The sequence below is a fragment of the Sorex araneus genome, chromosome X (genome assembly GCF_027595985.1).
Source record: "Sorex araneus isolate mSorAra2 chromosome X, mSorAra2.pri, whole genome shotgun sequence".
In the NCBI taxonomy this organism is placed as follows: Eukaryota; Metazoa; Chordata; class Mammalia; order Eulipotyphla; family Soricidae; genus Sorex; species Sorex araneus.
Window position 1 is genome coordinate 86,257,299 of NC_073313.1, and position 72,089 is coordinate 86,329,387.

Sequence of the window (72,089 nt, forward strand, 5' to 3'; positions counted from 1 at the left end):
ACGCTCTTGTAGACGAGGCTACGCGCCCACTGGCCTTACTAGCTGAGCCGATCCAACAGGCGAAAGACTTCCACGAGAAGTTTCATGTTACAGCTGAAACTCTGAAGCACAGGTTCCAGATTACTCGCCAACAGGCTCGGGACATCGTGACTGGGTGTAAAGACTGTGTCCAGTATTTCCCTGCATGGGCTGTTGGGGTTAACCCGCGGGGCCTGCGACCCCTCCACCTCTGGCAGATGGATGTCACCCACGTCCCCAGCTTGGGTAAGGCTCAGTTTGTGCATGTTTCTGTTGACACCTGCTCAGGCGTTCTTATGGCCACACCCCTGGGTGGGGAGAAGGCCACTCATGTTATCCAGCACTGCCTGGAGGCCTGGAGCACCTGGGGCAAGCCTCAGGTCTTGAAGACTGATAATGGACCGGCCTATTCCTCCCAAAAATTCCTGCTATTCTGTGCTCAGATGCAGGTAACCCACGTTACGGGCATTCCTTATAACCCACAGGGCCAAGCCATGGTTGAACGAGCACATAGGACCCTGAAGTCTTACTTACAAAAACTGAGAGGGGGATGGGAGGACGTAAGGTCCCCCAGAAGTGCTCTTGCACTTACTCTTTTTGTGCTCAATTATCTGATTTTGGATGACTCAGGCAATTCGGCCGCAGACCGCCATGTGGCCCCTCCCCGCACTCCACCTCTGCTGGTTAAGTGGAAGGACACTATTGATAATACCTGGAAGGGTCCTGACCCTGCCCTGATCAAATCGAGAGGCGCGGTGTGCGTCTTTCCACAAGAAGCCGCGCAGCCTTTCTGGGTCCCTGAAAGATTGACGCAGGCCCTGAAACAGGCTACCCCGACTGAGGAGGCGGTTGACACCGAGTCCGCAGAATGCTCCAGGGGGAACCCCTGAGAGGGATTCTCTCTTTTCTTCTTACAGAGAACATGCGGCTCGTCGTCCGGTGCCGACCCTGCGGGTTTGCAATGATGATCCTGCTGCTGACTGTGCAACCGACGGAGGCCGGATTGGGCCGGCCGGCTGACCCTACACGCCTCCTACAACAGCTGTATGGGACCCCGTGCAACTGTCAGGGAGGACAATCTTCGGTGACCCCAACGAGCTACAAGAAAACCGTGGACTGTGGGACTCTGACTATATATCTCGTCACGAGGCCCAGTGCTCGGGGCGGACTGACCCAGTTTTGGCAGTGCGTGCCTAAGCCTACTTTTATAAATAAGGGGGATCCCTGTCCTCAAAACTGTCAAGTGGTAGACCAGATGAATGCCATGTGTTATACCAGCTATTCTGAATGTACCCTAGGAGGAAAGAGGTATTTTACTGCAAAGCCCCATATGTCCTACGAGGGAACGTTCGGGGGTGACTGGTCAGTCGTCCCCTCCAGCAGAGGGAACCCTAAGTATGCTGCTGCCTCATGGGCAAAGATGCCTGCTGGCCCAAGCGTGCCCCCTTGCATGTCACTGATGGGGGTCCCTCCGATGTGGTTCGGGAAAGGGAGGTGGGACAGCAGATTCAGCAACTGATTTTGGCTCTCTATCCCCAAATTTAATACGCAATGCGGAGAGTGTACCATGACGTGGAAACTGCTTGATGCTATGTTGGTTGATTGCATTTCTGATTTTGTTTTGATGGTTGTATTTTTTGATTGTTGTTTTGATTATTTGCTTTTACCTGGGTTATAGCTGACTGCTGCCTGGTGCCCCAATCCTCTGGCGGGGGCTCGGACTCGTTGGGCTCCCGCTATCCCCCTCTGTCTTGCGCTCATGGCTCCTGCTCTGGGAGCAGCCCTTGCACGCTCGGAGCCACAAGGGCTCATTGCACGAGTACGGGTGCTCCCGAGTATTCTCCCTGAGAAGGGTGTCAGGCCGGAGAGCACTGCACTGAGTTGGCCCCCGACTCAGGGTGGCGAGCCACTTGCATAGGGCCGCCGTCGGATTTTGCCCTGCCTGGAAGTGAGGAACGGTGGGACAGGTGGAGCCTTGGCGCGACCTGATGGGACGTGCGGAGGCCTCCTCAGTCCCTTGTAATACAGGCAGTGGTGACCGCCACCCCCTTCTACCAACAGGATGGCTCCATAAATAAAGACATAAGGGGGAGATGTAGGGAGCCAGAGCACATTGCGCATGTGTCCCAACGTGGTAAACAACCACATTGCGCATGCGCATGACTGGCCGACATCCGGTGTCCCAATGTGGTAAACAACCATATCGCGCATGCGCAACAACCACATTGCGCATGCGCAACAACCACATTGCGCATGAGTGGCGGCCATGACAGAGTGACCTCATATGGGGTGATTGGCGGGCGCCAATAGATGAGCGCCACCTCATATGGGGTGATTGGCGAGAGCCAATAGAGCGTCACCTCATATGGGGTGATTGGCGAGAGCCAATAGATGAGCACCACGTCAGAGGCGGGGCAACCAGGCTATATAAGGACTGCCATTACCCGGGTTGTGGTTCTTTCTCTTCGGGAGTTAACTGAATAAAACGGCTGCAGAAGGATCCTCAACCCGTGTCGTCTCACTCTTTGCTGGCGAAGGGAAATCGCGACGCGGGCTACGAACACTTTTCGACTGAAATCATATCGAATTCAACAATATCGAAGTCACTCTGACGAAAAACCTTATAAATGTAACACAGGCAGCAAAACATTCTCATTAAAGTTATGTAGAGGTCAACAATATCAGTTTCATACAGTGAGAAATCCTACGAGTGTAAAGCATGTAGGAAATCTTTCCCACTAGATTCATATCTAATTCAACAGTATCGAAGTCACTCTGGTGAAAAACCTTATAAATGTAATGCAGGTAGGAAAATTTTCTCACTAAAGTCATGGAAAATTCAACAGTATCAAATTTGGACACTAAAAAATCTTAGGGATGTAAAGCATGAAGTAAATCTTTCCACTAAATAATATCAACTTCAACAATATCGAAGTCAGACAGGTTAGAAACCTTTCTCAATAAAGTCACATCTAAGTCAACAATATGAAATTCATACAGGGAAGAAACCCTATGAATTTTAGAGGAGGTAGGTAATGCTCTCACTAACATCATATCTAATTCAATGAAAAAATAAAAAAGAGTGAGACGTTGGAGTACACTAGTCCTTGAGGCAGGTTTCCAAGCATGGAACAATCCTCCTAGTCTTCTGTCTACTGTCCTCTGGTAGACCTTTGTTTGCTTAGACCTCACATAGGTCTAGAGAATTGCCCGATGAATCCTTCTTTCTTTCTGATTCACTTCACTTACTGAAACACCATGCAATCACATCCAAGATACAGCATTTCCTCTTTTGGTTTTGGACCAATCCCACCACTGCACAGCCCGCCACAGTGCTCAGGGCTTACATTGTGTCTGCACTCAGACAATTATAAAGATGCGAGGTATCAAACCCAGTTGTCTACAAATAAGGCAAGCATGCTAACTGCTGAACAATAGCAACAGCCCTAGAAGTATTTAAGTATAAGTAACTAACCTCAATAGTCTGGTGGGTCTTACCCAATCAAATGAAGCCTTTCCTGATGAAGCGAACATCTGTCTTCCAATTTTTTTAATTGACAGAATCTAACGGACACATATAGCGGGAAAAGAGTATATCCCAGGCAAGGAATATATCAGGAAAATGCAGGTCAAAACCACAAGGAGCTTATCACTTGGGATCTGCAGCAAGGGTATTAACAAAATACCAAACACTTATCCCTTGGTATCTGTCAGCAAAATACCGAACGTCAAATGATGAGAGAATAGTGGCACACCAGGGATCAAACCCAATGGGCTGCATGCAAACGCAGGCAAGCATGTAGGAAAGCTTTTCGACTGAAATCATATCAAATTCAACAATATCGAAGTCACTCTGACGAAAAACCTTATAAATGTAACATAGAAAGCAAAACATTCTCATTAAAGTTATGTAGAGGTCAACAATATCAGTTTCATACAGTGAGAAATCCTACGAGTGTAAAGCATGTAGGAAATCTTTCCCACTAGAATCATATCAATTTCAACAATATGGAAGTCACTCTGATGACAAACCTTATAAATGCAAAGCAGGTAGGAAAACTTTCTCACTAAAATCATGTAGAATTCAACAATATCAAATTCATACAATAAGGAATCCTACAGGTGTAAAGCATGCAGGAACTCTTTCCCAATATATGATATCTAATTCAACAATATTGAAGTCAGACAGGTGAGACACCGCTCTCAATAAAGTCACATCTAAGTCAACAATATGAAATTCACTAAGGAAATAAACCCTATGAATTTTAAAGGAGTAGTTAGGGAAATGTTCTCATGAAATCATATCGAATTCAATTAAAAAACAAAGAAAGAGGGAGAAGATGGAATCACCCAGTCCTTGAGGCAGGCTTCCAACCATGGACCAATCCCCCGGGTCTTCTTTCTACTGTCCTCAGCTGGTACTTTGTTTACTTAGACCTCACACAGCTGAGATTAGATAGCCTGAGACATCAGGTGTACCTGAAGGATGGGGGGCCCTCCCAGGGCCCTCCCAAACAGAACCCAAGTAGCGCCTCACTCCCAAACTGGGAGATCAATATCATTTACAAGATCTTAAATGGAACTTCAACACACAGACCCTCCAGAAAAAGACAAAAATTTTCCAGAAAAAAGAAACTGCCAGGAGTGCGATACAAGAGTCTGGCTAAAGGGGTAACTGATGCCTTGCAATGCCTCAATCCCCACTCCTGGTGGCAAAGCATAACTCATGCTATGGGCAGTGCTGATGTGGTATCATAGTTGGAACTGTGTTATTATTCTTAGGATTCTGCCTCCTGCATTGATGAGTAGCCTACACGGAGTACTATTATTTACAAGTCCATTTAGGCCTGCTTCAATTAAGAAACACAAAAAGAGGGAGAGGTTGGAGTTCCTTTTGACTCAGCTACCAAGCCATCTGGACTGGTTAGCCTGTGAAAATGCTCTAGGGTCCTGAGGCAATGGTCTCAATACGCTGGCCCAGATAATGACTGATATTAGAGGACCTGACATTTCCCAAAGATTAGTATAGATTGATGGCTTTCCAATGGCTGGGCTTGAAACATGGGGTACTGTCACTGTAGGGAATCGATAAGACAGCTTTGTTTTTGCTAGGAAAGCTTAGGACCCCACAGTTCATGTATCCCATGTAACTGCATGTAGCTCATGAAACCATCAACTTCTCTTTTTTGTGTCCCTCTTACCACATGCTCTCATCTGCATGTACTCATTTCCTTCTGCTCCTATATAATCACCGCTTACCATGAATAAAGTTGTATATTGACCAGCAGACATTAGTCTGTGTCTACTGACCATTAGTCGACAGTCTACTTTGCCTACCAGCTCCATACACCAGTAACTGTACAGCAGGACAGTTCACCTGGTTGAACCCAAGCTGGCCATGTGCAAGGCACATACACTATCCACTGAAAGTTTGCTCCAAAGGAGCTTTGTTTTAATACTTATCTTCATGATTTCCTAAGATACCTTGTGAAATATTCTGCAGTTCTTCCCTGTGCCAGAGATTAGTAAACACAACAGGCACACCACCAGTATGTTTTTACTGGTTTCTGGAAAACAATCTCTAATGAATCTGCAGATTACTGTTTTGGTCTTTACTTTTTCAAACCTTAAAAAAATTAACATGGACCAAAAACAAACTGCCTCTCACCAGAGGATGGAGCTGAGGGTGAGCAAATGAGGTAAGGGGCTTAAGGGACACACTTTCTCTGCCAAGGACAACAAGATAGAGAATCCATATTAACAGTGCAGCACAATTCTCCCCAGTAGGCACAATAATCCTACCCAAAGCTTTCAACAGATGTCCTGAGGTGTACATTAAAATTCCAATGGCATTCCTCAGAGACCCAGAACAAAGTTTAAGGACATCTGTTAAGGGACCAAAACAAATCCTGAATACAAAATAAGTTTTCTAAGGAAAGAGAAGATGCAAGGACTTCCAGCTCCTGGCTTTGAACTGGACAAAAGCCAGAGCAATTAAAAGAATGTGGCCCTGAACTGTAAACATCTAGTTAAAAACAACAAATCTGGTCAAGATAGCTTTGACAGGGAGGAAAGAGTAACACCAGCTGGTTCCGTCAGAGCAGTGCTGGATGAACAAAAGTGAATTAGAGACCCACTCTCAAAGTGCAAAGCTCAAAATGGAAAAGCAAGCAAAACCCCACCACACTTAGTAAACATGATGGCCCTAGAGACTCAACCAGTAATAACCAGCTATATAAACACTAATAAGGACTTGAGAGGAAATTCAGAGGATGTGCTTGTAAAGTGGCAGGCTACAAAATCAGTAAGCACTGCGGCAGTTATGATTATAAAGTTTCTTCTTCATACAGAAAACATCTACTCTATTTTGGAGTCCTATTTTGGCACACTTATCTCTCAAAATTTGTCTTGTTGTAGCCACAGTCAGTTATGTAACTAACATACCATACCTACCCTCTATGCTCTCTGTGGTGTGATCATTTTTAGACACTCCTATTTGGTAATGAATGACTTCCCTTCCCATATAGCATTAGTGGAGAGACATCCTTAAAATTTAAAGGCACCAGTCTCTCTTGGTTACCACTATTATTGGTACCAAGTACTGTTATTCCTCGTGTTCATTTAGCAGAAGGATAACATGGTGTAAGATGACCCTGCTCTCTAGGCAGAACCTTGACACATTACACACTGTGTAGTCAATTAAAGGACCTCAATCATTTCAGACTGACACCGCCATTTCCTAAAACTGTAAGAAAGACAGGACTGCAACCAGTTAGAGACAAAATGTGAGCTCTTGGCATTCTGAAAACATGTGAGCCCCCATGTACTTCTCCAAATGTGGCAGTAAGGAAATCTGATGCACAATGAAGGATGGTACAAAAGTAACTTAAGAGCACCCCATGAACCTGTTATTCCAATCTACCGTGCAGTACAAAATCACTACACTATCTTAGGAAACATTTCTCCATCCACACTCTGGTTTACAGAGCTAGATAGAAAAGATTCTTCTTTGGCATTCATGAGTTTAAGTGTGAACACCAACTTTAGCTCTGCCACAGCTGGACAAGTACTTCAATGTTTGACTCCAAAAGTTTGGCATAGCATCAGAAGTTTTAACCTAGTCATTAGGGCCAAGAGAAAGACCAACGGGATATTCAAAAAGAAGATAGACCCAGGTGCAACAGGATGCCCAAGTGGTTTAAGAGCAGTAGCTGCCACAGCTTTTTCGAAGAGGAGGGCAATAACTGAGTTTTGGGACAGGCATGAATAATCCAGACCTCCCATCAAGTAACACTACTTTTTGAAACCAAGACACAAACTTTTACATAACAGATAGCTCCCCTTCTCCAATGTCATGGCCTCTTTCAAAATATGCAGTTTCCACCTTCAATTCATGTAATACCTTGAACACTGCTACTTTATTGTCTATGCCACGATCCTCCTCTGGAATCAACTTCACGGAACTTGAGAAGATTCACAAAGAGAAACCTTAAGAATGCAAGAAATCTACCTCCAAGTTGGGCAAACCAGCGCAGGATAGCCCGAAACAGAGCCCCAGAAGTTTCTCACTCCCACACTGCCTTCTCTCTGGGTGGACACCATAGTTTCAAGACTGAGTCTTACTCAGAAATTAACTTGCTGAACATTCAAGTGTGCAAGTTTTTGTGACTGAAATCTTGACCTGGGATAGGCTACCTGCCCTTACCTCCATGTACTTTTGGGAGCTCAGGCAGTCATGTAAATTCAATTCACATAATACCTTGAACACTGCTAGTTTATCGTCTATGCCAGGATCCTCCTCTAAAGAAGACTTATCTGCAAACCTGGGAATAGACATACACCAGAAGACCTCACCTCTCTAGCAATCCTTCTGAAAATCCAGATCACACTGTTTACAGATGGCAGCTGCTTTCTGGAACAGGACACCACTAAGTCCAGATACACTGCAGTGACCTCGAAAAATACAGTCAAAAGTGCTGCTCTCCCAACAAGTTTGACACTTCGTCTAACTCATAGCATTAAATCTTTGATAAAATTATTAGGATTAAAAAAGAGTGCGCCAGTGGAAGGGGCATGGTCGGGCCGGAGCCCGCGGCCAGCCTCATTGGTCGGCATGGAGCGGGAGTTAGGAGTTATGTCCGTCAGGCTCACGGCTGAACCAGCCAAGTCAGTGCCCTATGGAGAATAAGTTTTCAGTATACTGGTTCTTCCTGGGAGCCAGTGGGTGACTCTTGCGCATCTTTACAAAAATCTAACTGCTAGCTGAAGATGAGGAAAAGCAAGTTGGGTGGTATATAACCCAAAGGAAAAAAAAAGGCAAGCAGGAAGAAGACAAAGTCTATCTAGAATTTCCTCAGAAGAAGCATAAGCTTTATGGGAAGAGGCAATGGCCAAAAACTCAGTCTAATCCCAAATACCAGACTCGTCGTATTCAGAAGGAAGCACCAGATTACACCACAGTGTGAGGAGCTGTGGTACTTAGACATCGTAAAGAAAGGCAGTGTCTCCTGTCCTACCTGCCAGACGGTAGGGAGGAAGACCCTCAAGGGCCTTGAGAAGCATATGCAAAGCTGCAAACCGTAAATGCTTCTTTTCCATCACCGAGGGAAAGAGCTTCGCGCACTGGCAGGGATGAAGTCCCATGTCATGACAAAACCAAAATTGCCTATTTAGAGGGCTGGAGGGGACGCATTCAAAGAACCGAGGGAGAGGCTCCGCAGCGTTCTCAAGAGACTGGGGAAACTCAGGTGCACACGTGAGAGCTGCTCTAGTAGCGTTAGCAGCATCACGGGCTATCTGAACCATGTCCAAAAATGTGGAAAAGAGGCTGCCCAGCTGGAGAAGCTGACCCTGACGGGTCACCATTGTGGCAAGGTGTATTGGTCAAGGCTGGACTTGCATATCACCTGAGGTCAGAGCACGGGCCTATCTTCTTTCTAGACACAGGGCAGCCAGAGGGCTTAACGGACAGAAGCCTGCAGTTTCCGAGTGGGGGCCTGGTTTTAAGGCATTCTGCCAAGTTAGCTCAGTTTCGTCCACAAGAGCTGGCCTCTGCTGTGCTGGACAAGAACTGTCCTAATAGGAATCTGCTCTGGGATCTTGTATCTGATAATCGAAAGTTAAAATAGGCACATCTTGGACTATCCACCTTCAGTGAAGAAGCGATTGACAAGTGAAAGTTAGAGATCAAGAAGTGCCATCACATTCACTGTCCCAAACAGGGTTGTGAGGCTGTCTATAGTAGTATGCCTGGCCTTAAAGCTCATCTGGGCTCTTCAACCCCATCGGCTCCACTGCGCCCGCCAGGAGCAATTCCTTACTACAGAGCCAGTATTAACTCCTGAGCACTGCCAGGGGTAGCCCCAAAACAAAACCAAACAACAAAAAGCAGAGAGTGAATACACTGGCTCTCACTGGATACATTTGGGAAAGGGACAAAATAGGTGATGGGGCCCAAGAATAAAAGTTCGTGTTCACTGAAGGGTGCAGATTCCCCCCAATTATCCTGACCATCGTACCCAAAGCATGTAATAGACTGTGTGAGATACCCCTCACAATTCCAGTGATGTTCTTTTAGACTTAGAACTAATAAAACTTCCTTGGAACCATGCAACTCCCTAAAGAGACAACTGCCTCCCTGACAGAGTTTTTAGTCCAGGATACACTACTGTTCTCACTGAGACACTAAGACTTTGGAGGTTATGACTCTGCTCTATGACAAACACTCTGCTAATTCTGAAGGTTCTATTCAGTGTAGCGAGCTCCGAATACTCATTCACGGAGGCTTCTTGGTTTCAAGGTGCTTCAAGAACCTACCTTTTGCCATTTTCCACTTTGTTTTGTGCCCACACACCTTTCCATGACACAACTGGCTTGTGTCTTGCTTCCTGTTTCTAAACCTCATTCAACGCTGGCAAGGAACTGCTCTTTTGGAAAACTCAATCTCTTAGGAATTACATCAGGGATTTGTTCTTTACCCTTCTGAGTCTTAAAAAATTAAAATAGAAGAGGTAGAGAGCTGGTACAGCATGTAGGGGTGGATAAATTGGGGTGGTGGAACAAAATAAGTGAAGGGGACAAGGAATATAATTTCCTTATGTGAGGACACTAGGAAGTGGAAGAAAAGTTTGTGTTCACCAAGGGGTGGCAGAGTCCCCCCAATTGTCCTGATCATCCTACCCAAAAAATTTAACAGATTGCATGAGATCCATACCAATTTCAGTGTTGCTCATTGGAGCCTTAGGACTAATAACTTGCCCTGCACACAGCTCACCCAGGTTCGATCCCTGAGCTTAGAATCTAGAGTAAGCACTGAGCACTGGCGGTGTACCTCTCCCTATAACCCCCCCAAAAAAATTAACATGAACCAAGAACAGATTGCTTCTTTCCAGAGAGGATCGATTTGGGATAAGCATAATGAGGGGCAGAGCTCAAGTGATACGCTTTCCTATCAGAGGACACCAGGGAAGAACACCCTGTGTTCAAGGGGTGCCACAATTCTTCTAGTCAGTACAAAGCATTCAACAGATTTCCTACAGAGCCCGCAAAATCCCAACAATGGTATCCACCAGAACTTGCTGCTCCCAGGGTCCTCATGGGCCAAAGTAGCTCCACATACTGGGCTGCTTCACTCAAATTCATTGTGACATGAAGGAGGATCTTGGTACCAAACACAGGTTGGAAAGTAGCAAAAGAGCACAGACAGAAGGTACAGGAAGGAAAGATCCTAACTTGGCATGACCAAAAAATTACGGAGGCTTCTGTCCAAGCCATAAACATAAGACTCTTAAGATACAGAAGCCAGTCATGCCAGTTCTCCCAATCTTTCTCAACTTTACTTGAAGAGTTCATGGAACTTTTTTTTTTTTTTTTGCTTTTTGGGTCACACCCAGCGATGCTCAGGGGTTACTCCTGGCTTTGCACTCAGGAATTACTCCTGGCAGTGCTTGGGGGACCATATGGGATGCCGGGGATCGAACCCGGGTCGGTCGCGTGCAAGGCAAACGCCCTACCCGCTTGCTATCGCTCCGGCCCCGAGTTCATGGAACTTTTAAGAGATACCAATCAAAATATCTCTGGGGATGGTGCTGTTTGAGGATATGACTGAACTTCATGTGGAGGGACTGGTACTTCCTGGTTGATGAGCAGAGGACCCTGTTCAGGGATGTGATGCTGGAAAACTACAGGACCTGGAATCACTGGGACATTCTGTCATCAAACCTGAAGCAAGCATCAAGTTGAAGGAAAGAGTAGAGTCCTGAGAAAATAAAAATAAAACAAAGAGTAGGGCATGGATGACAGATAACTCAAAACAGAGCCTCTTAGGAGAGAAAAATTACACATAAAAACAATGTAGATAAACATTTTCAAAGAAGCCAGACCTAATTTAACATGAAAAAATTCACACAGGAGAGAAACCCTATGTATATAAAGAATGTAGGAAAACATTCTTAGTAAAATCATCTCTCAATAATCATGAGAGAACTCAAACAAGAGAGATACCTTATTCATGTACTGATTGTAAAAGATCTTTCCCATATAAATCGTGCCTGATTGAACATGAGGAATTAACATGAGATAAGCCCTACCAAAGCAGTGAACATAAGAAGAAATCTTTTTCCATTAAGTCATTTCTGGTTGAACATAACAGGATTCACATGAGAGAAATCCTATGAATGTAGGAAAAATTTCTCATTGAACCTCACTAACCATGCGAGGATTTACACAGGAGATCCTATGAATTTAGGAAACTTTTCTTTTTAAATCACTGAATAGGAACAAAATTCACAGCGAATAAACCTATGAATGGAAAGTAAAGAGGAAAACTTTCGCATTATAATCGTATCTCATTAAACAATATCGAATTCATACACATGAGAAACCCTATAAATTGTAAAAAAACGTAAGAAAACTTTTTCGATAAAATTGTACCTCACTCAAAATAATTCATGCAGGAGAGACACCCTATGACTGTAAAGAATGGATGAAAACTTTTTAGAACAAATGAGGTCTCCCTACATACAACGTATCTCACAAAGGAGACAAACCCTATGAGTATGGAATGCAGGAAAAGATTACCCATGAAATCAAACCTCTTGGAGCTTGGAAGATTCACAAAGGAGAGAAACCCTATGAACAAGAAAGCCAGCCCAGGAAAGGCCCAAACAGAGCCCCCAAATTTTCTCGCTCCCACACTGCCTTGTCTCTGGGTGGACCCCATTGTTTCAGAGCATTACCCAGAAATTTCTGAGCCTTACTCAGCAATTAACTTGCTGAAAATTCATGTATGCAAGTTTTTGTGACAGAAAAATTGACCTGGGATGGAAAACCTGCCCTTACCTCCCTGTACTTCTGGAAGCTATGGTAATCACACCCTCTAAGCACCCACCGTGCCATGTAAGCTCATCTATCGTTGCTCCAGAGACTCAAAATCTTCAAAGAGATCAACCAGCTGCCAAAAATCCTTCTATTACCCATGCATGGCTGAGACATCAAGGGCACCTGGATTGGGGCGGGCCAGCCCAGGGCCCACCCAAACTGAGCCCCTATAGCTGCTCACTTCCCAACTGCAAACTCACTCATGCATCTGGCCAGACTCCACCATCTCAGAACAGAGCCTTACTCAGAAATTAACCTGCTAAAAGTTCAGGTGTGCAGGTCTTTGTGTCTAAAATCTTTCTCAGTGGCTTTCTCAGTGTTGGGATGGGTTATTTTGTAAATCAGTGTTTAAATATAGTTTCAAACTTAAAAGAATGATGGAACTTTCAGACCCATGGAATCCTGAATTAAGAGCCCAGATATCAACCCTCAGGTTCAGAGGCATGAATCTATGACCAAGGAGCCGGCCTTCATAAAATCAGGGTAAATAAAGGCTCCTCAACAGCTGTGCTAGGATAAATATGGGGCAGTTGACCCAAAATGACACCAGATCCTACTTAAACACCATATACCTCAAAAACATTATCCTAACTGAAATCAGAAATGACACAAAAGGTTAAAGGTTATAGAATTTCACCTAGGATACACAAATTAATAAAAATAGAAAACAGATTGGTGAATTTGGAAGAGCAAAGAAGGCATGAGGAGCAATAGCTTAATTAATGGGTACAGGGTTTAAGGGATGATTAAAATGTTTTGGAACTAGATAGATGTGGTGCTTTCACAACAATGAATTGACCAAATGTCACTAGATGGTTACCATCAAAATGGTTTGCCTTGCACGAGGCCGATCCGGGTTCGAATTCCAGCATCTCATATGGTCCCCTGAGCACCGCCAGGGGTAATTCCTGAGTGCATGAGTCAGGAGTAACCCTTGTGCATTGCTCAGTGTGACCCAAAAAGCAAAACAAAAAAAAAACCCAAACAATACACCATTAGATACATTTACACCCCTGTTTGATCATAGCAGATTCATGAGAGGTAAAATATGGGAATTAACCTAAATGCCAATCCACATATGACTGGCTAAAGGAGCAAAAGTATATTGACTCTGGAATACTACCCTACTATTTTAAAGATAAAATGTCATTCTGAACAAACTGGAATAGATCATGAGCTAAGTATGGAAGTGAAAGCCAATCATTACTACTTACTAATTTGGAGTATTGCTACAGAAAGTACACCACAGAGAAATAACAAAATTGGCTTGCTCTTTAAGCCCGAGTACTCCCTTAAACATATATCTCGCTTGCTTCTCTGTATGTTCGTTACTTGCCTTTTTCTACTCGGGAGAAACCTGTGTTCTCTCTTGAACACACATTTATTCCTTTCTCCCCTCACATCTTTTCAAGTTTTAATACAAAACTAATTTGCTTCAGGGTCAGGACAAGTGTACAGTGAGTGGAGCATTTGCCTTGCACAGGGCCAACCCGCATTCTATCCCCAGCATCCCATGTGGACCCCCGAGTACAGGGAGGAGTAAATACTGAGTGCAGAGCTAGCAGCAACCCCTGAGCTTCACTGGGTCTGACCCCCAAAAACCATTTTTTAATTAAAAAAAATAAAGTTTACTTGCTTCGCCAAAAAAAGGAAAAAGGAAAGAAAAATAACAAACTTGCTAGACTCAAGGAAAACAATGGTGACTATCAGAGGGAAGGAGTAGGTAGTGGAAGGAACCAGCAGGGGTCTTTTTGGTGGTGGGATGGCACTGCAATTTTGGTGGTGGATGTTGTGACAATTATACACATAAAAAGGTATGAAGCTAATAGCAGAACCTTCACAATATTTCAAACCAACTTTAAGTCAATTTTGAAAAACTAATTTTTTTACGAGGTGAATTTTGTTGTGTGAACCTCTCAATAAAAATAAACTGCAAGGAAAATATGTGGAAATGTATCAACCAACAAAATGGTTCAGGAAAAGACACAACATCTCAATATAAACAGAACAGACTAACAGCTTCATTACTATATCACGCTACTTAAACCTGCTTCAGTCACACTTCTCTTTAGTTTTATCTGCCAACTGGAAAGGACATCCAACACAGACTAAATTTCTAGAACTGTCTAATATTTTCCCATTTCTTAACATTTATTGGGCTGGAGCGATAGCACAGTGGTAGGGTGTTAGCCTTTCATGAGGCTGACCCGTGTTGGATTCCTCCGACCCTCTCTGACAGCCCGGCAAGCTACCCAGAGTATCGTGCCAGCACGGCAGACCCTGGCAAGCTACCCGTGGCATATTGGATATACCAAAAACAGTAACAATAAATCTCACAATGAGAGATGTTACTGGTGCCCATTTGAACAAATTGATGAGCAAACAAGATGACAGTGACAGTAACACTTCTCATCCTAAATTGGGGGTTTATAGGTTCATGGATCTATATATGAACCCATTTAGCACATATGATCTGATTAGCACCAAATATATTCCCAAGGACAACAAATTGCGCTTAAAATTCAAGGACATCAGGAGATGGAGAGAGAGTAAAGCAGGTCAGGTGTGTGAATTGCACATAGCCAACCGGGATTGAATCCCCGTGGCATCTAATATGGTTCCCCAAGCACTGCCAAGAGTAATTCCTGACTGCAGAGCCAGGAGTAACCCTAAGCATCGCTAGGTGTTACCTGCCTCCTCCCCCAACAAAGAGTAAGGATATCAGACTACATGAAGTATAACTCTCTCAAGGATTGATATACAAGGGACTAAAATAATTTAGCTTCAAAAAATTTTACATATCAAAATAGAGAAAAAATTGGTATTGCTTTTGAAAAACTGCTTTTATATCAGCCCAACTCTAGGGCCAGAGAGACAGTTTGATGGACAGGGTGTTTGTCCTGCAGGAAGCTGTCCTAATTTCAGTCCAGAGAACCTCATATGGTCCTGAGCCCTACCAGGATTGGCCCCTGAGCACAGAGCTAGAAGTAAGTCACGAGAACCTCCTGGTGGGACCCAAAACACACACAAACATACACACAAAAGAACAAACCATTTCATGTCCAATTCTACCAAGCAACACAATCGGCTGCAGTCTCAGTGATGCCTGTAGTCTCTGGAAGTGGGGGTTCCCCAATCCCGGGAGTGCCAGGATCCTTGATACCTGTGGGATTTATCACTGCTCCTACTCCTACTCCTACGACCATGCAATTCAGAACAAAAATTGTTCCGACCAACCTGAGTATCTGAGCTTCGGTTTCTGTCCCTATCCTTGTTCTCTTCTTCCCTTTCCTCCCTCCTACTTAAGGACCTGTGTTCCTGTTTGGGCTTCTCCTTCTTTGGCTCCTTATCTCGGGCCTCTGCTCCAGAGTGGTAGGTTGTCCCGACCTCAGGGGAGCTGTGGTACTGCTTCAGCCCCTCCGTAGACTCTGACTTCAGAACCTTTTCAGAATTCCTGCTGTTGAACTTTTTATAGTCAGGGGAATTGTTTTCCTTTAGCATCTTGCTTCTGGGTGATGAAGAGGAGACTGGTAGTTCTGGCTGTACCTCTCGCTTGTCTTTCTTCGTTTTTTTTTCCTTTTTGCCTGGAGATAAAAAAAAAGAAGGGGGAAGCAACAAATAGGAAATGAAAAAATAAACATCTCTCCCAACAAAGTTCCTCTATTTTCTGAATACACTACATCAAATGCAGAACTACGAGTGAGCCTAAGCACCATCATGTGTGACCCCCAACCCACCAAAAAATAATTTGAATTTGGGATGGTGGTGCTTAGAGGATCATATATTATGCAAGACATCAAACCCGGGTTGGCTGGGTATACATCAAACACCCTACCCACTCGCAGTACTATTATCACCCAGTACAATAATTTGAATTTCAATAATATATTAATAGTTATGACAAGACAGCAAAAGAGCAAAGATTATAAGATGAAGAGTGAAAATATCCCAATTTTCATCCTCCAATATGACAAGGAGCTTTTAAAATGTCTTAGGAGATTTTCGCGAAAGTATGTATGCCTATCAGTATATTGTTTAAATTTACTTTTCTCTAGGGGAGTCTAGATGAAATAAAATAAGTATCAGGGCTGGAGCAACAGCAAAGCAGGTAGGGCGTTTATCTTGCATGCAGCTGACCCAGGTTCGATTCCCAGAATCCCATATGTTCCCCCAATCACCGCCAGGAGTAATTACTGAGTGCAGAGCCAGGAGTAACCCCTGTGTGTCACGGGGTGTGATCCAAAAAGAAAAAACATGGGTATCTATATTTGTATCTTGACATAAACTTAATTTTACTAAGTCACTATTTCTTATAAGTTTTAGTTATATGAATATTTTCTATTAGAAAATAAATTTACCTTTCTATGGTTAAATAAACAGCTACCCTTATCAAAAAAACAATTAAAACCACCTAAATCTTTTTGAGTTGTAACACTTCACCTTTTTTTTGGGCTGTCATCTTCAGAGTCCTCAGCTGAACTGTTTGAAGGCGTGTGAGCCCCACAGCCCTTTTCTTGAAGCAATCTGGTCACATCATCCAATTCATCTGAGTCCTTAGGAGCCTGATAGTTAGACACATGATCCACTCAAATAGTTCGTCCTCTGATCTAAGACAGAAAGCCAACGCATCAGCAAAGACAGCCCTCCCACCAAACTATGTGACCCACACCAACTTCCTGTTAACTCTATCTCTGGGGAAATCTCAAACACTGTTTGCCCAACTGGTGTATTTGAGCACATTTTCCCAGAAAACAATTTTCTCTGGTCTCGGGGCAACCTCATACGGCCTGAAGGCTACTGGAGCCCCTGAGGCAAGTGCACTAGCAGCATCGGTCATTTTACACCTGTGTGCCATAAAAATTTTTTTGTGCTCCATTTGTGTCATGGCATGAAAAAAGGCTGGGAAATTTTGTGACTAGTTCACACTGATATTTCAGCTGTGAAACAAACTCTGGGCAAACAGCAAAAGATTAATCACTCACTTCAAAGAGAAACATTTCATTTTTCAGGCACAGACTTAATTCTTTTTTGGTGGCGGTGGGGTGTTGAGACACTACTGGCTGTGCTAAGATCATATGCCGTGTGAGATCAAACCCTGGTCAGCCACACGCAAGGTATGAGCCCTACCCACTATGGGATCACTTCAGTCCCTGATACAGACTTAATTCTATAGGCAATCGCACCCAAAATTCTTAAAGTCTAGCTTTTATTGTTCCAATACAAGGCCTGACTTTTAGTCTTAACTTTTAAGTCTAACATACCTCTTATCATCCATACTATTTCCCTTTTAAAGATATTTTTGTGTGGCCTGAGCAATAGCACAACGGGTAGGATATTTGCCTTGCATGTGGCCAAACCGGATACAAGCCCCAGCATCTTATATGGTCCCCCCAGCAGGCACGGAGTAATTCCTGAGTGCAGAACCAGGAGTAACCCCTGAGCATCGCTGGGTGTGATCCAAAAATGAAAAAGAATGTTTTGAAAACAATCCCTTCCTTGACTCTAATTGAATATATGCTCTCTTAAAATGCAAACCTATAACCCCATTCCATACTGTCCTAGTAACCACTTATTACTGGTGAAATTGGTCACAAATTCTCTAAGAGTCACTCTCCTGGGCTGGAGAAATACAGTGGTGAGGAGGGAAAGGTAAGAAACAAAGGCCTGACTGGGTGGGTTGGTGAATAGCAAATGCTGAGGAAGAAACAGGTGCTGGCAGGGGCAGAGGCCCATGTAACTGCTTCCAGGGAACAATTTCCCCACACCCCTGAAACTCTGTATGTCTCATTCTGGTGGCCTCTGGGCCTGTCTGAGTCTGGGGAAAAATAAAACCAAACCACTGCATCAGAAGCATTCAGCCAAATACTGCTTAATACTTATACTCACCTTGATGCCATTAAAATTGTCAACAGCCAGAATGGTGCTCTGCTGGTCTTCATAGCAAAGGAAACAGAATGGCTTGGTTTTCCCAGTCTTCTTATCCCGTACCAGATTTATGTTAACAATCTCACCATATTTATTTATTTCCCAAAAAAGACACTAAAAAAAAAAGACAAAGACCAAATGATAGCCCAGTGACCATCAGAAGTAATCCCCGAGCAGAGAGCTGGGAAAAATTCCAAAGCAGCACTGGACAGGGCCAAATAACAAGAAGAACAAAGAAAAATTGATGAATACATCATAAACATAATCATAGACACAGATTTCTGCCAAAATCTATCACCTTCAACAGAAAGTACTAAAAACAGCTCAACTGATGTCAAGAATTATTTACGTACTTAATAGCAGCCAATGCAATTAGGAGAAGACATATATATGAAAAAAGGTGATACATATTTGTTTGAAAATTAAATGTGACACTATTATAGAAAACCTAAAATATTGATTTTAAGAATCCAAAATTTACTTACACTAATTAAAATTTTTGTTAAAAATAGGATATAGTGGGGCCGGAGCGATAGCACAGCGGGTAGGGCGTTTGCCTTGCACGCGGCCGACCCGGGTTCGATCCCCGGCATCCCATATGGTCCCCCAAGCACCGCCAGGAGTAATTCCTGAGTGCAAAGCCAGGAGTAACCCCTGAGCATCGCTGGGTGTGACCCAAAAAGCAAAAAAAAAAAAAAAATAGGATATAGTTACAAATAAACCACTTTCTTGAATACAAACAGTAATCGTTTAAAAATATATAATGGGGGAAGAACCCCATTTATAATAAGCAACAAAAATAAAATTAAAAATAAACTTGAGGGGGCTGGAGTGATAGCATAGCGGGTAGGGCATTTGCCTTGCACGCGGCTGACCCGGGTTCGATTCCCAGCATCCCATATGGTCCCCTGAGCACCGCCAGGAGTAATTCCTGAGTGCAGAGCCAGGAGTAACCCCTGTGCATCGCCAGGTGTGACCCCCAAAACCAAAAAATAAAAAAATAAACTTGAGGGGCCAGAGCAATAGTACAGTAGCAATATTACAGACTCAGTTTCAATCCACAGTATCCCAAATGGTGCCCTAAGCATCGCCAGGAAAAATTTCTAAGTACAGAGCCAAGAGTAACCCCTGAGCATTGCCGTGTATGGTCCAAAAACAAAAATCAACAAAAAATTAATAAACTTGAGGGACTAGAGAAATAGTACAGTGGGTACGGCACATGCCTTACACATATCCTACCTGGGTTCTTTTTTTTTTTTTTTGCTTTTTGGGTCACACCTGGCTCTGCACAGGGGTTGTTCCTGGCTCTGCACTCAGGAATTACTCCTGGCGGTGCTCAGGGGACCATATGGGATGCTGGGAATTGAACCCGGGTTGGTCGCGTGCAAGGCAAACGCCCTACCCGCTGTGATATCGCTCCAGCTCCCTACCTGGGTTCTAGTCCCAGTATAAGGCCCCCCAAGCACCGCCAGGTCTAATTCCTGAATGCAGAGCCAGGAATAAACCCTGAACACTGCAGAGTACAGCCAAAATAATAAGTAAATAAATAAATAATGAAAACTTGAACAGGGCTGGAGAGACAGTACAGGGGTCAAAGCGCCTGCCTTAAATATGGCAGACCTGGCTTAATCCTTGGTATGACACATGGACCCTGAGCCCTGACACAAAGGATCATTGACAACAGAGCCAAGAATAAGCCATGAGCACCATCAGGTATGACCTCCCAAAAAAATAAAGTACAAATTATATTTTAACTAAAACTTTTTAGAAGAAACATAGATCTAAATAAATATAAAAATATCCCTTGTTGGGCTTAATGGCGCTAGGGTGATATACAAAAATCTTCATAGATTTTCCTCTAAGAAAATATTTTTGGATCTTTTTAACACATTATTCATGACAAGCAATACAAACTAAATTGTCTAGGACTTGCTTTGGGGGCAGGCTTGAGTGGTGGTTGGACAATCCGTAATAATGGGGCAAGAAAGTGTAATGGTGGTAGAATTGGTGTTGGAATACTGAATATAATAAATTATTGTGAACAAATTTATAAAAATTAAATTGGGGGAAAATACCTTGTTGGTGAGGATAACCCAACATAAAAACGACACTAAAAATCCTTCTCAAAATTAATATATAAATTTCATGCAATTCCAGGTTTAAAAAGGACACCTTTTTTCCCTGGAGCAGAGTAAGTTGTTTCCAAAATTCTTGTTAAAAATTGACATAAGAGGGGCCGGAGCGATAGCACAGCGGGTAGGGCGTTTGCCTTGCACGCGGCCGACCCGGGTTCGATCCCCGGCATCCCATATGGTCCCCCAAGCACCGCCAGGAGTAATTCCTGAGTGCAAAGCCAGGAGTAACCCCTGAGCATCGCTGGGTGTGACCCAAAAAGCAAAAAAAAATTGACATAAGAATAACAAGGAAAACGTTGAACCGCATGCATGATTAACTAGTTGGTATGTGCTCATGAAGAGAGAAACCATAAAATGAAAGAAAAAACCCCAAAAAGTCAAGCATATATGAATTAGTATACAAATATGGTAAAGATAATCTTTCAATTTGTGGGGGTAAATTAATAAGCAGTGCTACAAAAATTAGCCATTTGAAAAGACAAACTAAATCTGTATCTCACAAATATCCATAAAATAACTCCAAATGGGTTTCAATTTATTGTACTAAAATCATACACACATGAGAATAAAAAACAGATTGGTGAGTGAGTAGAAACACTTATAATTGATTCCAAATCCAGAAACATGAAAGAATGATACACTTTACCACATAAAATAATCAAATGGGGGGATTTCGAATTCACCAGAAATGATTCAGAGTACAGAGCCAGGAATATCAGCTCCTGAGCACCACTGGGTGTGGCCAAAAAAACAAAAGCAAAACCAGAAAACAAACAAAAGCCACATATAGTCCCCTGACCCTTCCAGGAGCAATCATAGAGTATAGAGCCAGGTATAAACCCTGAGCACAGCTGAAGTGCCCAGCCTCAAAAAAAAATTTGAGGCAGGGCACTTCAGAGAAATAAAATAAAAATTTTATTTCTCTAAATAAAATCAAAGGGAAGACTATAAAAGGTACAACATAAAGGAAGTTTGAGGGTAATGACGCTGATCTCCATCCTAATTTAGGCGATGATTACAAAATTCTATACACTCAAACTTATAGAGGCCAGGAATGTGGCTCAGCAATATAGCACATGTGAGACCCTGTTATCAATACTCAACAAAAACTTTTAAAAGACAAAAACCCTCAATAATGAGTTTTATTGTATGATTCCCAGTGAACCTCGAGCACTACTCCTAGCTCTAAGCTCAGGGGTCATTCTAGCAGCACTCAAGGGACCATCTATGGTGTTGGGGATGAAAACAGGGTGAGCCACATGCAAGTGGAACTTTCTCTCCGGCAAAATCAAAAAGACTAAGAGACTTTTTTTTGCTTTTTGGGTCACACCTGGCAATGCACAGGGATTCCTCCTGGCTCTGCACTCAGGAATTACCCCTGGCGGTGCTCAGGGAATCATATGAGATGCTGGGATTCGAACCTGGGTCGGCCGCATGCAAGGCAAATGCCCTCCCCGCTGTGCTATCGCTTCAGCCCCAGACTAAGAGATTTTTATAACTTACATGACAGCTCAAGGACCATAAAGCAATTTTTCTCCTACAGTAAAGAGATTATCAGCAAGCTGGGGAGATGGCTCAAAGGGCTGGTACAAATGCACTGCAAGCTGGAGACTCAGGTTTGATCACCCGCACCACATGGTCCCCTGAGCACCAGTGAGAATGACCCGAGCATGTGCTGGGAGTAGCCCCTAAGCACCAATGGGCATGGCCCAGAAACAAAAAAGGGCTTTATGAGACAGATGGTGAAACTGAATAAAACCGAAAGGTTAGATAATGTTTTGTATCAGTGTTGATTTCCTGATGGCCTTATTCTTTTGGAAACACAAAACTGAAGGATTTTGGTACTGGGCTGGAAAGGAGTACAAAGGCACTTGCCTTGTGACTGGGGTTCAATCCCCAGCATCCCATGTGGTACCCTAAGCACCACCAGGAGTAATTCCTGAGGGCAGAACCAGGAATAATCACTGAGCATCGCCAGGTATGGCCCAAACACACAAATCATGTCTTGCAATGAACTCTAAGATAATTTAGCAAAATCAGAAAACATGAAACAGGTAAAAACAGTAATAACAAATGGGTACAATACTAATATTCAGGGTCTTGGCTAAGGGGATACAGTGGCATTCCTTATATTTTATAATTTTTCTGTATTAAGTCTGAAGTAAGAGTATAAAATATATTAACATGAAGTATAAGAAAGAAAATATAAGCAGCATTTCAAGATAAAAATCAAAGAAACAATATAGGAACTGGTTAAAATGGCCTCTAGAGACCTCAAATTGGGAACTTCTTAACATGAAAGATACTAGCACACATCAAATTCGGGCGGGGGGGGGTGGGGGGAAGGACACCCAGGAGAGCTCAGGCTCCATGTTCAAGGAATCAAAAGAAGTGCCCAAATATGAACCACTATAGTAGCCAAAAATGATATGCGAGGCAAGGAACTTAATCCATGTATTCTCTCCAGAGTGTGGCCTCTCAACCTCATATCTCTTCATTCTCAGCAATGGAAAACAAATTATCAAATGCTTTCTTTTCAGCAGGTCAACTTTAGGGGGGAGAAACTCTAAATCATTAATAGTGAGTTTTTTGTTGAAATATTGAATGTAATCAAAGTAAAGTGAAAGTAAAGTAAAATTTACCAGTTACACATACGGGGTGGGGGGCTGGGGAGGTGGGGGGGAAGGGGGAGGTATACTGGGATTCTTGGAGGTGGAATATGTGCACTGGTGAAGGGATGGGTGTTCGAGCACTGTTTAACTGAGACTTAAACCTGAAAGCTTTGTAACTTTCCATATGGTGATTCAATAAAAGAATAAAATTTTTAAAAATAAATAAATAAATAAAATAAAAAATAAATTAATACATGATAAAATGATATAACAAAACTAATACCCATGTTCATCAAGGAGGCTTGTAAAATCGCGAAGAAAATGAGGAACACACCATTAAAAAAAGGCAAAGTATATAACATATTAAAAAGAATAATGACCTGTTGATCTATGAAAAAAATGTTTGCTGTCACTGTTGATAAACTTTAAAAGCAAAGTAAAATAATAAGCAAGTAAATAGCAAAATTGAAAACATGAGATCTAAGCTGCAACCACTAAAACTTTGTAATGTTCTTGCCACGTTAAAAAGTGGGGAATGGGGGGCCGGAGCGATAGCACAGCGGGTAGGGCGTTTGCCTTGCACGCGGCCGACCCGGGTTCGATCCCCGGCATCCCATATGGTCCCCCAAGCACTGCCAGGAGTAATTCCTGAGTGCAAAGCCAGGAGTAACCCCTGAGCATCGCTGGGTGTGACCCAAAAAGCAAAAAAAAAAAAAAGTGGGGAATGGGGTGGTGGTTGTGGTGGGGAGGGAATATGGGAACACCGGTAGTAGGACTGGTGTTGAAATATGTCTAAAACTCAATTATCAATGACTTTGGAAGCCACAATTCTTTAAGACAATAAATTTAAGAAAGAAAGTAAATGGTAATATTTTTAAAATAACAAACCACTGCTGATTAGTATTCTGAAAAAACGAACGTTCTATAGAGGGAAATCGGGAAGACCTTTAGAGAGAACAATCTGACAATAATATAAACACCTCTAAAAGTAACATTCAAAAGTTAGCAAAGACGGACTGGAGAGAGTACAGCAGGCAGGGTGCTTGTCTTGCATAAAACCAACCCATGTTTGATCACCCCATATGGTCCCTTGAGCTCGTCAGAAATAATACTTACACAGAGACTACTGTGGCTTAAAAACAAATAAAATTAAAAATCAAGAGAAAGCTGGCAACATTAATCCAATAATTACATAAAAAGAGCTGCATACTAAAATGTATATTATAGTTTAATTTACAATAGGAAACTACTGGAAACACTGCAACAATTAAAAGACAATAAAGAAATATACCAATGTTTTTCCTGCTCCCTATCCACTGTACTCTCTGGCCCTCTTTCCTATATTCTTTTATATACATTTTTTCACAAGTTGTAATTACTAATGTAATTTTCTTATAATGAAAAAGCAAAACTCTATAGTGCAATGATTCTTTGTTGTTCTTAGCTTTCAGTCTCCAGAAGAAACACTTTTCCAAAATTCCAAAGACAGTTCCATAACCCTCAAAGTCCCTCACACTACCCCTGCAGAGTCAACCACACTGCTCAAACCCAATCCTAGACAAATGATCTAAATCAAAAATAATTTTCAAATTCATTATTAACAATGGCAAAATGTCTTCATGAAGAACACTGTGAAGCGAGAATTAGAATACACATACTAGCTGACCATCACTCAATATAAACAAGACAAAAACATCTAGATCAACAGGTTTTCAACAACCACTTCATAGACCAGTACGCAGGCCAGTGGTATTGAAGGATGCAGCCCTAGATGAGATAGACCAGGAATAGATACCATGAAGAAATGGAAACCATGGGCTGTACCTACTGTGAACTTCCCCAACACCCAGAAGCAGGGAGGAAGCCACCTCTATCCCTGCCAGAGCTCTCAGCCTGAGTGGGATGCCCAAAACCTACACCCATGGCTCACTTGTCATCAACATTGCCAAGTTTCTTTCCCATGGCCTTCTAACCTCTATGGTACCCAACACAGGAGTCAGGACCTACTGGCCCCTAAGCTGTCCAGCCACGGGAGATTGAGCTGGCTCACAAACTCACACTTATCTGGAAGCAAAGAAAGCAAACTACCACCTAAACCTTTGGTTTTTACTCCAAAATCCCGTAGACTCTGTCTTAAGTGTATAGTGTCACACAGGTGTGGCCCCAGAAGGGCTATTATCACCAGTATGTAGGGGGTCAAAGAGAAATTTTGTAGTGGGACTGTAGCTCTCTAGTTTTTTAATCTGCTCTACTGTAGGTCAAGCCTTAAATAGACTCATAAAAGATCAATGAAAACAGTCATAGAGAAAATACAGGTGGCACAGCCCGTCCCTTGCATGCAGCTGATGGGAGTTCAATCCCCAGGACCACACACCATATACGGTCCTCCAACCACTGTCAAGGGGGATTCCTAAGCAGAGTCAGTAATAACCCCTGAAGAACTCCCCACAATGCAGAAAAGAGAAAAAGAGGGAAAAAAAGCAATAGAGGGGCTGGAGCAATACCACAGCAGGTAGGGCGCTTGCTTTGCACACAGCCAACCTGGGTTCGAATCCCAGCATCCCATATGGTCCCCTGAGCACTGCTAAGGATAATTCCTGAGTGCAGAACCAGGAGTAACCCCTGTGCAATGCCGGGTGTGACCCAAAAAGCAAAAAAAAAAAAAGCAACAGAAGCAGAGCAGAAGCCTTGAGACAAGTTGCTGGATTTTCCACACTGGGAGAGCCCTACATCTATGTCCTGGGTAGAACTAAAGCAAAAACTTGAATTGAGCTCTTCCTATGCAGAAATGCCAGTCATCTACAATTTGTAAGGAAACAAATTTTTATCATGGAAGAAAAATGACACTGACAATCCAGAAAGCAGAAAATGAAAATGGACTTACTGGAAGAAATCACAGATAACATCCCCTTCGGGTCAATTCATAAGGAAGTCCTCCTAGAAGAGAAAAATCGCATTTCAGTTCAAACATTTACCAAGCATGTCCTATGTACCAGGCTCTAGACCTAGTCCTGAGGTTACCAAAACAGGACCTAAACTCACAATTTGATAGAATATAGTACACCAGTAGTATAGAAAAAGTATTTTTTTAAGTTTGAACATGGAAAGGTCAAGATACCCAGTAACAGACTAAACTAATTTTTCCTTAAACCCCAAACTGTTTTTAGATTTTAAAATGTCTTGTTTTGTTTCAATTATGTTTCCATACCCAACTATGCTCAAGGATCACTCCTAGAGGTATTCAGGGGACCATAACTGTTAAGTGGTATGCAACTAAGGTTAGCCAAGTTAGTTTCCAACTCCACAAATATATCTTAAAATATATCATCAGCAGTTAGAAATAGTATAGCAGATGCTGTGCTTACATGCAACCAATGCAACCTTGATCCCAGCACCCAATATGATTACCCCAAGCTCAGGAGTGATCTTTGAATGGAGAGCCAAGAGTAACACCTGAGCACAGCAGGTGTGGCCCCCCAAACCAAAATATATGTGTGTATATGTGTATGCATACCTGTGTGTATATACAGATATAAATTGGACCAGAGTGATAGTACAGCAGGTAGAGTACTTGTCTTCTATTTAGCTGACCTAGGTTCAATCCCTGGACCACATATCGTCCCCAAACCCCACCAGAAGTAATCCCTGAGCTCAGAAGCAGGTGTAAGCCTGAGCACCACTGACTGTGGCCCAAAAATACAAAAAAAATTTTGAAGTCATCAGCTCCTATCCACCATAGCTAACTTCAAAATCAAATGTTTTCAAGGGGGCCTTCCAAACAGAGTCCAGGGACCATTCCCTGGATACTGGGTCAGACAACTCACTTGAAGGGCCCAAGGATGCGGTGCTGCTCTGACACTGCAGTTGGGGGACATCCAGTGCCACCTGGCAGTACTCTGGGGCCACTAATGCTACACCTGTTGATGCTGTGAGCAAGTTTTAGTGCTGGGGGACACCAGACTTAGTTTAATAATCTGCGCCTCTATCCCGCCATCTCCCTGTCCCCCCAAAATCAGTTTAAATATGCAAATATTAACCCTACCTCTCCAAGACTAAGGACTATAAAGAAAACTTTTAAGCATTTCACAAAAGTAAATCCCTGTTCAGACAAGTCCTACCTCTATAAATGGGTTTATTACTATGACTCATGAGATTGTTCAAAGCAGCCAGGCATGTATCTCAGGCAAAGCAAGGAGAGGAGAGGGAAAGTGAAAAGGCGCAGGGCGAGGAAAAGAGAGCAGTGAGGAGTAGGGGTAGGAGAGGAGGAGAAAGGAAAGAAGGGGGAAGAAGTGGAAGAGAGAAGGGCAAAGGGGGTGAAGGGGAAGGGGAAGAGGAGGGTGAGTAAAGAGAGAAAAGGAGGGCAAGGGTAGAGGAAAGGGGGAGAGTTGGGAGGACCTGTCAGGCAAGAAAAGAGGAAGGGGGAGGGGCAAGAGAAGAGGGAAGAAGTGGAAGGGGAAGAGAGGCATAGGGAAGGCAAGGGAGAGGAGGAGGGGAGAAAGGGGAGGAAGAGGAGAGGGAAAGAGGATGATGGGGAGTAGGGGAAGGGAAGAAGGAACAAGGAAGAGGATTATAAGAGGATGAGAAGGATAAGAGGAGGAGGACAGGGGCTGGAGTGATAGCACAGCAGGTAGACCGCAGGAGCCCTACCCAGATTCAAGTCCCAATATACCACAAGCCCCACATATCCAGGCACCGCCAGGAGAAATTCCTGAGTGCATGAGCCAGCCAGGAGTAACCCCTGTGCAACGCTAGGTGACCCAAAAAGCAAAAAAAAAATTAAAAAATTAAAAATAAATCTCTACAACACTGAAAAAAAGAGGAGAAGAGCAGGGGAGGGGGTACAGGAAGGGGAAGGGGGATAGAGCAAGGAGAGGGGAAGAGGAGGGCAGGGGAAAGCGAAGAGAACACGAAGGGGAGGAGGAGAAGAGTGGGAGAGGAGGATGAGAAAGGAAATGGGGAAGGGGAAGAGAAAATGGAATGGGAGGGGGAGCGAGGGGGAAAAATTAAAATCCGGAAAAAGCAGAGAAACAAGGGGCCAGAGACAGTACGGTGGCCAATGCGCCTGCGTGCCCGGGGCCAGTGTCGCGGTCCATCGCTGGCTACCGTGTATTCCCCAGAGCCCGCCAGCGACCCCGCTGCCTTGGGCCAGGAGAAGCCCAGGGCACGGCCGGGTGCGGCCGCAAAGTAAGCAGCAGAAAGCAGTGCCCGCAGGTCTGGAGCCGCAGCAGGCGGGGAGGGCACTTGTCGTGCATGAGGCTGACCCAGGTGCGATCCCTGGCACCATCCCTGCCCCACCCCATATGGGCCCCGAGCACCGCCAGAGCCCGGAGTGACGCCTGAGCATCGCTGGGTGTGAGCTCCGAGAGGGCGGGGGCGCGAGGGCGCGAGCGAGAGGGGGGAGCGTCTGCACGGGAGACGGGCGGGAGGCGGCTGGGCCCGAGCGCTCCGCGGGACACTCACCCAAGAAGATCCAGGCGCTGTCCTTGTACTCGGAGTGCCAGGACACCTTCTCCGCCACCCCCAGCTGGACCTCGCGCTCGTTGAGCTCGTTGATCAACTTCACTTTCGTTAACGGGCTGCGGGAGTTACGGCAGAGTCAAGGGCCGCGGCCCGGCGCGCGCCCAGCCAGGGCTCCCCTGAAAGGGACTCGGCGCTTTCCGGGCTCCGCGACCCCCGCCCCCCCACACACGCTTCGCCCCCGCCGCGGCCCGCCCTTCCCTCATCTCCTCCCTCCCGAATCCCAACCCCCAGCCCCGACCTCCCACAGCCCACACAGGAGAGCCGGAGCCTTACTTCATCCTCAGCCGGCTCCCGCCGCCAAATGCCGAGCTAACGACTTCTGGAAAAAGCCGTTTAACCGTCGCCCGGCTTCAGCGCGGCAATCCCATTGGCTAGAGCTCCCCCGGAAGGGAATCATTCGAACCGGAAGCGAGTAGCCACGTCTGGACGTAACGCACGTAACGCATGCGCACGAGAACCGGGACGTGCCTCTGACTTCGACCGAGACAGATTTTTTCTCTAGTCCGGCTCTTCCGGCTGTGAACCGGAAGGACGGAAGGGCGAGCTGCGTCTCTTGCCTCAGGGCGGCTTCTGTAAGCCCGTGACGCTGACCGCGCTCGCCATTAACATTTGCCGATTGGCGGCTGGGGAAAGTGTCCTGATTTGGAGATTTTGATCCCAGCCTTTACTCCCAGTACAAAAAACTCTGTTTAGGTGACACACAGCCACATATTGAGGTGGCTCGGATCTAAAACATCCCTTGTTTGGGCTGGAACGATATCATAGCGGGCAGGGCGTTTGGTTTGCACGCGGCCCACGCGGATTTTATTCCCAGCATCCTATATGTTCCCCCAACCCCTCCCGGAAGTAATTCCAGAGTGCATGAGCCAGGAATGACCCAAAAAGAAAAAAAATTAATAAAACATCCATTGTCACTTGGACTTTTTCGTCATGGCTGCCGTTTATTATATACTCATTAAAAAGTGTTAAGCTTGGAATGGAGCAATTGCTCTGCGGGTAGGGCGTTTGCCTTATACGCGGCCGACCGGGCTTCGATTCCCAGCATCCCATGTGGTCCCCCGAGCACCACCAGGGGTAATAACTGAGTATATGAGCCAGAAGCAAACCCTGTGTATCGCTGGGTGTGAACCAAAAAGCCAAAAAAAAAAAGAAAAGGTGTTAAGGTATACTTCCTGAAATTCTGTAACCTCATATACAAATAAATTGATTTTTAAAGAAGAGAAAGATCACAAACAAAAGTTCTGGTATGGAACATTCGGAACTGTATAAAAGTTGTATGGTTGTACAGCAGCTTTTTGAAAAATCTATAAAGGGCATTGTAGTACAACCAAATCATGGATGCTACAACCCATGAAAAGTAATTATGCAAGGCTGGGTGTATGCTTTGCATGCCTCTTCCTGGAAGCACTTATGGTCCTCTTGCATCAAACACAGAGTAGACCCTGAGTACTGACAGATGTGATCCCCCAAATAAAGCCATTTTCTAGGCTGAGGGTATTAATTCAGTAGTAGAGTGTTTGCCTGATAGGTGTGAGGGGCCAAAAGGTGCAAATACATTGCTTATAATGTGATCCTTTTTTAAAAAAAAGAGGAAATTTAACTGAGAACACAAAAAGAAACTCTTAGATACAAACTGCATATTGGTGATTATGAGATGCCCTCTCCTCCGCCGCTCGCCCCAACTCAGATAAAAAGAATCAAAGAAACGGGCTACAGCAGAAAAGGAAAATTTGAAAAGGAAAATTCTTTGTTGTCCCTCAAATCCTTTTCACAGGCAACTGACTAGTGTGACCCTCTATGCAGAAATGAACGCTCAGATTTACAGGAAAACTACTACTCATCTCTTCCCATGGTGTCTCTTTCTCAAATGAGGAGCATAATTGAAATTTATAATTACATGTATTAATAGTAATTTCTATTAAGCTGATAATATGACAAGTAATAAAAGAGTGTGGGCTAAGAAATTTACACATATTGGCCCTCCAGAAACTAAGGTTCAAATAAGTTAGTTTTCAAGGTATTCTGCCTAAGCCTGAGGTCCGGTTGATTTCATGAGAATCTGCAGAGCGAATGTGAGCTTCAGTTCTCTGTCAATTTGATACATTTCACTCTAGAAATAACCAGGAACAAGTAAAGAGATGGAAGCATATGTGATCTAAATCATATGGAAGATTTGAATTCAATTGGAATATATTTATGCCAATATCTCAAATCATAATGTTCTAAAAATGAGGGTCCAGACATGTGAAGGTCTAGCTCAGAAATGCAGAAATGAAGTCCTTTCTGAAGGGACTTTTAGTGGCTGGATTGATATACAGTGGATAGGATGTTGGCACAAGACTGACTGGATTCAATCCCCGGCATCCCACATGGCCCCCAAGCACTGCCAGTTGTAATTCCTGAGTGCAAAGCCAGTAGTAACCCCTGAGCATCACCGAGTATGATCCAGAAAGCAAGCTAGCAAGTAAATAAATAAATAAATAAATAAATAAAGGCACTTTGATGGTCATAAGGAAAACCATACCCTTAAGAGGCTCAGTACCCTTCCAAGAAGCAAAACAGAGGCTGCCCACCAATGACAGTTTCTCTTCATTCTATCTTTGCCTCACACCCACCCCTTTCCAGATATTCATTAACTTTATAAAATTATCTTGGCAATGCAAACTAAACAGTGACAGACTGTGTATGGGTTTTATCTGCTCCTAGGAATCTTAGGTTGCTTAGTTGTAGGGTTAAAGCAACCACTGAAAAATTGTTAACTAGCTGGGGGCTGGAGTGATAGCACAGCGGGTAGGGCATTTGACTTGCACACGCGGCCGACCCAGGTTCGATCCCCAGCATCCCATATAGTCCCTTGAGCACCGCCAGGAGTAATTCCTTAGTGCAAAGCCAGGAGTAACCGCTGTGCAGTGCCAGGTGAGACCCAAAAAGAAAAAAAAAGAAAATTTGTTAACTAGCATCCAGCACTATCTGACTGCTTTCTTTGAGTGACTATGAAATGAGTCTCCACTCCTGGGTCTACACCCAGGGGCTGGTCATAACGTTCAGAAAAAAAAAACGAAGCAAAAGTTAAGTACAAATTAGATTGAAGAGAACAAAAGAAAACTGCTATGAACCTGTTGGTGGGTTTAGAGAAATATATTCTGAAGGCAGGAAAACTGAACGGCACCTGAATTTGCCTGGAGCATTTCAAAGGATGTCTGCAATTGATAGGAGATAGATAAAAAAAAAAATAAAAACACCTATATATCAGAAAGTCCAAGTGGAAAAAGGATGGTAATTCAGAAGATAGCCTTATCTTAAAAGTTTGAAATGATAATTTGGGTTTGTCATCCATGTAACCATTATTGATCTCCCCCAATATTATTTATTTAGTAACCATTCTATAGGGCGGAGCAATAACATGGCGGGTAGGGCGTTTGCCTTGCATGTGGCCAACCCGGGTTCGTTTCTCCATCCCTCTCGGAGAGCCAGGCAAGCTACCAAGAGTATCTGGTCCAAATGTTAGAGCCTGGCAAACTACTGTGGTGTATTTGACATGCCAAAGACCGTAACAATAAGCCTCAGAGTAGAGATGTTACTGGTGCCAACTCGAGCAAATATATAAAAAATGGGAGGACAGTGCTACAGGGCTACCCATACTATACAAAATTCTCTCCTGTGGGCAGTAAGGAAGCTGAAGCCAATCCCTCTATTTAAGTCACAGTCCAGTCACAGTCATCCCGTTGCTCATCGATTTGCTCAAGCGGGCACTAGTAATGTTTCATTGTGAGACTTATCATTACTGTTTTTGGCATCTCGAATACACCACGGGTAGCTTGCCATGCTCTGCCATGTGGGCATGATACTCTCAGTAGCTTGCTGGGGCATGGCAGTGATTTTGGATTGTGGAAGCAAGCAGATACTGGGCACTCTGCTTGGGTGGATACCAGTTAACCTGCCAATTCCCTCCTCCGACTTCAATTTACCTTCGTCTGTTCAGCCTTTTGTGGGTCCAAAATTAATTGAAGCTTTTTTACCTCTTCTGAGTTTTATTTATGGGTCTCTGAAGCAAGGCCAGTAGAAGAGCTTATATGGTAGCGCTGGAGATGGTTTGTGGGGGTTATTGCCAGTGCTTCCAGGAGTATAGGGAAGTGAGGGGAAGTAGCCAGTCCCAACTTTGACAAAGCCTGGAGCTTTCAGTCACAAAATCCGCATGTTCAAATTTTCAACAGGTTCATATCTCATTAATGTCTGTCCTGGATGATAGAGTCTGGCCGAGGAGCATGGTGCTGATTTAAAATTGTGGGAGCAAGCGGCTGCCAGGGGTCCTGCTTGGGCAGGCACCAGGCTAACCCATCCCCTCCTATTTACCCTGGTCTGTTTAGCCTTTCACAGGTTCGAGATTAACTGTGGCTTTTGATCTCTTTGGAGATTTATTTATGGGTCTCTGAAGCAAGGCCAATAAATGAGTCTCTCTAGCTGAGCTGGAAGTTGTCTATGGTCATGGCTCCCATATACCTAACTTTTGGCGGTTTAATTTTTTGGGAAACTTGGTCCCAAGTTGTTGGGGTCTGGCCAGACGCACTGCAGCAATTTTTGGATATCAGGAAGCCTGAAGGCACCATCAGGCTGCTGATGCACTCACTCCACAGGCACAGGTTGACCTGCTGGAAGCTCCACAAAGTAAATTTCTTGAAAGTGCAAAGTAAAATTTGAAACAAAATAAATAACACTAATTAAGGTCTCTTCTTTCGATGAAGTGATATTTATGAATACGTGAAAATTATAGAAATGAACAAATACTACTTATTATTTTCATTTACTTCTTCTTTTAAATATATCACTAATATGTTGAGTAAATGGTATCACTGTATCACTGTCATCCCGTTGTTCATTGATTTGCTTGAGCAGGCACCAGTAACGTCTCTATTCATCCCAGCCCTGAGATATTAGGAGCCTCTCCTTACTCGTCTTTCAAAGCTATTGGAGGTTCTTTCAGAGTCAGGGGAATGAGACCTGTTATTTTCACTGTATTTGGCATATCGAATACGCCATGCGAAGCTTGCCAGGCTCTTCCTTGTGGATGGGATACTCTTGGTAGCTTGACGGGCTCTGAGAAGGATCGAGAATGTATATCAGAGAATACAAACAAATATGTTAAAACCGAACACATGTGTGCTGCTTTAGGCATATCAGTGGGCTAGACTAAAGCGGCCACACACTTCTGGAGCTTTGTTTAATTTTTTTTTAAATTTTTTTATTATTATTATTGAAACACCATATGGAAAATTACAATGCTTTCAGGAGTAAGTCTCAGTTATACAATGCTGAAACACATATTCCACCACCAAAAAAACCGCAGTATACCTCCCATCCCTCCCTCCCCCACCTGTGTAACTGATAAATCTCACTTTACTTTCTCTTTTCTTTGGTTTCAATATTTCAACAAAAACCTCGCTATTATTATTAGGAGTTCCCCACTAGAGACAAACCTGCTGTGGAGAGATATGAGGTCGCATGGCCGAGATAGCGGTTTTGCTAAAGGTTATCCAATAACTGGTTAAAGAAACTTAGGTACATCTACACAATGGAATACTATGTAGCCGTTAGAAGAGATGAAGTAATGAAATTTGCTTATAAATGGATAGACATGGAGAGTATCATGCTAAGTGAAATGAGTCAGAAAGAGAGGGATAGACATAGAAGGACTGCACTCATTTGTGGAGTATAGAATAACATCACATGAGGCTGACACCCAAGGATAGTAGATACAAGCGCCAGGAGGATTGCCCCATAGACTGCTTCACAAGCAGAGGGGAGAAGGCAGATGGAATAGAGAAGGGAACACTAAGAAAATGATAGCTGGAGGAATCAGTCGGGATGGGAGATGCATGCCAAAAGTAGATAATGGACCAAACATGATGACCTCTAGTGTCTGTGTTGCAAGCCATAATGCCCAAAAGCAGAGAGAGTGTATGGGGAATATTGTCTGCCATGGAGGCAGGGGGAGGGTGGGAAAGGGAGGCATACCGGGGATATTGGTGGTGGGGAATATGCACTGGTGGAGGGATGGGTGTTTAATGATTACGTGATTGTAACCCAAACATGAAAGCTTGTAACAATCTCACGTGATTCAATAAAATTTTTAAAATAACTCAAAAATCGACTTGTTCCCCAACATAATTGGTATGCTCATATATATTATATATTTGTGTATGTATATATGCATATACACATATATTACTCTCTGTATACACACATTTATATATTACTCTCTATGATTTGTTGCCTACTGTCTGAACTCTATCAAATATGGTGTGGTAAAATGGGTAGGAATTTTCTTATAATGTGTCCATGTTGAGTTCAGAGTCCAAGGTCACATAGTTCCTAATTAACTGGGTACCATGGGACTTCATTCATATGTGAAGCTTGGCCAGAGCGTCCAGAAAGCGGTCTGGAGCGTGGTAGATGTTGGGTAGTGTAGGTCTGCTGCTGGGGCTGAGTCCCTTGGGGCAGGGAGGGTTCTCACCTGCCCCCCTCTGGGGTGCCCCAAGTGAAAACAACCTGGTGCAGAGTTCCGTGGCATGGCTATGGAGGCCTCTTTTTATACTACCCTCTGGGAGGAGCAGCCGTTGATAACCAAAATACAGAGAACCAAAGTACAGAACATGTCTGAGTAGTTAACCAGATTCCTTAAGATATACAATGCTTTTGTACTAGTTCTTCTTTCTCAGGTCATAATAGTTAAAACATGGTATGTCATAATTAACTTACAAAGAAGAAGCATAAGTTTAGTTCGTGGGTATAGCAACTCCATACGTGAATACAAACAAAACTAATCAAAGACTCATAGCTCCTTCAGCAGCAGCATATAGCATCTTCCAAATGGTGAGTCTGACCAATTACTTTGTGTGTATAAATGTAGTTCAATGTTCATGGACATCTGAGGATCACTAAATTGTTTATAGTTCATTGGTTTAGACAATAACAAATTGCGCTATCCTAAGAAAGAAAACATATAAAAGTGGGTAGAAATTTGAAGAAATTTTCAATTTTTAATGAAGAATAGAAAAATTGTTACAGATACTTATCTCAGGGCTGGAGCAATAATAAAGTGATGCGGCCATTCGCCTTGCATACAAACGACCAGGGTTTGATCCCTGGCATCTCATATGGTCCCCCAAGCAATGCCAGGAGTAATTTCTGAGTGCAGAGCTAAGATTAATGGCTAAGCATTGCTGGGTGTGACCCAAAAAGCAGGAAGGAGGGAAAAAAGGAGGGAGGGAAGGAAGGAAGGAAGGAAGAAGAAAGAAAGAAAGAAAGAAAGAAAGAAAGAAAGAAAGAAAGAAAGAAAGAAAGAAAGAAAGAAAGAAAGAAAGAAAGAAAGAAAGAAAGAAAGAAAGAAAGAAAGAAAAGAAAGAAGGGAGGGAGGGGAGGGAGGGAGGGAGGGAGGGAGAGGGGAGGGAGGGAGGGAGGGAGGGAGGGAGGGAGGGAAGGAAGGAAGGAAGGAAGGAAGGAAGGAAGGAAGGAAGGAAGGAAGGAAGGAAGGAAGGAAGGAAGGAAGGAAGGAAGGAAGGAAGGAAAAACTTGGGAAACAAAGTGACTCCCTAAGAGATATCCACCAGTCTCTGTCTTTATCTACCCAATAGTTGGAAAGGGATGTATGAATAGAATAGATATGGTAGCTGGAATAGTTTCATTCTAGAATACAATGTGGATACCCCTTTACAAAAGCTGCCATAATTACCCTTATGCTCAGTGATGCAGAACAAAAACCACTAAATTTCTCATTAGTAACTATCCTTAAGTATCAACCATCTAGAAAATTTTGCCACATTGCAGAACTTCCACTCTGGAACAGGAGTCACTCATTGCATAGGAAAAATTCATTTGTAAAATTTTATATCATCTTTGCATAGTGATATTTTAAGCTTAAAGAATTAAAAAAAAATCACTGTCACTATCCTCCTGTTGTTCATCGATTTGTTTGAGCGGGCACTAGGAACATCTCCATTATGAGACTTGTTGTTACTGTTTTTGGCATATCGAATATGCCACAGGTAGCTTGCCAGGCTCTGCCGTTCAGGCAGGATACTCTCAGTAGCTTGCCTGGCTCTCTAAGACGGACAGAGGAATAGAACCCGGGTAAGGGAAATGCCCTATCCATTGTGCTATCGCTCTAGTCTCCGTGACTTATTAAAACAAAAGGCTACCTTGCACTACAGGAAAGACTGTATCACATATTCCTTTAATAATCCATACCAGGGGCACAGTTTGTAAGGCATTTTCCTTGCACAAGGCTAACCCAGGTTCGATTCCCAGAATGCCATATGGTCCCCGGAGCACTGCCAGGAGTGATTCCTGAGTGCAGAGTCAGAAGTAACCCCTGAGCATTGCTGGTGTGACCCAAAAAGCAAAACATAATTAAAGATCCATACCAAGAATGTGCAATGGATGGTCAGGGGCCACGGTGGATTGCCTCTCCTGACACTTTTTCTTTGCTAATGCTTAGCACCTCACTTCAGTCTGGCTTTCCCCCACTGCCCCAAACTCATCAGCTCTTCCCTTTTTGCCATAAGGGTGAAACCTGTGTCCGGTCTGACAACTCTACCTTACACCTCTAGCTCCGCACCCCCAAGGTCCTCTTCCAGAGATTTTCCTAAATCCAGCATGCCTAATCGCATTTTGGAATCCCCTTCTCACAGAATCCCGGACTAGCACAAATGGTGGCAGGAGGGACCAAGAAAACAGCTGGTGATAAGATGTGTTTCTGGGATGCTTCAGTCAATGTCCACTGACAAAATAGGCACTGTGCTGAGGGGTCAGAGAGATAAGATAGGGGATAAGCTGTCTTCCTTGAGCGTGTAGACGCAATTTGCAGCTGAGGGACCTCTTATATAACTCTATCTCACTTACTTATCGAATGTATCCCACATTTCTTGGTTTTCTAATATACTTGCTTGTATTCTCTTATATTTGGGCTTAAAGGGCTCCAGGATGAAATAGAACAATCCTCACACACTTACATCTTACTGTGGTGGGAAGGTGCTCAGTGGTGGGATTGGTGTCTGAATATTATCTGTAATGAACTATTGTGAACTACTTTTGTGAAAATAAAATATGTATAAAATAAAAAAAAACGTTGCCTTCCTTATACATAGCCAAACTCACATTCAATCCTGGCACTGCATATGGTCTTCTCAGCACCATGAACACCCTGAACATAGAGCCAAAATTAAGCCCTGAGCAGAGCTGAATATGAACCCCAAACCAACCCCCACCCCAAACCAAATAAACTATTTTTAAGACACTACACTGGGGGGTGGGGAATCAAGAGGCCCAAGATAGCTTGTTCAATATTTCTTTGGAGATGACCTGGGAAAAGAGAGGCTGGCCCTGCAGTTGTGAAGATTTCACTTTGAAAACCTATGGGAGGAATAAGGCCTACAAAGATGGTGATAGTTGCACTAATGCTGTTATCTCGGCAAATGGATGACAGTTCAGGAGTAGATAAAAGACTAAGAGAGCGTTCCTGCAGAGCATACAAATTGGCTGTCATTTCCGACGGCAGAGAAATGGACACAACAGAACCACCCAGAGAAGTGCAAATAGAACCACGGAACTCTGAGATGAAATGCTCCATATTTAATACATAGTGGGTCTGCTATGTCAAAGCCAAGGTCATCTGGTTGGTAAACCCTGAAATACGGCATGATGGGAGGGGGGCATCCTGAGGCCAGGCCTGAGGATGTCTGCTTTGCATGAACCCTGCTCAGCTCTCAATTTGCTGTGCCCTAGTAAGAACCAGCACTTCACTCATTGTGGAAGATGCTGGGGGTGCTTTTTCCCCTCACAATCAAAAGCCCCCTTTCATGAATTCATAGAATGTGGCACTTTCTCAGCATACAGGATTCTCTGTCTCTTAAACCATTCTTATAGAAGGATTTACGAGAATATTGCTTATACTTTTCATGCAAACAAACCTTCCAATTCCAATGACTTTGGCCATTTGTTGTTCCCTGTTTATATCTCACAAGATCTTTTTTATTGTGAAGACTGTGAAACCAACACACAGATGAATAAAGCTAAACTCCTGGAATTGCATATTTTACATCACTCACTTCTCACTTGTCATCCCAGTGATCATTGATTTGCTTGAGCGGGCTCCAATAACTACTCCATTCAACCCTGTCACGTGCTAGCTTAGCCCAATGGCATATTGGGGGCTCTTTCAGGGTCAGGAGAATGAGGCCTGCTATTGTTAGAGCTTTTGGCATATAGGATACGCCACGGTTAGCTCTCCAGGCTTTGCCATGTGGGCAGAATACTCTGGTAGCTTGCCGGGCTCTCCAAGAGGGATGGAGACTTTTCAGGAGGCCTCTAATCGCTTTTACAGGTGTTCCAGTAGACCGAATGCAAGCTTTTGGTCAACTGGTCGGCCACACACTCCAGGAACAACTGCATTGCTCTCTTTGGGAGCTTTATTTTATAGTCTCTGGACCTCGGCTCATTGATGAGATTACATGGCATTGGGGGCAATTTGTGGGAGTGGCTGCCCACCTCCTGGAAAACTGTGGATCTGGGTGGAGGAGGCCCAGTCCCTATTCAAGCAGGCATGAAGATTTCATCCACGGGTTGCACATACCTGGGTTCCTACAACTGTTCCTTCATGGGTGAGGCTCTTTCGAGCATGTGGAGAGTGGCCTTGAGTATGTCTGTGGCTAGGTTCTGGATGTTTTCGGCTGCCAGAGCTCTACTTGGGGTAGGGAGGGTAACTCAACCCGTCCCCCTCCGAGGGGGCCCTGGTGAAGACAGGCTGGTATGTGGGCAGGAGATTCTGCATCGTTCTCTTTCGGGAGCTGTTTTATAGTCTCAGGGTCTTGGCCGTTGATGAGATTACATGGCACCAGGGGCAGTTTGTGGGTGTGACTGCCAAGGCTCTGCTTGGGCGGTTAGGAAAACTCAACTCGCTCCCCTCCAAGGGGGTCACGGTGAAGACAGCCTGGCACAAGGGGCAGGAGATTTACATCAGTAAGTTGTTAAAACTATTTTCAAAAACGATGTAACAAGAAGCAGGATTTAATCCCTAGGGTACCAGCATGAAAACTAGGTGGCTCTTTGAAGTCTGGGAAAAGTCCTAGCCAAAAGTGAAGAAACTAGGGGCCGCAGAGCATAAAATGCCACATAAAGGGGCTTATCTACCAGAAGCCTGGACCAACTCCTTATCCACCAAATACTAAAGTGAACCACAAGATCCAAATGGCAGCTAAGGGGTTTCTATCCAGAAAGATCTGTGGAGATGTCAAGTACAATCATGGTGATCCTTGGAAGACTGGAGACAGAGATACAAACAGTACAGCTCAAGATCTACAAGCTGAAAGAGGGAAGAATGGGGAATCAGGGTGTTTACAAGAAGGTGACCCCCCAATGAAAAGTCATAATCCCTTGCTTAATTCCCAGTCTCAGCCTTTTTAGATCTGTGATAAGTAGCAGGGTCTCAAGGAGGAAGGATACTATATGGAAGTGATGATTTCCTGGCAAGCTACCGAGAGTATCCCACCCACAAGGCAGAGCCTGGCAAGCTACCCATGGTGCAATCCATATGCCAAAAACGGTAACAAGTCTCACAATGGAGACATTACTGATGTCCTCTCGAGCAAATCAATGAACAATGAACATTTTGTGTACACAAAACAGCAGATTTTTTATTGCCATCAAGCAATCAGGGAGAGCATAGTTTCTTTTTAAATACTTTTTTTAAAAATTTCAGAGGGATTTATAATTTTACAATATTGTCAATTATAAGGTTTCAGAACACAACCTTTCAAAACCACAGTCCACACCAAAGTCTCCATTTCCCTTCACCATTACTACAACTCCCCACTGCAAAGTGCCCACCTCCACCAGTGGACGTTTTAAATTTTTCTTTCATTTTATTGCACTTAAAGAAAAATGTGACAACAATATTAACATTCATGGTTTTCAAGTACAAAGTTATTGCACATTTGAAAGCACCAAAGTACCAAAGACACTTCACCATTGTACTTTTAATTAAAATGTGTATGCATATTTTATTGTAGTAGAAATATTTAATTTCATTTTAATTGAATCAAATCTGTGAGATAGTTGTAAACCTTTCTTGATCGGGTTTCAGACATAAAATGTTCCAACATCCATCTTTCCACCGACACATTTCCCACCACCAATGTCCTGAGGTTCCCTTCTACCAGCTCCACTCATTCTGGGCCACCAAGCACACCTGTATACAGGCACATTTCCTCTTGTCTCTCTCTCCTTTTGGGCTTTATGGCTTATAATACATATACGGAGAGGCCATCATGTTTGGTCACCATTTTCAGCACACATCTCCATCCAGAGCAATACTGTACAACCATAATTGTCAAAAAGGTCCCTATTCTGACCCCAACTACTCTGCACTCAGGAAATTATCTGCGATGCAGGGGCTCAAACCCAGTAGGCCTCAGGCAAGGAAAGCAACAATTCAGCTGTACTAGTGCTCCAGCTCTAAAATATTAAAGTATAGGTGAATAACCGCAATAATCTGGATGGGTCTTAACCAAAAGGATTAATTCTTTCTGGAAAAAAACTAACTTCTTGTCTTCTGAGTTTTATTATTGCTACCATATAGACACATATATTGAATGTATCAGGAAAATGCAAATCAAAACCAGAAGAAGCGTATCACTTGGCATCTGTCAGAAAGGGCTGAAAATACCAAACACTTATCACTTGGAGTCTGTCAGCAAAATGCCAAACATCAAATGCTGAGAGTGTACAGGGACTCGAGGTAGCAAACCCTATGGGCTGCATGCAAGGAAAGCAAGCTTTCCCACTTAAATCATACCTAATTCAACAATATCGAAGTCACACTAGTGAAAAACCTTATATATCTAAAGAAGTTAGAAAAACTTTCTCACTAAAGGCATGTAGAATTTAACAAAATCAAATTCATACAGTAAGAAATCCCAGGGATGTAAAGCACATAGAAAATATTTCCCAATAGAGCCATATCTAATACACCAATATCAAAGTCAACAGGTGAGAAACCTTTCTCAGCAGTGTCACATCTAAGTCAACAATATGAAATTCATACAGGTAAGAAACCCTATGAATTTTAGAGGGGGAGGTAGGGAAATACTCTAACATCATATCTAAATCAATGAAAAAATAAAAAAGAGTGAAACATTGGAATCCCCTAGCCCTTGAGGCAGGCTTCCAAGCATGGACCAATTCTCCTGGTCTTCTATCTACTGTCCTCTGGTAGAACTCTGTTTGCTTAGACCTCACATAGGTCTAGAGAATTGCCCGATGAACCCTTTTTAATTTTCTGATTCACTTCACTTACCAAAACTCTATGCAATCACATCCAAGAGACAGCATTTCCTATTTTTGTTTTGGACCAAACTCACCACTGCCCACCCCCCACAGTGCTCAAGGCTTACATTGTCTGCACTCAGGCAACTATATTGATGCCCTGTTGACCACAATCAAACCTAGTTGACCACACACAAGGAGAGCATGCTATCATCTGGACAATAGCTCCAGCCCTAAAAATATTTAAATATAAGTGACTAACCTCAGTAGTCCGGTGGGTCTTACCCAATCAGATGAAGCCTTTCCTGATGAAGCCAACATCTGTCTTGAATTATTTCTTGACAGAATCTAACGAACACATGTAGCAGGAAAAAAGGATATCCCAAGCAAGGAATATATCACAAAAATGCAGGTAAAACCCACGAGGAGCTTATCACTTGGGATCTGCAGCAAAGGTATTAACAAAATACAAAACACGTATCACTTGGTCAGCAAAACATCTGTCAGCAAAACACCAAGTAACATCAAGTAACAATACTTTTTGAAATCAAGTACAGACTTTTCCATGACAGATAGTTGCCCTTCTCCAATGTCATGGCCTCTTTCAGAATATCCAGATTTCACCTTAAATTCATGTAATAAATACCTTCAAACCTGCTACTTTATTCTATATGCAAGGATCCTCTGCTGAAATCAAACCTCACTGAACTTGAGAAAATTCGCAAAGAGAAACCTTGAGAATGCAAGAAATCTACCACCAAAGACGACAAGCCAGCCGAGGAAAGGCCGAAACAGTCCAGAAGTGTCTCGCTCCCACTCTGCATTGTCTCTGGGTGGACCCCATTGTTTCAGGACTGAGCCTTACTCAGAAATGAACTTGCTGAAAATTCAAGTGTGCAAGCTTTAGTGACAGAAATTTTGACCTGGGATAGGCTACCCGCCCTTACCTCCCAGTACTTTTGGGAGCTCTGGCAGTGGTGGAAATTCAATTCACGTAATACCTTGAACACTGCTAGCTTATTGTCTATGCCATGATCCTCCACTAAAGAAGACTTATCTATAAACCTGGGAATAGACATACACCGAAGACCTCACCTCTCTTGCAATCCTTTTGAAAATCCAGATCCCACTGCTTATGGGTGGCAGCTTCTTTCTGGAACAGGGCACCACTAAGTCCAGATACACTGCAGTGACCTCGAACAGTATAGTCAAAAGTGCTGCTCTCCAAACAAGTCTGACACTTCATCTAACTCATAGCACTAAATCTTTAATAAAATCTTTAAGATTAAAAATGAGGGCGTGAGCACAAGTGGCATGGTCAGGCTGGAGAACGCGATCAGCCTAATCGGTCCGCATGGAGCGGGAGTTATGTCCGCCCGGCTTTCGGCTGCACCCGCCAAGTCACTGACCTATGTAGGATAATAGATTCCAATATACCGACCCTCAAAATGAGTCCTTGAGTGGCTCTTAGTTCACCTCTTCCTGTAACCAGTGCATGACACTTCCGAATCTTTACAAAAATCTAACTACTAGCTGAAGATGAGGAAAGGCAAGTTAGGTGGTATATAACCCAAAAAAAAAGAAAAGGCAAGCAGGAAAAAGACAAAATCTATCAAGAATTACCTCAGAAGAAGCATAAGATTTATGAGAGGAAGCAACGGCCAAAAACTAAGTCCAATGTCAAATCCCAGACTCGTCGTATGTGGAAGGATCCACCACTTTACGCCGCAGTCTGAAGGAGCAGTGGTATTTAAAGAGATCGTGAAGAAAGGCAGTGTCTCCCGTCCTACCGGCCAGACGGTAGGGAGGAAGACCCTCAAGGGCCTTGAGAAGCATATGCAAAACTGCAAACCGTAAAAGCTTATTTTCCATCACCGAGGAAAAGAGCTTCGCGCACTGGCAGGGAAGAAGTCCCGTGTCATGACAAAACCAAAACTGCTCATTTAGAGGGCTGGAGGGGACGCATTGAAAGAACCGAGGGAGAGGGAGAGGCTCCGCAGCGTTCTCAAGAGACTGGGGAAACTCAGGTGCACACGTGAGAGCTGCTCTACTAGCGTTAGCAGCATCACGGCCTATCTGAACCATGTCCAAAAACGTGGAAAAGAGGCTGCCCAGCTGGAGAAGCTGACCCTGACGAGTCACCATTGTGGCAAGGTGTATTGGTCAAGGCTGGACTTGCATATCACCTGAGGTCAGAGCACGGGCCTATCTTCTTTCTAGACACAGGGCAGCCAGAGGGCTTAACGGACATAAGCCTGCAGTCACCGAGTGGGGGCTTTCTGCCAAGGACGCTTTGAAGGCGTTCTGCCAACACAGCAGAGTTTCACCCACAAGGGCTGGCCTCTCTCTGCTGAGCAAACCCAGGAGGAGCTTATCACTTGGGACCTGCAGCAAGGGTATTAACAAAATACCAAACACTTATCACCTGGTATCTGTCAGCAAAACACCAAGGAACATCAAGTAACAATACTTTTTGAAACCAAGTACAAAAATTTGGCATCTACCTCCAAGGTGAGCAAGCCAGCCCAGGAAAGGCAGAAACAGTAAAGAAGGGTCTCGCTCCCACACTGCCTTGTCTCTGCGTGGACCCCATTGTTTCAGGACTGAGCCTCACTCAGAAATGAACTTGCTGAAAATTCAAGTGTGCAAGTTTTAGTGACAGAAATCTTGACCTGGGATAGGCTACCCGCCCTTACCTCCCAGTACTTTTGGGAGCTCTGGCAGTCGTGGAAATTCAATTCACGTAACACCTTGAACACTGCTAGCTTATTGTCTATGCCAGGATCCTCCTCTAAAGAAGACTTATCTACAAACCTGGGAATCGACATACACCCAGAAGATCTGACCTCTCTTGCAATCCTTTTGAAAATCCAGATCCCACTGTTTATGGGTGGCAGCTGCTTTCTGGAACAGGACGCCACTAAGTCCCCATACACTGCAGTGACCTCGAAAGACACTCAGTCTAATGCCAAATCCCAGGCTCGGCGTATGCGGAAGGATCCACCACTTGACGCTGCAGTGTGAAGGAGCAGTGGTATTTAAAGAGATCGTGAAGAAAGGCAGTGTCTCCCGTCCTACCGGCCAGACAGTAGGGAGGAAGACCCTCAAGGGCCTTGAGAAGCATATGCAAAGCTGCAAACCGTAAATGCTTATTTTCCATCACCGAGGGAAAGAGCTTCGCGCACTGGCAGGGATGAAGTCCCGTGTCATGACAAAACCAAAACTGCCCATTTAGAGGGCTGAAGGGGACGCATTGAAAGAACCGAGGGAGAGGGAGAGGCTCCGCAGCGTTCTCAAGAGACTGGGGAAACTCAGGTGCACACGTGAGAGCTGCTCTAGTAGCGTTAGCAGCATCACGGCCTATCTGAACCATGTCCAAAAACGTGGAAAAGAGGCTGCCCAGCTGGAGAAGCTGACCCTGACGAGTCACCATTGTGGCAAGGTGTATTGGTCAAGGCTGGACTTGCATATCACCTGAGGTCAGAGCACGGGCCTATCTTCTTTCTAGACACAGGGCAGCCAGAGGGCTTAACGGACATAAGCCTGCAGTAACCGAGTGGGGGCTTTCTGCCAAGAACGCTTTGAAGGCGTTCTGCCAACACAGCAGAGTTTCACCCACAAGGGCTGGCCTCTCTCTGCTGAGCAAACCCAGGAGGAGCTTATCACTTGGGACCTGCAGCAAGGGTATTAACAAAATACCAAACACTTATCACCTGGTATCTGTCAGCAAAACGCCAAGTAACATCAAGTAAAAATACTTTTTGAAACCAAGTACAAAAATTTGGCATCTACCTCCAAGGTGAGCAAGCCAGCCCAGGAAAGGCCGAAACAGTGCAGAAGGGTCTCGCTCCCACTCTGCCTTGTCTCTGCGTGGACCCCATTGTTTCAGGACTGAGCCTCACTCAGAAATGAACTTGCTGAAAATTCAAGTGTGCAAGTTTTAGTGACAGAAATCTTGACCTGGGATAGGCTACCCGCCCTTACCTCCCAGTACTTTTGGGAGCTCTGGCAGTCGTGGAAATTCAATTCACGTAACACCTTGAACACTGCTAGCTTATTGTCTATGCCAGGATCCTCCTCTAAAGAAGACTTATCTACAAACCTGGGAATCGACATACACCCAGAAGATCTGACCTCTCTTGCAATCCTTTTGAAAATCCAGATCCCACTGTTTATGGGTGGCAGCTGCTTTCTGGAACAGGACGCCACTAAGTCCCCATACACTGCAGTGACCTCGAAAGACACTCAGTCTAATGCCAAATCCCAGGCTCGGCGTATGCGGAAGGATCCACCACTTGACGCTGCAGTGTGAAGGAGCAGTGGTATTTAAAGAGATCGTGAAGAAAGGCAGTGTCTCCCGTCCTACCGGCCAGACAGTAGGGAGGAAGACCCTCAAGGGCCTTGAGAAGCATATGCAAAGCTGCAAACCGTAAATGCTTATTTTCCATCACCGAGGGAAAGAGCTTCGCGCACTGGCAGGGATGAAGTCCCGTGTCATGACAAAACCAAAACTGCCCATTTAGAGGGCTGAAGGGGACGCATTGAAAGAACCGAGGGAGAGGGAGAGGCTCCGCAGCGTTCTCAAGAGACTGGGGAAACTCAGGTGCACACGTGAGAGCTGCTCTAGTAGCGTTAGCAGCATCACGGCCTATCTGAACCATGTCCAAAAACGTGGAAAAGAGGCTGCCCAGCTGGAGAAGCTGACCCTGACGAGTCACCATTGTGGCAAGGTGTATTGGTCAAGGCTGGACTTGCATATCACCTGAGGTCAGAGCACGGGCCTATCTTCTTTCTAGACACAGGGCAGCCAGAGGGCTTAACGGACATAAGCCTGCAGTAACCGAGTGGGGGCTTTCTGCCAAGAACGCTTTGAAGGCGTTCTGCCAACACAGCAGAGTTTCACCCACAAGGGCTGGCCTCTCTCTGCTGAGCAAACCCAGGAGGAGCTTATCACTTGGGACCTGCAGCAAGGGTATTAACAAAATACCAAACACTTATCACCTGGTATCTGTCAGCAAAACGCCAAGTAACATCAAGTAAAAATACTTTTTGAAACCAAGTACAAAAATTTGGCATCTACCTCCAAGGTGAGCAAGCCAGCCCAGGAAAGGCCGAAACAGTGCAGAAGGGTCTCGCTCCCACTCTGCCTTGTCTCTGCGTGGACCCCATTGTTTCAGGACTGACCCTCACTCAGAAATGAACTTGCTGAAAATTCAAGTGTGCAAGTTTTAGTGACAGAAATCTTGACCTGGGATAGGCTACCCGCCCATACCTCCCAGTACTTTTGGGAGCTCTGGCAGTCGTGGAAATTCAATTCACGTAACACCTTGAACACTGCTAGCTTATTGTCTATGCCAGGATCCTCCTCTAAAGAAGACTTATCTACAAATCTGGGAATAGACATACACCCAGAAGATCTGACCTCTCTTGCAATCCTTTTGAAAATCCAGATCCCACTGTTTATGGGTGGCAGCTGCTTTCAGGAACAGGACGCCACTAAGTCCCCATACACTGCAGTGACCTCGAAAGACACTCAGTCTAATGCCAAATCCCAGGCTCGGCGTATGCGGAAGGATCCACCACTTGACGCCGCAGTGTGAAGGAGCAGTGGTATTTAAAGAGATCGTGAAGAAAGGCAGTGTCTCCCGTCCTACCGGCCAGACGGTAGGGAGGAAGACCCTCAAGGGCCTTGAGAAGCATATGCAAAGCTGCAAACCGTAAATGCTCATTTTCCATCACCGAGGGAAAGAGCTTCGCGCACTGGCAGGGAAGAAGTCCCGTGTCATGGCAAAACCAAAACTGCCCATTTAGAGGGCTGGAGGGGACGCATTCAACGAACCGAGGGAGAGGGAGAGGCTCCGCAGCGTTCTCAAGAGACTGGGGAAACTCAGGTGCACACGTGAGAGCTGCTCTACTAGCGTTAGCAGCATCACGGCCTATCTGAACCATGTCCAAAAACGTGGAAAACAGGCTGCCCAGCTGGAGAAGCTGACCCTGACGAGTCACCATTGTGGCAAGGTGTATTGGTCAAGGCTGGACTTGCATATCACCTGAGGTCAGAGCACGGGCCTATCTTCTTTCTAGACACAGGGCAGCCAGAGGGCTTAACGGACATAAGCCTGCAGTCACCGAGTGGGGGCTTTCTGCCAAGGACGCTTTAAAGGCGTTCTGCCAAGACAGCAGAGTTTCACCCACAAGGGCTGGCCTCTCTCTGCTGAGCAAACACAGGAGGAGCTTATCACTTGGGACCTGCAGCAAGGGTATTAACAAAATACCAAACACTTATCACCTGGTATCTGTCAGCAAAACACCAAGGAACATCAAGTAACAATACTTTTTGAAACCAAGTACAAAAATTTGGCATCTACCTCCAAGGTGAGCAAGCCAGCCCAGGAAAGGCCGAAACAGTCCAGAAGGGTCTCGCTCCCACTCTGCCTTGTCTCTGGGTGGACCCCATTGTTTCAGGACTGAGCCTCACTCAGAAATGAACTTGATGAAAATTCAAGTGTGCAAGTTTTAGTGACAGAAATCTTGACCTGGGATAGGCTACCCGCACTTACCTCCCAGTACTTTTGGGAGCTCTGGCAGTCGTGGAAATTCAATTCACGTAACACCTTGAACACTGCTAGCTTATTGTCTATGCCAGGATCCTCCTCTAAAGAAGACTTATCTACAAACCTGGGAATCGACATACACCCAGAAGATCTGACCTCTCTTGCAATCCTTTTGAAAATCCAGATCCCACTGTTTATGGGTGGCAGCTGCTTTCTGGAACAGGACGCCACTAAGTCCCCATACACTGCAGTGACCTCGAAAGACACTCAGTCTAATGCCAAATCCCAGGCTCGGCGTATGCGGAAGGATCCACCACTTGACGCCGCAGTGTGAAGGAGCAGTGGTATTTAAAGAGATCGTGAAGAAAGGCAGTGTCTCCCGTCCTACCGGCCAGACGGTAGGGAGGAAGACCCTCAAGGGCCTTGAGAAGCATATGCAAAGCTGCAAACCGTAAATGCTCATTTTCCATCACCGAGGGAAAGAGCTTCGCGCACTGGCAGGGAAGAAGTCCCGTGTCATGACAAAACCAAAACTGCTCATTTAGAGGGCTGGAGGGGACGCATTCAAAGAACCGAGGGAGAGGGAGAGGCTCCGCAGCGTTCTCAAGAGACTGGGGAAACTCAGGTGCACATGTGAGAGCTGCTCTACTAGCGTTAGCAGCATCACGGCCTATCTGAACCATGTCCAAAAACGTGGAAAAGAGGCTGCCCAGCTGGAGAAGCTGACCCTGACGAGTCACCATTGCGGCAAGGTGTATTGGTCAAGGCTGGACTTGCATATCACCTGAGGTCAGAGCACGGGCCTATCTTCTTTCTAGACACAGGGCAGCCAGAGGGCTTAACGGACATAAGCCTGCAGTCACCGAGTGGGGGCTTTCTGCCAAGGACGCTTTGAAGGCGTTCTGCCAAGACAGCAGAGTTTCACCCACAAGGGCTGGCCTCTCTCTGCTGAGCAAACCCAGGAGGAGCTTATCACTTGGGACCTGCAGCAAGGGTATTAACAAAATACCAAACACTTATCACCTGGTATCTGTCAGCAAAACACCAAGGAACATCAAGTAACAATACTTTTTGAAACCAAGTACAAAAATTTGGCATCTACCTCCAAGGTGAGCAAGCCAGCCCAGGAAAGGCAGAAACAGTAAAGAAGGGTCTCGCTCCCACTCTGCCTTGTCTCTGCGTGGACCCCATTGTTTCAGGACTGAGCCTCACTCAGAAATGAACTTGCTGAAAATTCAAGTGTGCAAGTTTTAGTGACAGAAATCTTGACCTGGGATAGGCTACCCGCACTTACCTCCCAGTACTTTTGGGAGCTCTGGCAGTCGTGGAAATTCAATTCACGTAACACCTTGAACACTGCTAGCTTATTGTCTATGCCAGGATCCTCCTCTAAAGAAGACTTATCTACAAACCTGGGAATAGACATACACCCAGAAGATCTGACCTCTCTTGCAATCCTTTTGAAAATCCAGATCCCACTGTTTATGGGTGGCAGCTGCTTTCAGGAACAGGACGCCACTAAGTCCCCATACACTGCAGTGACCTCGAAAGACACTCAGTCTAATGCCAAATCCCAGGCTCGGCGTATGCGGAAGGATCCACCACTTGACGCCGCAGTGTGAAGGAGCAGTGGTATTTAAAGAGATCGTGAAGAAAGGCAGTGTCTCCCGTCCTACCGGCCAGACGGTAGGGAGGAAGACCCTCAAGGGCCTTGAGAAGCATATGCAAAGCTGCAAACCGTAAATGCTCATTTTCCATCACCGAGGGAAAGAGCTTCGCGCACTGGCAGGGAAGAAGTCCCGTGTCATGGCAAAACCAAAACTGCCCATTTAGAGGGGTGGAGGGGACGCATTCAACGAACCGAGGGAGAGGGAGAGGCTCCGCAGCGTTCTCAAGAGACTGGGGAAACTCAGGTGCACACGTGAGAGCTGCTCTACTAGCGTTAGCAGCATCACGGCCTATCTGAACCATGTCCAAAAACGTGGAAAACAGGCTGCCCAGCTGGAGAAGCTGACCCTGACGAGTCACCATTGTGGCAAGGTGTATTGGTCAAGGCTGGACTTGCATATCACCTGAGGTCAGAGCACGGGCCTATCTTCTTTCTAGACACAGGGCAGCCAGAGGGCTTAACGGACATAAGCCTGCAGTCACCGAGTGGGGGCTTTCTGCCAAGGACGCTTTGAAGGCGTTCTGCCAAGACAGCAGAGTTTCACCCACAAGGGCTGGCCTCTCTCTGCTGAGCAAACCCAGGAGGAGCTTATCACTTGGGACCTGCAGCAAGGGTATTAACAAAATACCAAACACTTATCACCTGGTATCTGTCAGCAAAACACCAAGGAACATCAAGTAACAATACTTTTTGAAACCAAGTACAAAAATTTGGCATCTACCTCCAAGGTGAGCAAGCCAGCCCAGGAAAGGCAGAAACAGTCCAGAAGGGTCTCGCTCCCACTCTGCCTTGTCTCTGGGTGGACCCCATTGTTTCAGGACTGAGCCTCACTCAGAAATGAACTTGCTGAAAATTCAAGTGTGCAAGTTTTAGTGACAGAAATCTTGACCTGGGATAGGCTACCCGCCCTTACCTCCCAGTACTTTTGGGAGCTCTGGCAGTCGTGGAAATTCAATTCACGTAACACCTTGAACACTGCTAGCTTATTGTCTATGCCAGGATCCTCCTCTAAAGAAGACTTATCTACAAACCTGGGAATCGACATACACCCAGAAGATCTGACCTCTCTTGCAATCCTTTTGAAAATCCAGATCCCACTGTTTATGGGTGGCAGCTGCTTTCAGGAACAGGACGCCACTAAGTCCCCATACACTGCAGTGACCTCGAAAGACACTCAGTCTAATGCCAAATCCCAGGCTCGGCGTATGCGGAAGGATCCACCACTTGACGCCGCAGTGTGAAGGAGCAGTGGTATTTAAAGAGATCGTGAAGAAAGGCAGTGTCTCCCGTCCTACCGGCCAGACGGTAGGGAGGAAGACCCTCAAGGGCCTTGAGAAGCATATGCAAAGCTGCAAACCGTAAATGCTCATTTTCCATCACCGAGGGAAAGAGCTTCGCGCACTGGCAGGGAAGAAGTCCCGTGTCATGGCAAAACCAAAACTGCCCATTTAGAGGGCTGGAGGGGACGCATTCAACGAACCGAGGGAGAGGGAGAGGCTCCGCAGCGTTCTCAAGAGACTGGGGAAACTCAGGTGCACACGTGAGAGCTGCTCTACTAGCGTTAGCAGCATCACGGCCTATCTGAACCATGTCCAAAAACGTGGAAAAGAGGCTGCCCAGCTGGAGAAGCTGACCCTGACGAGTCACCATTGTGGCAAGGTGTATTGGTCAAGGCTGGACTTGCATATCACCTGAGGTCAGAGCACGGGCCTATCTTCTTTCTAGACACAGGGCAGCCAGAGGGCTTAACGGACATAAGCCTGCAGTCACCGAGTGGGGGCTTTCTGCCAAGGACGCTTTAAAGGCGTTCTGCCAAGACAGCAGAGTTTCACCCACAAGGGCTGGCCTCTCTCTGCTGAGCAAACCCAGGAGGAGCTTATCACTTGGGACCTGCAGCAAGGGTATTAACAAAATACCAAACACTTATCACCTGGTATCTGTCAGCAAAACACCAAGGAACATCAAGTAACAATACTTTTTGAAACCAAGTACAAAAATTTGGCATCTACCTCCAAGGTGAGCAAGCCAGCCCAGGAAAGGCCGAAACAGTCCAGAAGGGTCTCGCTCCCACTCTGCCTTGTCTCTGGGTGGACCCCATTGTTTCAGGACTGAGCCTCACTCAGAAATGAACTTGATGAAAATTCAAGTGTGCAAGTTTTAGTGACAGAAATCTTGACCTGGGATAGGCTACCCGCCCTTACCTCCCAGTACTTTTGGGAGCTCTGGCAGTCGTGGAAATTCAATTCACGTAACACCTTGAACACTGCTAGCTTATTGTCTATGCCAGGATCCTCCTCTAAAGAAGACTTATCTACAAACCTGGGAATCGACATACACCCAGAAGATCTGACCTCTCTTGCAATCCTTTTGAAAATCCAGATCCCACTGTTTATGGGTGGCAGCTGCTTTCTGGAACAGGACGCCACTAAGTCCCCATACACTGCAGTGACCTCGAAAGACACTCAGTCTAATGCCAAATCCCAGGCTCGGCGTATGCGGAAGGATCCACCACTTGACGCCGCAGTGTGAAGGAGCAGTGGTATTTAAAGAGATCGTGAAGAAAGGCAGTGTCTCCCGTCCTACCGGCCAGACGGTAGGGAGGAAGACCCTCAAGGGCCTTGAGAAGCATATGCAAAGCTGCAAACCGTAAATGCTTATTTTCCATCACCGAGGGAAAGAGCTTCGCGCACTGGCAGGGAAGAAGTCCCGTGTCATGACAAAACCAAAACTGCTCATTTAGAGGGCTGGAGGGGACGCATTCAAAGAACCGAGGGAGAGGGAGAGGCTCCGCAGCGTTCTCAAGAGACTGGGGAAACTCAGGTGCACACGTGAGAGCTGCTCTACTAGCGTTAGCAGCATCACGGCCTATCTGAACCATGTCCAAAAACGTGGAAAAGAGGCTGCCCAGCTGGAGAAGCTGACCCTGACGAGTCACCATTGTGGCAAGGTGTATTGGTCAAGGCTGGACTTGCATATCACCTGAGGTCAGAGCACGGGCCTATCTTCTTTCTAGACACAGGGCAGCCAGAGGGCTTAACGGACATAAGCCTGCAGTCACCGAGTGGGGGCTTTCTGCCAAGGACGCTTTGAAGGCGTTCTGCCAAGACAGCAGAGTTTCACCCACAAGGGCTGGCCTCTCTCTGCTGAGCAAACCCAGGAGGAGCTTATCACTTGGGACCTGCAGCAAGGGTATTAACAAAATACCAAACACTTATCACCTGGTATCTGTCAGCAAAACACCAAGGAACATCAAGTAACAATACTTTTTGAAACCAAGTACAAAAATTTGGCATCTACCTCCAAGGTGAGCAAGCCAGCCCAGGAAAGGCAGAAACAGTAAAGAAGGGTCTCGCTCCCACTCTGCCTTGTCTCTGCGTGGACCCCATTGTTTCAGGACTGAGCCTCACTCAGAAATGAACTTGCTGAAAATTCAAGTGTGCAAGTTTTAGTGACAGAAATCTTGACCTGGGATAGGCTACCCGCACTTACCTCCCAGTACTTTTGGGAGCTCTGGCAGTCGTGGAAATTCAATTCACGTAACACCTTGAACACTGCTAGCTTATTGTCTATGCCAGGATCCTCCTCTAAAGAAGACTTATCTACAAACCTGGGAATCGACATACACCCAGAAGATCTGACCTCTCTTGCAATCCTTTTGAAAATCCAGATCCCACTGTTTATGGGTGGCAGCTGCTTTCTGGAACAGGACGCCACTAAGTCCCCATACACTGCAGTGACCTCGAAAGACACTCAGTCTAATGCCAAATCCCAGGCTCGGCGTATGCGGAAGGATCCACCACTTGACGCTGCAGTGTGAAGGAGCAGTGGTATTTAAAGAGATCGTGAAGAAAGGCAGTGTCTCCCGTCCTACCGGCCAGACGGTAGGGAGCAAGACCCTCAAGGGCCTTGAGAAGCATATGCAAAGCTGCAAACCGTAAATGCTTATTTTCCATCACCGAGGGAAAGAGCTTCGCGCACTGGCAGGGATGAAGTCCCGTGTCATGACAAAACCAAAACTGCCCATTTAGAGGGCCTGGAGGGGACGCATTCGAAGAACCGAGGGAGAGGGAGAGGCTCCGCAGCGTTCTCAAGAGACTGGGGAAACTCAGGTGCACACGTGAGAGCTGCTCTAGTAGCGTTAGCAGCATCACGGCCTATCTGAACCATGTCCAAAAACGTGGAAAAGAGGCTGCCCAGCTGGAGAAGCTGACCCTGACGAGTCACCATTGCGGCAAGGTGTATTGGTCAAGGCTGGACTTGCATATCACCTGAGGTCAGAGCACGGGCCTATCTTCTTTCTAGACACAGGGCAGCCAGAGGGCTTAACGGACATAAGCCTGCAGTCACCGAGTGGGGGCTTTCTGCCAAGAACGCTTTGAAGGCGTTCTGCCAACACAGCAGAGTTTCACCCACAAGGGCTGGCCTCTCTCTGCTGAGCAAACCCAGGAGGAGCTTATCACTTGGGACCTGCAGCAAGGGTATTAACAAAATACCAAACACTTATCACCTGGTATCTGTCAGCAAAACACCAAGGAACATCAAGTAACAATACTTTTTGAAACCAAGTACAAAAATTTGGCATCTACCTCCAAGGTGGCTAGCCAGCCCAGGAAAGGCCGAAACAGTCCAGAAGGGTCTCGCTCCCACTCTGCCTTGTCTCTGGGTGGACCCCATTGTTTCAAGACTGAGCCTCACTCAGAAATGAACTTGCTGAAAATTCAAGTGTGCAAGTTTTAGTGACAGAAATCTTGACCTGGGATAGGCTAGCCGCCCATACCTCCCAGTACTTTTGGGAGCTCTGGCAGTCGTGGAAATTCAATTCACGTAACACCTTGAACACTGCTAGCTTATTGTCTATGCCAGGATCCTCCTCTAAAGAAGACTTATCTACAAACCTGGGAATAGACATACACCCAGAAGATCTGACCTCTCTTGCAATCCTTTTGAAAATCCAGATCCCACTGTTTATGGGTGGCAGCTGCTTTCAGGAACAGGACGCCACTAAGTCCCCATACACTGCAGTGACCTCGAAAGACACTCAGTCTAATGCCAAATCCCAGGCTCGGCGTATGCGGAAGGATCCACCACTTGACGCCGCAGTGTGAAGGAGCAGTGGTATTTAAAGAGATCGTGAAGAAAGGCAGTGTCTCCCGTCCTACCGGCCAGACGGTAGGGAGGAAGACCCTCAAGGGCCTTGAGAAGCATATGCAAAGCTGCAAACCGTAAATGCTCATTTTCCATCACCGAGGGAAAGAGCTTCGCGCACTGGCAGGGAAGAAGTCCCGTGTCATGGCAAAACCAAAACTGCCCATTTAGAGGGCTGGAGGGGACGCATTCAACGAACCGAGGGAGAGGGAGAGGCTCCGCAGCGTTCTCAAGAGACTGGGGAAACTCAGGTGCACACGTGAGAGCTGCTCTACTAGCGTTAGCAGCATCACGGCCTATCTGAACCATGTCCAAAAACGTGGAAAAGAGGCTGCCCAGCTGGAGAAGCTGACCCTGACGAGTCACCATTGCGGCAAGGTGTATTGGTCAAGGCTGGACTTGCATATCACCTGAGGTCAGAGCACGGGCCTATCTTCTTTCTAGACACAGGGCAGCCAGAGGGCTTAACGGACATAAGCCTGCAGTCACCGAGTGGGGGCTTTCTGCCAAGAACGCTTTGAAGGCGTTCTGCCAACACAGCAGAGTTTCACCCACAAGGGCTGGCCTCTCTCTGCTGAGCAAACCCAGGAGGAGCTTATCACTTGGGACCTGCAGCAAGGGTATTAACAAAATACCAAACACTTATCACCTGGTATCTGTCAGCAAAACACCAAGGAACATCAAGTAACAATACTTTTTGAAACCAAGTACAAAAATTTGGCATCTACCTCCAAGGTGAGCAAGCCAGCCCAGGAAAGGCCGAAACAGTCCAGAAGGGTCTCGCTCCCACTCTGCCTTGTCTCTGGGTGGACCCCATTGTTTCAGGACTTAGCCTCACTCAGAAATGAACTTGATGAAAATTCAAGTGTGCAAGTTTTAGTGACAGAAATCTTGACCTGGGATAGGCTACCCGCCCTTACCTCCCAGTACTTTTGGGAGCTCTGGCAGTCGTGGAAATTCAATTCACGTAACACCTTGAACACTGCTAGCTTATTGTCTATGCCAGGATCCTCCTCTAAAGAAGACTTATCTACAAACCTGGGAATCGACATACACCCAGAAGATCTGACCTCTCTTGCAATCCTTTTGAAAATCCAGATCCCACTGTTTATGGGTGGCAGCTGCTTTCTGGAACAGGACGCCACTAAGTCCCCATACACTGCAGTGACCTCGAAAGACACTCAGTCTAATGCCAAATCCCAGGCTCGGCGTATGCGGAAGGATCCACCACTTGACGCCGCAGTGTGAAGGAGCAGTGGTATTTAAAGAGATCGTGAAGAAAGGCAGTGTCTCCCGTCCTACCGGCCACACGGTAGGGAGGAAGACCCTCAAGGGCCTTGAGAAGCATATGCAAAGCTGCAAACCGTAAATGCTTATTTTCCATCACCGAGGGAAAGAGCTTCGCGCACTGGCAGGGAAGAAGTCCCGTGTCATGACAAAACCAAAACTGCTCATTTAGAGGGCTGGAGGGGACGCATTCAAAGAACCGAGGGAGAGGGAGAGGCTCCGCAGCGTTCTCAAGAGACTGGGGAAACTCAGGTGCACACGTGAGAGCTGCTCTACTATCGTTAGCAGCATCACGGCCTATCTGAACCATGTCCAAAAACGTGGAAAAGAGGCTGCCCAGCTGGAGAAGCTGACCCTGACGAGTCACCATTGTGGCAAGGTGTATTGGTCAAGGCTGGACTTGCATATCACCTGAGGTCAGAGCACGGGCCTATCTTCTTTCTAGACACAGGGCAGCCAGAGGGCTTAACGGACATAAGCCTGCAGTCACCGAGTGGGGGCTTTCTGCCAAGGACGCTTTGAAGGCGTTCTGCCAAGACAGCAGAGTTTCACCCACAAGGGCTGGCCTCTCTCTGCTGAGCAAACCCAGGAGGAGCTTATCACTTGGGACCTGCAGCAAGGGTATTAACAAAATACCAAACACTTATCACCTGGTATCTGTCAGCAAAACACCAAGGAACATCAAGTAACAATACTTTTTGAAACCAAGTACAAAAATTTGGCATCTACCTCCAAGGTGAGCAAGCCAGCCCAGGAAAGGCAGAAACAGTAAAGAAGGGTCTCGCTCCCACTCTGCCTTGTCTCTGCGTGGACCCCATTGTTTCAGGACTGAGCCTCACTCAGAAATGAACTTGCTGAAAATTCAAGTGTGCAAGTTTTAGTGACAGAAATCTTGACCTGGGATAGGCTACCCGCACTTACCTCCCAGTACTTTTGGGAGCTCTGGCAGTCGTGGAAATTCAATTCACGTAACACCTTGAACACTGCTAGCTTATTGTCTATGCCAGGATCCTCCTCTAAAGAAGACTTATCTACAAACCTGGGAATCGACATACACCCAGAAGATCTGACCTCTCTTGCAATCCTTTTGAAAATCCAGATCCCACTGTTTATGGGTGGCAGCTGCTTTCTGGAACAGGACGCCACTAAGTCCCCATACACTGCAGTGACCTCGAAAGACACTCAGTCTAATGCCAAATCCCAGGCTCGGCGTATGCGGAAGGATCCACCACTTGACGCTGCAGTGTGAAGGAGCACTGGTATTTAAAGAGATCGTGAAGAAAGGCAGTGTCTCCCGTCCTACCGGCCAGACGGTAGGGAGGAAGACCCTCAAGGGCCTTGAGAAGCATATGCAAAGCTGCAAACCGTAAATGCTTATTTTCCATCACCGAGGGAAAGAGCTTGGCGCACTGGCAGGGATGAAGTCCCGTGTCATGACAAAACCAAAACTGCCCATTTAGAGGGCCTGGAGGGGACGCATTCGAAGAACCGAGGGAGAGGGAGAGGCTCCGCAGCGTTCTCAAGAGACTGGGGAAACTCAGGTGCACACGTGAGAGCTGCTCTAGTAGCGTTAGCAGCATCACGGCCTATCTGAACCATGTCCAAAAACGTGGAAAAGAGGCTGCCCAGCTGGAGAAGCTGACCCTGACGAGTCACCATTGCGGCAAGGTGTATTGGTCAAGGCTGGACTTGCATATCACCTGAGGTCAGAGCACGGGCCTATCTTCTTTCTAGACACAGGGCAGCCAGAGGGCTTAACGGACATAAGCCTGCAGTCACCGAGTGGGGGCTTTCTGCCAAGAACGCTTTGAAGGCGTTCTGCCAACACAGCAGAGTTTCACCCACAAGGGCTGGCCTCTCTCTGCTGAGCAAACCCAGGAGGAGCTTATCACTTGGGACCTGCAGCAAGGGTATTAACAAAATACCAAACACTTATCACCTGGTATCTGTCAGCAAAACACCAAGGAACATCAAGTAACAATACTTTTTGAAACCAAGTACAAAAATTTGGCATCTACCTCCAAGGTGGCTAGCCAGCCCAGGAAAGGCCGAAACAGTCCAGAAGGGTCTCGCTCCCACTCTGCCTTGTCTCTGGGTGGACCCCATTGTTTCAAGACTGAGCCTCACTCAGAAATGAACTTGCTGAAAATTCAAGTGTGCAAGTTTTAGTGACAGAAATCTTGACCTGGGATAGGCTACCCGCCCATACCTCCCAGTACTTTTGGGAGCTCTGGCAGTCGTGGAAATTCAATTCACGTAACACCTTGAACACTGCTAGCTTATTGTCTATGCCAGGATCCTCCTCTAAAGAAGACTTATCTACAAACCTGGGAATAGACATACACCCAGAAGATCTGACCTCTCTTGCAATCCTTTTGAAAATCCAGATCCCACTGTTTATGGGTGGCAGCTGCTTTCAGGAACAGGACGCCACTAAGTCCCCATACACTGCAGTGACCTCGAAAGACACTCAGTCTAATGCCAAATCCCAGGCTCGGCGTATGCGGAAGGATCCACCACTTGACGCCGCAGTGTGAAGGAGCAGTGGTATTTAAAGAGATCGTGAAGAAAGGCAGTGTCTCTCGTCCTACCGGCCAGACGGTAGGGAGGAAGACCCTCAAGGGCCTTGAGAAGCATATGCAAAGCTGCAAACCGTAAATGCTCATTTTCCATCACCGAGGGAAACAGCTTCGCGCACTGGCAGGGAAGAAGTCCCGTGTCATGGCAAAACCAAAACTGCCCATTTAGAGGGCTGGAGGGGACGCATTCAACGAACCGAGGGAGAGGGAGAGGCTCCGCAGCGTTCTCAAGAGACTGGAAAAACTCAGGTGCACACGTGAGAGCTGCTCTACTAGCGTTAGCAGCATCACGGCCTATCTGAACCATGTCCAAAAACGTGGAAAAGAGGCTGCCCAGCTGGAGAAGCTGACCCTGACGAGTCACCATTGTGGCAAGGTGTATTGGTCAAGGCTGGACTTGCATATCACCTGAGGTCAGAGCACGGGCCTATCTTCTTTCTAGACACAGGGCAGCCAGAGGGCTTAACGGACATAAGCCTGCAGTCACCGAGTGGGGGCTTTCTGCCAAGGACGCTTTGAAGGCGTTCTGCCAACACAGCAGAGTTTCACCCACAAGGGCTGGCCTCTCTCTGCTGAGCAAACCCAGGAGGAGCTTATCACTTGGGACCTGCAGCAAGGGTATTAACAAAATACCAAACACTTATCACCTGGTATCTGTCAGCAAAACACCAAGGAACATCAAGTAACAATACTTTTTGAAACCAAGTACAAAAATTTGGCATCTACCTCCAAGGTGAGCAAGCCAGCCCAGGAAAGGCAGAAACAGTCCAGAAGGGTCTCGCTCCCACTCTGCCTTGTCTCTGGGTGGACCCCATTGTTTCAGGACTGAGCCTCACTCAGAAATGAACTTGCTGAAAATTCAAGTGTGCAAGTTTTAGTGACAGAAATCTTGACCTGGGATAGGCTACCCGCACTTACCTCCCAGTACTTTTGGGAGCTCTGGCAGTCGTGGAAATTCAATTCACGTAACACCTTGAACACTGCTAGCTTATTGTCTATGCCAGGATCCTCCTCTAAAGAAGACTTATCTACAAACCTGGGAATAGACATACACCCAGAAGATCTGACCTCTCTTGCAATCCTTTTGAAAATCCAGATCCCACTGTTTATGGGTGGCAGCTGCTTTCTGGAACAGGACGCCACTAAGTCCCCATACACTGCAGTGACCTCGAAAGACACTCAGTCTAATGCCAAATCCCAGGCTCGGCGTATGCGGAAGGATCCACCACTTGACGCCGCAGTGTGAAGGAGCAGTGGTATTTAAAGAGATCGTGAAGAAAGGCAGTGTCTCCCGTCCTACCGGCCAGACGGTAGGGAGGAAGACCCTCAAGGGCCTTGAGAAGCATATGCAAAGCTGCAAACCGTAAATGCTTATTTTCCATCACCGAGGGAAAGAGCTTCGCGCACTGGCAGGGATGAAGTCCCGTGTCATGACAAAACCAAAACTGCCCATTTAGAGGGCCTGGAGGGGACGCATTCGAAGAACCGAGGGAGAGGGAGAGGCTCCGCAGCGTTCTCAAGAGACTGGGGAAACACAGGTGCACACGTGAGAGCTGCTCTAGTAGCGTTAGCAGCATCACAGCCTATCTGAACCATGTCCAAAAACGTGGAAAAGAGGCTGCCCAGCTGGAGAAGCTGACCCTGACGAGTCACCATTGCGGCAAGGTGTATTGGTCAAGGCTGGACTTGCATATCACCTGAGGTCAGAGCACGGGCCTATCTTCTTTCTAGACACAGGGCAGCCAGAGGGCTTAACGGACATAAGCCTGCAGTCACCGAGTGGGGGCTTTCTGCCAAGAACGCTTTGAAGGCGTTCTGCCAACACAGCAGAGTTTCACCCACAAGGGCTGGCCTCTCTCTGCTGAGCAAACCCAGGAGGAGCTTATCACTTGGGACCTGCAGCAAGGGTATTAACAAAATACCAAACACTTATCACCTGGTATCTGTCAGCAAAACACCAAGGAACATCAAGTAACAATACTTTTTGAAACCAAGTACAAAAATTTGGCATCTACCTCCAAGGTGGCTAGCCAGCCCAGGAAAGGCCGAAACAGTCCAGAAGGGTCTCGCTCCCACTCTGCCTTGTCTCTGGGTGGACCCCATTGTTTCAAGACTGAGCCTCACTCAGAAATGAACTTGCTGAAAATTCAAGTGTGCACGTTTTAGTGACAGAAATCTTGACCTGGGATAGGCTACCCGCCCTTACCTCCCAGTACTTTTGGGAGCTCTGGCAGTCGTGGAAATTCAATTCACGTAACACCTTGAACACTGCTAGCTTATTGTCTATGCCAGGATCCTCCTCTAAAGAAGACTTATCTACAAACCTGGGAATAGACATACACCCAGAAGATCTGACCTCTCTTGCAATCCTTTTGAAAATCCAGATCCCACTGTTTATGGGTGGCAGCTGCATTCTGGAACAGGGCGCCACTAAGTCCCCATACACTGCAGTGACCTCGAAAGACACTCAGTCTAATGCCAAATCCCAGGCTCGGCGTATGCGGAAGGATCCACCACTTGACGCCGCAGAGTGAAGGAGCAGTGGTATTTAAAGAGATCGTGAAGAAAGGCAGTGTCTCCCGTCCTACCGGCCAGACGGTAGGGAGGAAGACCCTCAAGGGCCTTGAGAAGCATATGCAAAGCTGCAAACCGTAAATGCTCATTTTCCATCACCGAGGGAAAGAGCTTCGCGCACTGGCAGGGATGAAGTCCCGTGTCATGACAAAACCAAAACTGCCCATTTAGAGGGCCTGGAGGGGACGCATTCGAAGAACCAAGGGAGAGGGAGAGGCTCCGCTGCGTTCTCAAGAGACTGGGGAAACTCAGGTGCACACGTGAGAGCTGCTCTACTAGCGTTAGCAGCATCACGGCCTATCTGAACCATGTCCAAAAACGTGGAAAAGAGGCTGCCCAGCTGGAGAAGCTGACCCTGACGAGTCACCATTGCGGCAAGGTGTATTGGTCAAGGCTGGACTTGCATATCACCTGAGGTCAGAGCACGGGCCTATCTTCTTTCTAGACACAGGGCAGCCAGAGGGCTTAACGGACATAAGCCTGCAGTCACCGAGTGGGGGCTTTCTGCCAAGGACGCTTTGAAGGCGTTCTGCCAAGACAGCAGAGTTTCACCCACAAGGGCTGGCCTCTCTCTGCTGAGCAAACCCAGGAGGAGCTTATCACTTGGGACCTGCAGCAAGGGTATTAACAAAATACCAAACACTTATCACCTGGTATCTGTCAGCAAAACACCAAGGAACATCAAGTAACAATACTTTTTGAAACCAAGTACAAAAATTTGGCATCTACCTCCAAGGTGAGCAAGCCAGCCCAGGAAAGGCCGAAACAGTCCAGAAGGGTCTCGCTCCCACTCTGCCTTGTCTCTGGGTGGACCCCATTGTTTCAGGACTGAGCCTCACTCAGAAATGAACTTGCTGAAAATTCAAGTGTGCAAGTTTTAGTGACAGAAATCTTGACCTGGGATAGGCTACCCGCCCTTACCTCCCAGTACTTTTGGGAGCTCTGGCAGTCGTGGAAATTCAATTCACGTAACACCTTGAACACTGCTAGCTTATTGTCTATGCCAGGATCCTCCTCTAAAGAAGACTTATCTACAAACCTGGGAATAGACATACACCCAGAAGATCTGACCTCTCTTGCAATCCTTTTGAAAATCCAGATCCCACTGTTTATGGGTGGCAGCTGCTTTCTGGAACAGGACGCCACTAAGTCCCCATACACTGCAGTGACCTCGAAAGACACTCAGTCTAATGCCAAATCCCAGGCTCGGCGTATGCGGAAGGATCCACCACTTGACGCCGCAGTGTGAAGGAGCTGTGGTATTTATAGAGATCGTGAAGAAAGGCAGTGTCTCCAGTCCTACCGGCCAGACGGTAGGGAGGAAGACCCTCAAGGGCCTTGAGAAGCATATGCAAAGCTGCAAAGCGTAAATGCTTATTTTCCATCACCGAGGGAAAGAGCTTCGCGCACTGGCAGGGATGAAGTCCCGTGTCATGACAAAACCAAAACTGCCCATTTAGAGGGCCTGGAGGGGACGCATTCGAAGAACCGAGGGAGAGGGAGAGGCTCCGCAGCGTTCTCAAGAGACTGGGGAAACTCAGGTGCACACGTGAGAGCTGCTCTAGTAGCGTTAGCAGCATCACGGCCTATCTGAACCATGTCCAAAAACGTGGAAAAGAGGCTGCCCAGCTGGAGAAGCTGACCCTGACGAGTCACCATTGCGGCAAGGTGTATTGGTCAAGGCTGGACTTGCATATCACCTGAGGTCAGAGCACGGGCCTATCTTCTTTCTAGACACAGGGCAGCCAGAGGGCTTAACGGACATAAGCCTGCAGTCACCGAGTGGGGGCTTTCTGCCAAGAACGCTTTGAAGGCGTTCTGCCAACACAGCAGAGTTTCACCCACAAGGGCTGGCCTCTCTCTGCTGAGCAAACCCAGGAGGAGCTTATCACTTGGGACCTGCAGCAAGGGTATTAACAAAATACCAAACACTTATCACCTGGTATCTGTCAGCAAAACACCAAGGAACATCAAGTAACAATACTTTTTGAAACCAAGTACAAAAATTTGGCATCTACCTCCAAGGTGGCTAGCCAGCCCAGGAAAGGCCGAAACAGTCCAGAAGGGTCTCGCTCCCACTCTGCCTTGTCTCTGGGTGGACCCCATTGTTTCAAGACTGAGCCTCACTCAGAAATGAACTTGCTGAAAATTCAAGTGTGCAAGTTTTAGTGACAGAAATCTTGACCTGGGATAGGCTACCCGCCCATACCTCCCAGTACTTTTGGGAGCTCTGGCAGTCGTGGAAATTCAATTCACGTAACACCTTGAACACTGCTAGCTTATTGTCTATGCCAGGATCCTCCTCTAAAGAAGACTTATCTACAAACCTGGGAATAGACATACACCCAGAAGATCTGACCTCTCTTGCAATCCTTTTGAAAATCCAGATCCCACTGTTTATGGGTGGCAGCTGCTTTCAGGAACAGGACGCCACTAAGTCCCCATACACTGCAGTGACCTCGAAAGACACTCAGTCTAATGCCAAATCCCAGGCTCGGCGTATGCGGAAGGATCCACCACTTGACGCCGCAGTGTGAAGGAGCAGTGGTATTTAAAGAGATCGTGAAAAAAGGCAGTGTCTCCCGTCCTACCGGCCAGACGATAGGGAGGAAGACCCTCAAGGGCCTTGAGAAGCATATGCAAAGCTGCAAACCGTAAATGCTCATTTTCCATCACCGAGGGAAAGAGCTTCGCGCACTGGCAGGGATGAAGTCCCGTGTCATGACAAAACCAAAACTGCCCATTTAGAGGGCCTGGAGGGGACGCATTCGAAGAACCGAAGGAGAGGGAGAGGCTCCGCTGCGTTCTCAAGAGACTGGGGAAACTCAGGTGCACACGTGAGAGCTGCTCTACTAGCGTTAGCAGCATCACGGCCTATCTGAACCATGTCCAAAAACGTGAAAAAGAGGCTGCCCAGCTGGAGAAGCTGACCCTGACGAGTCACCATTGCGGCAAGGTGTATTGGTCAAGGCTGGACTTGCATATCACCTGAGGTCAGAGCACGGGCCTATCTTCTTTCTAGACACAGGGCAGCCAGAGGGCTTAACGGACATAAGCCTGCAGTCACCGAGTGGGGGCTTTCTGCCAAGGACGCTTTGAAGGCGTTCTGCCAACACAGCAGAGTTTCACCCACAAGGGCTGGCCTCTCTCTGCTGAGCAAACCCAGGAGGAGCTTATCACTTGGGACCTGCAGCAAGGGTATTAACAAAATACCAAACACTTATCACCTGGTATCTGTCAGCAAAACACCAAGGAACATCAAGTAACAATACTTTTTGAAACCAAGTACAAAAATTTGGCATCTACCTCCAAGGTGAGCAAGCCAGCCCAGGAAAGGCCGAAACAGTCCAGAAGGGTCTCGCTCCCACTCTGCCTTGTCTCTGGGTGGACCCCATTGTTTCAGGACTGAGCCTCACTCAGAAATGAACTTGCTGAAAATTCAAGTGTGCAAGTTTTAGTGACAGAAATCTTGACCTGGGATAGGCTACCCGCCCTTACCTCCCAGTACTTTTGGGAGCTCTGGCAGTCGTGGAAATTCAATTCACGTAACACCTTGAACACTGCTAGCTTATTGTCTATGCCAGGATCCTCCTCTAAAGAAGACTTATCTACAAACCTGAGAATAGACATACATCCAGATTTTCTGACCTCTCTTGCAATCCTTTTGAAAATCCAGATCCCACTGTTTATGGGTGGCAGCTGCTTTCTGGAACAGGGCGCCACTAAGTCCCCATACACTGCAGTGACCTCGAAAGACACTCAGTCTAATGCCAAATCCCAGGCTCGGCGTATGCGGAAGGATCCACCACTTGACGCCGCAGAGTGAAGGAGCAGTGGTATTTAAAGAGATCGTGAAGAAAGGCAGTGTCTCCCGTCCTACCGGCCAGACGGTAGGGAGGAAGACCCTCAAGGGCCTTGAGAAGCATATGCAAAGCTGCAAAGCGTAAATGCTTATTTTCCATCACCGAGGGAAAGAGCTTCGCGCACTGGCAGGGAAGAAGTCCCGTGTCATGACAAAACCAAAACTGCCCATTTAGAGGGCTGGAGGGGACGCATTCAACGAACCGAGGGAGAGGGAGAGGCTCCGCTGCGTTCTCAAGAGACTGGGGAAACTCAGGTGCACACGTGAGAGCTGCTCTACTAGCGTTAGCAGCATCACGGCCTATCTGAACCATGTCCAAAAACGTGGAAAAGAGGCTGCCCAGCTGGAGAAGCTGACCCTGACGAGTCACCATTGCGGCAAGGTGTATTGGTCAAGGCTGGACTTGCATATCACCTGAGGTCAGAGCACGGACCTATCTTCTTTCTAGACACAGGGCAGCCAGAGGGCTTAACGGACATAAGCCTGCAGTCACCGAGTGGGGGCTTTCTGCCAAGAACGCTTTGAAGGCGTTCTGCCAACACAGCAGAGTTTCACCCACAAGGGCTGGCCTCTCTCTGCTGAGCAAACCCAGGAGGAGCTTATCACTTGGGACCTGCAGCAAGGGTATTAACAAAATACCAAATACTTATCACCTGGTATCTGTCAGCAAAACACCAAGGAACATCAAGTAACAATACTTTTTGAAACCAAGTACAAAAATTTGGCATCTACCTCCAAGGTGAGCAAGCCAGCCCAGGAAAGGCCGAAACAGTCCAGAAGGGTCTCGCTCCCACTCTGCCTTGTCTCTGGGTGGACCCCATTGTTTCAGGACTGAGCCTCACTCAGAAATGAACTTGCTGAAAATTCAAGTGTGCAAGTTTTAGTGACAGAAATCTTGACCTGGGATAGGCTACCCGCCCTTACCTCCCAGTACTTTTGGGAGCTCTGGCAGTCGTGGAAATTCAATTCACGTAACACCTTGAACACTGCTAGCTTATTGTCTATGCCAGGATCCTCCTCTAAAGAAGACTTATCTACAAACCTGGGAATAGACATACACCCAGAAGATCTGACCTCTCTTGCAATCCTTTTGAAAATCCAGATCCCACTGTTTATGGGTGGCAGCTGCTTTCAGGAACAGGACGCCACTAAGTCCCCATACACTGCAGTGACCTCGAAAGACACTCAGTCTAATGCCAAATCCCAGGCTCGGCGTATGCGGAAGGATCCACCACTTGACGCCGCAGTGTGAAGGAGCAGTGGTATTTAAAGAGATCGTGAAGAAAGGCAGTGTCTCCCGTCCTACCGGCCAGACGGTAGGGAGGAAGACCCTCAAGGGCCTTGAGAAGCATATGCAAAGCTGCAAACCGTAAATGCTCATTTTCCATCACCGAGGGAAAGAGCTTCGCGCACTGGCAGGGAAGAAGTCCCGTGTCATGGCAAAACCAAAACTGCCCATTTAGAGGGCTGGAGGGGACGCATTCAACGAACCGAGGGAGAGGGAGAGGCTCCGCAGCGTTCTCAAGAGACTGGGGAAACTCAGGTGCACACGTGAGAGCTGCTCTACTAGCGTTAGCAGCATCACGGCCTATCTGAACCATGTCCAAAAACGTGGAAAAGAGGCTGCCCAGCTGGAGAAGCTGACCCTGACGAGTCACCATTGTGGCAAGGTGTATTGGTCAAGGCTGGACTTGCATATCACCTGAGGTCAGAGCACGGGCCTATCTTCTTTCTAGACACAGGGCAGCCAGAGGGCTTAACGGACATAAGCCTGCAGTCACCGAGTGGGGGCTTTCTGCCAAGGACGCTTTAAAGGCGTTCTGCCAAGACAGCAGAGTTTCACCCACAAGGGCTGGCCTCTCTCTGCTGAGCAAACCCAGGAGGAGCTTATCACTTGGGACCTGCAGCAAGGGTATTAACAAAATACCAAACACTTATCACCTGGTATCTGTCAGCAAAACACCAAGGAACATCAAGTAACAATACTTTTTGAAACCAAGTACAAAAATTTGGCATCTACCTCCAAGGTGAGCAAGCCAGCCCAGGAAAGGCCGAAACAGTCCAGAAGGGTCTCGCTCCCACTCTGCCTTGTCTCTGGGTGGACCCCATTGTTTCAGGACTGAGCCTCACTCAGAAATGAACTTGATGAAAATTCAAGTGTGCAAGTTTTAGTGACAGAAATCTTGACCTGGGATAGGCTACCCGCCCTTACCTCCCAGTACTTTTGGGAGCTCTGGCAGTCGTGGAAATTCAATTCACGTAACACCTTGAACACTGCTAGCTTATTGTCTATGCCAGGATCCTCCTCTAAAGAAGACTTATCTACAAACCTGGGAATCGACATACACCCAGAAGATCTGACCTCTCTTGCAATCCTTTTGAAAATCCAGATCCCACTGTTTATGGGTGGCAGCTGCTTTCTGGAACAGGACGCCACTAAGTCCCCATACACTGCAGTGACCTCGAAAGACACTCAGTCTAATGCCAAATCCCAGGCTCGGCGTATGCGGAAGGATCCACCACTTGACGCCGCAGTGTGAAGGAGCAGTGGTATTTAAAGAGATCGTGAAGAAAGGCAGTGTCTCCCGTCCTACCGGCCAGACGGTAGGGAGGAAGACCCTCAAGGGCCTTGAGAAGCATATGCAAAGCTGCAAACCGTAAATGCTTATTTTCCATCACCGAGGGAAAGAGCTTCGCGCACTGGCAGGGAAGAAGTCCCGTGTCATGACAAAACCAAAACTGCTCATTTAGAGGGCTGGAGGGGACGCATTCAAAGAACCGAGGGAGAGGGAGAGGCTCCGCAGCGTTCTCAAGAGACTGGGGAAACTCAGGTGCACACGTGAGAGCTGCTCTACTAGCGTTAGCAGCATCACGGCCTATCTGAACCATGTCCAAAAACGTGGAAAAGAGGCTGCCCAGCTGGAGAAGCTGACCCTGACGAGTCACCATTGTGGCAAGGTGTATTGGTCAAGGCTGGACTTGCATATCACCTGAGGTCAGAGCACGGGCCTATCTTCTTTCTAGACACAGGGCAGCCAGAGGGCTTAACGTACATAAGCCTGCAGTCACCGAGTGGGGGCTTTCTGCCAAGGACGCTTTGAAGGCGTTCTGCCAAGACAGCAGAGTTTCACCCACAAGGGCTGGCCTCTCTCTGCTGAGCAAACCCAGGAGGAGCTTATCACTTGGGACCTGCAGCAAGGGTATTAACAAAATACCAAACACTTATCACCTGGTATCTGTCAGCAAAACACCAAGGAACATCAAGTAACAATACTTTTTGAAACCAAGTACAAAAATTTGGCATCTACCTCCAAGGTGAGCAAGCCAGCCCAGGAAAGGCAGAAACAGTAAAGAAGGGTCTCGCTCCCACTCTGCCTTGTCTCTGCGTGGACCCCATTGTTTCAGGACTGAGCCTCACTCAGAAATGAACTTGCTGAAAATTCAAGTGTGCAAGTTTTAGTGACAGAAATCTTGACCTGGGATAGGCTACCCGCACTTACCTCCCAGTACTTTTGGGAGCTCTGGCAGTCGTGGAAATTCAATTCACGTAACACCTTGAACACTGCTAGCTTATTGTCTATGCCAGGATCCTCCTCTAAAGAAGACTTATCTACAAACCTGGGAATCGACATACACCCAGAAGATCTGACCTCTCTTGCAATCCTTTTGAAAATCCAGATCCCACTGTTTATGGGTGGCAGCTGCTTTCTGGAACAGGACGCCACTAAGTCCCCATACACTGCAGTGACCTCGAAAGACACTCAGTCTAATGCCAAATCCCAGGCTCGGCGTATGCGGAAGGATCCACCACTTGACGCTGCAGTGTGAAGGAGCAGTGGTATTTAAAGAGATCGTGAAGAAAGGCAGTGTCTCCCGTCCTACCGGCCAGACGGTAGGGAGCAAGACCCTCAAGGGCCTTGAGAAGCATATGCAAAGCTGCAAACCGTAAATGCTTATTTTCCATCACCGAGGGAAAGAGCTTCGCGCACTGGCAGGGATGAAGTCCCGTGTCATGACAAAACCAAAACTGCCCATTTAGAGGGCCTGGAGGGGACGCATTCGAAGAACCGAGGGAGAGGGAGAGGCTCCGCAGCGTTCTCAAGAGACTGGGGAAACTCAGGTGCACACGTGAGAGCTGCTCTAGTAGCGTTAGCAGCATCACGGCCTATCTGAACCATGTCCAAAAACGTGGAAAAGAGGCTGCCCAGCTGGAGAAGCTGACCCTGACGAGTCACCATTGCGGCAAGGTGTATTGGTCAAGGCTGGACTTGCATATCACCTGAGGTCAGAGCACGGGCCTATCTTCTTTCTAGACACAGGGCAGCCAGAGGGCTTAACGGACATAAGCCTGCAGTCACCGAGTGGGGGCTTTCTGCCAAGAACGCTTTGAAGGCGTTCTGCCAACACAGCAGAGTTTCACCCACAAGGGCTGGCCTCTCTCTGCTGAGCAAACCCAGGAGGAGCTTATCACTTGGGACCTGCAGCAAGGGTATTAACAAAATACCAAACACTTATCACCTGGTATCTGTCAGCAAAACACCAAGGAACATCAAGTAACAATACTTTTTGAAACCAAGTACAAAAATTTGGCATCTACCTCCAAGGTGGCTAGCCAGCCCAGGAAAGGCCGAAACAGTCCAGAAGGGTCTCGCTCCCACTCTGCCTTGTCTCTGGGTGGACCCCATTGTTTCAAGACTGAGCCTCACTCAGAAATGAACTTGCTGAAAATTCAAGTGTGCAAGTTTTAGTGACAGAAATCTTGACCTGGGATAGGCTAGCCGCCCATACCTCCCAGTACTTTTGGGAGCTCTGGCAGTCGTGGAAATTCAATTCACGTAACACCTTGAACACTGCTAGCTTATTGTCTATGCCAGGATCCTCCTCTAAAGAAGACTTATCTACAAACCTGGGAATAGACATACACCCAGAAGATCTGACCTCTCTTGCAATCCTTTTGAAAATCCAGATCCCACTGTTTATGGGTGGCAGCTGCTTTCAGGAACAGGACGCCACTAAGTCCCCATACACTGCAGTGACCTCGAAAGACACTCAGTCTAATGCCAAATCCCAGGCTCGGCGTATGCGGAAGGATCCACCACTTGACGCCGCAGTGTGAAGGAGCAGTGGTATTTAAAGAGATCGTGAAGAAAGGCAGTGTCTCCCGTCCTACCGGCCAGACGGTAGGGAGGAAGACCCTCAAGGGCCTTGAGAAGCATATGCAAAGCTGCAAACCGTAAATGCTCATTTTCCATCACCGAGGGAAAGAGCTTCGCGCACTGGCAGGGAAGAAGTCCCGTGTCATGGCAAAACCAAAACTGCCCATTTAGAGGGCTGGAGGGGACGCATTCAACGAACCGAGGGAGAGGGAGAGGCTCCGCAGCGTTCTCAAGAGACTGGGGAAACTCAGGTGCACACGTGAGAGCTGCTCTACTAGCGTTAGCAGCATCACGGCCTATCTGAACCATGTCCAAAAACGTGGAAAAGAGGCTGCCCAGCTGGAGAAGCTGACCCTGACGAGTCACCATTGCGGCAAGGTGTATTGGTCAAGGCTGGACTTGCATATCACCTGAGGTCAGAGCACGGGCCTATCTTCTTTCTAGACACAGGGCAGCCAGAGGGCTTAACGGACATAAGCCTGCAGTCACCGAGTGGGGGCTTTCTGCCAAGAACGCTTTGAAGGCGTTCTGCCAACACAGCAGAGTTTCACCCACAAGGGCTGGCCTCTCTCTGCTGAGCAAACCCAGGAGGAGCTTATCACTTGGGACCTGCAGCAAGGGTATTAACAAAATACCAAACACTTATCACCTGGTATCTGTCAGCAAAACACCAAGGAACATCAAGTAACAATACTTTTTGAAACCAAGTACAAAAATTTGGCATCTACCTCCAAGGTGAGCAAGCCAGCCCAGGAAAGGCCGAAACAGTCCAGAAGGGTCTCGCTCCCACTCTGCCTTGTCTCTGGGTGGACCCCATTGTTTCAGGACTTAGCCTCACTCAGAAATGAACTTGATGAAAATTCAAGTGTGCAAGTTTTAGTGACAGAAATCTTGACCTGGGATAGGCTACCCGCCCTTACCTCCCAGTACTTTTGGGAGCTCTGGCAGTCGTGGAAATTCAATTCACGTAACACCTTGAACACTGCTAGCTTATTGTCTATGCCAGGATCCTCCTCTAAAGAAGACTTATCTACAAACCTGGGAATCGACATACACCCAGAAGATCTGACCTCTCTTGCAATCCTTTTGAAAATCCAGATCCCACTGTTTATGGGTGGCAGCTGCTTTCTGGAACAGGACGCCACTAAGTCCCCATACACTGCAGTGACCTCGAAAGACACTCAGTCTAATGCCAAATCCCAGGCTCGGCGTATGCGGAAGGATCCACCACTTGACGCCGCAGTGTGAAGGAGCAGTGGTATTTAAAGAGATCGTGAAGAAAGGCAGTGTCTCCCGTCCTACCGGCCACACGGTAGGGAGGAAGACCCTCAAGGGCCTTGAGAAGCATATGCAAAGCT

The 72,089-nt window shown here is 46.4% G+C and overlaps 2 pseudogenes; one reads left to right on the plus strand and one right to left on the minus strand.

Moving 5' to 3' along the window:
* Nucleotides 1-6,839: 6,839 nt before the first annotated feature.
* On the plus strand, nt 6,840-9,362 carry LOC101539673 (zinc finger protein 512-like; annotated as a pseudogene).
* Nucleotides 9,363-15,453: 6,091 nt separating this feature from the next.
* LOC101539143 (RNA-binding motif protein, X-linked 2-like) lies at nt 15,454-43,151 on the minus strand (annotated as a pseudogene).
* Between the last annotated feature and the right edge of the window lie 28,938 nt (nt 43,152-72,089).